The sequence below is a fragment of the Pteropus medius genome, unplaced genomic scaffold (genome assembly GCF_902729225.1).
Source record: "Pteropus medius unplaced genomic scaffold, Ma_sr-lr_union100, whole genome shotgun sequence".
Classification (NCBI taxonomy): Eukaryota; Metazoa; Chordata; class Mammalia; order Chiroptera; family Pteropodidae; genus Pteropus; species Pteropus medius.
The window spans coordinates 6561862-6633950 of record NW_024354875.1 but is presented as its reverse complement, the minus strand read 5'-3'; the positions used below and the strand labels follow the sequence as shown (position 1 = coordinate 6633950).

General features: G+C 40.7%; 1 protein-coding gene across 1 annotated transcript; it reads right to left on the bottom strand.

Annotated features, from left to right (window-relative positions):
- Positions 1 to 13192: 13192 nt before the first annotated feature.
- AP1S3 (adaptor related protein complex 1 subunit sigma 3) lies at positions 13193 to 69312 on the bottom strand. The gene is made up of 5 exons (XM_039855277.1): positions 69154 to 69312; positions 29619 to 29797; positions 27767 to 27875; positions 19934 to 20071; positions 13193 to 15207 (listed from the first exon to the last, which is right to left on the bottom strand). Exons 1-5 carry the CDS (start codon positions 69154 to 69156, stop codon positions 15172 to 15174), a joined length of 465 nt encoding a protein of 154 aa, XP_039711211.1. The 5' UTR covers positions 69157 to 69312; the 3' UTR covers positions 13193 to 15171.
- Positions 69313 to 72089: the final 2777 nt, after the last annotated feature.

The following is a 72089-nucleotide window of genomic DNA, read 5'->3' as shown; positions in this document are numbered from 1 at the left end:
TAGGGGAGACTGATGTAACTGATATACAGGCTGCTGTGTGTCCTTGAAGGGGGTATAATTCATATATCAACAAGAGTTATTTTTTTTTTCTGCGTCATCCCTCTTCAGGGACAATTTTAAATCATTTGTAGGTGGATAGTTCAGCCAACTAAAAGTAAAATTTTCAATTTTCATAAAATAAGTTCTGTGCAAATAAAACAAGAGAGCATAAGGAATCTCGTTCTCCTTTGGGGGGTACTTTTCTTTCTATTTGCTTCTTCTCTTAACATAGTAGCCAAAGTCATTCAGTCCAGAATGGGCTGACTATGTGCTGCATATATACTCATACCTTCAGAAAATATTCAGCAACCACGGCCATGTTATCACGTCTTTATGCTAAGTTCTAGGGAAAAAATGATGACCAACACAGAGCCCCCGGTCGCTAGGAACTTAGAGTATAAAGAAGAATGCAGATGAATAGGCAAGCAGTATAAAAGTGCTAAGACAAGGAAGTACTAGAGAGTGTGGAAGCACCAAGCCTCAGCGTATCACCATCGAGTGGGGGTAAGCAGACGTCAGAGAAGGCCTCTGAGGAAGACACAAAAATAATTTAATATCGGTTCTTTACTCAACAAATATTTATGGAGCCCCTCATCTGCACAAGCGTTCTTATACACCCTGAAGATGCAATAATGAATAAGACAAAATCCTTGCCCTCTGGTAGCTTATTGTGAAAGACTGACAATAAATGAGTGGATAATAAACATATACTATCATTTTAAGTAGTGATAATGCCTAAAAGAAGCTAAAGCGAAGAAATTTAAATAAAGTATTCTTGAAGAAATAGAAATAGAGTAATAATATACATAAAATAAAATTTATTTTATTGAAAAATAAAATAAAAAATAAAGAAGTAGAAAGTGATGGAACGAGCAGGAACCACCACTTTGAATAGGAGGTAGTCAAATATAAATGAGTCAAGGAAACCAGCTAATTGGCTCTTTGTTGGCAAATGGTGCTTATTGTCAACAATAGAAAACCTCTGTAGAATACAATACTGAGTTTTTGCTGCCCACATGTCTTTGCTAGGTGGCTCCACTGATCTTGGCTGGGCTCACTCACAAATCAGGGGCAAATACAAACAAACAGGAGACTGAGCTGAAGACAGAGATGTTGGCAAAGCCAGATTCGTGGAAGACGATGGTAAACAAAAATTTGAATTTGATTTAAGTTGCGATGGGAAGCTTTTGGAGGCTGTGGAGAAGAGAAGTGCCATGACATGATTATTATTTGAAAACAGTCATTGTTGTGACTACGAGATAGACTGTGGTGAAGTAAGAATGGAAATGACCAGCTAAGGGGCCTTTGTGATATCCTGGACATAAATTTTAAGTAGTAAAGGCAGAGGAGATAAAAATGTCATAATATTTAAAGATCTTTCGAAGATACATCTGACAGGTATTAGAGGTGAACAGGAGGTGGGTCAGTGAGGAGGAGGAGGGAGCATGCCCTAGGAGCAGATTCTGCAGGCTGGACTCACAGTCAGCCCCACCGCAACACAGAGTAGGGGCCCTTCATGCTCAAGACACTTATCTAGAGAGGTGACATGGCCCCTCTCCTGCCACTCTGACAGGTAATGCCAGCATATTTAACCTAAGATAACACATTTCTCGCCCTTGATGGCCAGTGCACACCCAACGGGACACCAGCAGGCTCAGGGGCCAGCAGTCTCCAGAGTAAACCCAGTCTCCACTGGTTACTGGCAGTGTGAGTTCTGCCAAACTACTTCATATCTCTGAGTCTCAAGTTCTCTTTAAAATGGGAGCAATCAGTGACCACGCCAAATGCTGGCAAAGACGACGAGCAGCAAGGACTCTCGTTCATTGCTGGTGGGAATGCAGAGTGGTACAACTACCTTGAAAAATGGTCTGGAAATTTCTTTAAAAATAACCGCTTCCAGAAGGGGCCGTTCAGAGGAGTGGACTCTCAGGCCAAGTTTAAGGTGGCAAAGACCAGGGAAGGTGCTGGAGCCACAAGGAACCGGGAGGAGAACAGAAGCAGGGACTCTGAGGTCAGAGGTCAGGGATGGAAAACACCATCTCCAAGAGCCTCAAAGCTAGGGGACAACAAAAGAGAAGAGGAAGAATGGAATGAGAGTTGAGCACAGGTTGACAGAGAGGAAAGGACGTTCAGTCCTGGCTCAAGGCAAATTTTGTGACTATGGAATTGTGGCCGTGTCTCTTCCTATCTTTGGCTTGGCCAGGAGCCGGGCCTTTCAGAGGCAAGACCTGATTAGATGATTAGGATGTCTGCTTGGATTTGCCAACGGGACAAACATGGGTCATTTAGCACCAAGGCAGGGGGGACCTGTTCTGGAGCAGTGAACATGTAGCGGCCCCTCGGAGAGGAGAGCCATGGGAAGAGATTCCAAGCGGGAGTGTGTAGAGAGGGGCCAGGGATGGGCCCCAAGGGTGAATGACTTTTTTTCTCAATGTTGCGGAAGCTTAGCTCAAACTCACCACGATTTCTCTTACTCTAGGGCACAGGTTCACAGAAGAAGCCTGTGCAGGACTGGGCATCTCCAAGAACATCCGGACCTTTGAAGCACCTGAGAGGCATAACCACATTCCTCCCTCGTCCTCCTCCTCCTCATGTTCAAACTTTCGAGCATATTCTTGGCCAACCTAGAAATCACAGAAGTCCAGTTTCAGAAACATGAGCCAGGAATTTGGCCTTTTATTCAGCTGTTTCTTTGGCAAATTTCCCCAATGAATTTATCATCTACCCATTCACCAGTATCCCAAATCAATTTATTTTCTGACTGCGGTATGGACGTTTCAGAAGAATGTCTGACGGTCACAGCAACAGCTCATTTCCACTTATTCGAGTACCCGTGACTGGGTTTACCTGACATTTATAAAGCGCTTTCTAATTGTCAGGCCTCGAACCAAGCTCTGACAAGTTTTACTTTATTTAATTTCCACAACAACCTCAAAGTTCCTCCCACCCTCTTCCCCTAGTTTTACTGATGGCAAAAATGAAAAGTTGGGCAAAACCCAAGGTCTTCCAGAAAATAAGTGGCAGAGCTGGGACTCAAACTCAGGTCCAACTCCACAGCCTTAAATGTGGTTGTTTCTCTGGGGCCAGCTCTCTTCTGAAATTGAACCCCCTGTGAACCTCTCCCATCCCAAGCTAGTTGCTCTATTACAAACTCATTGATTCTTGTCCATGAGCATAATTTACCCCAAGTTCTTTCTGTATTCGAGTGAGTATTATGAAATAAGGGATGTATGAATGGGCAAGTAGATGAATGAGCAAGGTGTGAATGAGTGAACAATGTTCCCATCATCCCTGGATCTTAAACCCTTAACATTTGAACAATGTCTGCCTCTGAGCCTTTACCTTATGTCAAGTACCATGCAGCCCTGACTTCAATTAACTTCTGTTTTGTCTGACCTCAATACAATCTCATCTAATGGAAACATGAAATGAAATCTTTGAAGCTGTTTCAAGAACTCCATTTTCCATGGCACTGTAAATGCCTTTAATGGGTAAAAGATGTGAATAACAGAAAAATAATAGCTAGAAATATTATGCACTCACGTAATTTCTAGAGTTTTTGTTTGTCTATCAAGTTAGGAGAGAGAGTTAAGGAAGAAAAAGAAAACTAAACCAAATATAAATCAAGCTAGGCTTCTTTATAAAGGCACTTATTTTTAAATTTGAATAAAACTAATATTAGCTTAATAGATATATCATAATATTAGAGTAATAGACACAGCAATATGTGTTTTATTTGCTCTTGACATAAAAGGAATTGAGAAATTGTAGACTCAAGTCAACTCGACATAAGAAGTGTTCATTGGGAAACTACTGTGGAATTATTCATTTTTGCATTCAGGCAACAAAAATCTGCCTCTACTAGATGCCAGACTGTGAGCTATAGTTACAGAGAGTCCAGTCCTTGCCTCCTCAGCCTCTTCACAGGTTAGTGGGGGATTCGATACGTCAGTTGACTACAGAAGCTATGTAAGGGGTATATTGACAGAACACAGAGGAGGAGTCATCCTCCTCCACCTGAGAAGGTCTGGAAAGGTGACCTTTGGGTCCTAAAGATGAGACGGTGTCCTCTGGCACGTGATGGAAAAAGGAAACTTGGGGAAACTACTTCATTCCAGGCTCTCTTATAAGTGATGTTCTACGTGCTAGGGATATGGGTCCCCTCCCTCAAAAAGCGTACATTCTAGGGAGGGAGCAGAGGGGGACGATAAATGCACAGATACGTGCGCGCACGTAACAAATAGGTAAGCAACGGAAAAACCAATAGGATTATTTCAAATAATATAAGTGTTATAAAAAAATAATAAAACAGGGTTATGGGAATGAAAGTGACAAGGGCAGGAGAGATGGGTTGCTTCTTCACTGGAGCAATCACGGAAGGGATCTCTTGAGGCGATGACATATAAGTTGTAGGGTCTGAACATGCAAAACTGCAGAAGAAAGCAAGCATCTCACATGCCGAATGAAGGTCCTGTGATCAGTGAAGCTGGGGAGACTGTGACAAGACCTGGTTCCACACCAAGGAGCTTGGACGTCATCTTAGAGCACCGTGAGACCACAGTGGGGTTTAGAGGGACAGAGAGGAGAGATCTGATCTGTACTTAGCTGCACTTGGCTCAATCGCTAACAAATTGCTGGCACAAGGCCTAAGTTAGGGAATTCCTCTCAAATTCTTCATTGGAAAGGCTGAAACAATCAACATTGTCTCTTTCCCTGACAAGGGCAAACAATGTAAACTCTATATGATGTTTTTCAATAAAACAAAAATGTGGCCTCGATTATATTCCTGGCCATGGCTCTGAAGCCAGACTTTTATAAAAATAACCAGGTTAAGTCTCATGTAATGAGATATATTTAACGTGCCTTACTATATCCAGTTTCAGAAAAACATATAAATCCATTAAAGAGCATTAGAATCCCATCCACCCACACCAGACTCTGAGAGCTGCCAGGAAAAAGAGAACCTTCCTTAAGAGAGAAAATAACAGTATCCTGAGCTAGAACATCTCTCCAAGTAGACTGTGTGACCTTGGGTATCACCTCCTTGCTGCGAGCATCCTAAAAGTCAGAGCACAGTTACCAGAAGCGGTCAGGGTCCTTCTCTTAAGTCAGGACACTCTTGTTCAAGGCAGAATACCAGCAAATGTTTAAATGTGCAGCTTATCCAGTCTGCACTGAGCACTGAAGAGTGAGAAATGGCAATCCGTAAAATCTTCCTACGATGGGCAAAATTTGGAATCATAGACCCATGACCCTCACTAGCCGTCACTTAACTGATGGTAAAACATCCTCTTACATGAAGTACTTAATAGCTGCATACCCACAACCATTTTTCTAGCCTGGAAACGTAGACTGCTCCCAGTCTTTTGAACTCCTAGAAAACTACTGCAAAGATGATCCTTGTTCACGGAGGTTTTCCATGTTCTGGATTATTCCTTAGGTAAAATCAGGAATAAGCAAACTTGCTATAGAAAGGGCCAGATAGTAAAAATTTAGGTTTGTGAAATGTACAGTCCGTCTTTTCTATTTTCCCCTCCTCTTTTAAGAAACGCTTTAAAATTGTACCAACCATCCTTACCTTGCTGGCTATACAGAAACAGTCCACAGGTTGAGTTCTGTCCATGGGCAAGTTTGCCAACAGCTGCGTTTGATCCTCAGAATTCCTGGGTCAAAGGATATGATCATTACAAGGTTATTTATACTCACTAACAAATTCTTCTTCAGAAATGTATGCTGCTTACCTATGTCATCCAACAGTGGGCGTTATTTTCAGTTTTCTGGTTTTTGTTAAATACTTTGAATTTTTGTTAGAGACAAAAAAAATTTTGCCAGGAATTCTTATTCATTTCTTTAAATATGTCAGTCTTATTAAAACTCTTAAGCGTTTGGAAATGGAGTCCATGGCCCCAGAGAAATAAAATGCCCCGTTATGCCTTTTTTTAAAACTGTAGTGTAGATGGGCAGCTTAGCTGTGCCATACGAGACAGCTGTGTGACATCAGACCCTCAACACACTGAGGGTATTGTGTTCCAGGAAACGCAACTGGCCCTTGGTCTTTCAAATCTGTGTAAAAATAGCCTTTATCATTGGGGGACTATCCTGAATATGTCAAAGGGAGAGACTATTTTCAATCCAGAGTTTGCTTACGATTAAAGTTTCTATTTTGACGGATTTGCCCTCTTGGCCTCAGGGGGCAATATCAGCCTCACACTCGCTTTGTCCAATGAAGCAAGAAATTCGTCCTGGCCCAGCCATGTGCCTGCGAGCACAGCGGGGAGGGAGAGAGGAGAAAGGCCACCAAGGGACACAGCCCAACCTATTTGCTCTAAAGAAATCCTCTTCCTCGAATGGGATATGTAAGAAATAATGTTTCAGTGCGATTTCTATCACCGACTCACGAAGTGCTGACCCAGTTCCAGTCTCTTTTCTTCGTTTCAGCTCCATGAAGCTATTTTAGGCAACATAAACCTCTTCCCAACAATATAGTTAGAATAGCAATTCTGCTGTTTATTGGACGGATCCAGAATAAAAACCAACAGCAGCAGCTGGCATTTACTGAGCACTTAGTAGGTGCCAGACGCTGTCCAGACACAGATGAGGAAACCCAGGCAGCAGAAATTTCCTGCCTAAAGTCACACAGGGGGCAAGGAGCAGCATCAGGATATGAATGCTGTAAGTCCAGGTCCAAAACTCGCCTTATTATTCAACTCAAAGATTTTAAGTGCTAATTTCGAGAGTTTATCCAATGGATACGTAAAGAGATTCCCTTGATCTGAGAGGGCCGACACAGCCAACAAGATTGAGACGGGCCACCTCTCCGCTCACTCCAGAGCAAATCTGTTCTTCCCGCTGCCCAGAGGGACCAATCCTAGCAAGACTGGTAGACAAGCTGCCCTGAGCAGAGTTAGCGCCCCCAAATCTGCAAAATTGCCAAGTTATATATACTCGACTCTTTGTTTATTTCACTCCCTTCCCTTGGGAACATGAAGACACCTTTTATGTCAGAGGAAGCAAAGCTGAGAGTTTACCCCAGCCATGTCTGGCTCTAACCACATAATCCCACTAAAGTGGAAAGGCCCAACTTCCTCAAAGAACCCATTGTGATCTGCCCCCAAAACACCTTCCCAGACTCTCCACTTCCTGGTCTCCATAATTAATAGTTTTCACATACCATACTACTGAGTCATAGCATCTGTACTGATGGGGGAGTTAGTGTCAGGGGTCTCTAAGATGAATGAGGGGGAAGGCACGTGGAGCAAAGTCCAGGAGAAACCTGGCACGAGCTTCCAGGTGGTCCCTCTCGGGGTGTCTCATGGGGACATGCTTAATTCTCTCTGCAGTCCAGGGTTTTTAATGGGGAGCCGTCATGAACACGGTCCCTGTGTGATTTATCTCAGCTATTCAGACTCTAGCCCTCAACCCAGAGCAAAAATCCAGTATTCACCATAAGTTACATTGTTAAGATAACAATTGTACAGCACAGCCCCAGTCCTCAGGCATGCAAAAACATTCTCATCTTGCAAAACATTCCAGGGCCTCAGAGGTTATCTCCCAAGAGCCAGCCAGCCCTGGAGGCTAGTTTTTATTTGGCATATGCAAGATTTGAGCAACCCAGACCTGCTCAGTTAACCTTTTTCTGTACTAGTTGGGATCAGAGAAAGAGATATATCTCCTCAAATGGCTCTAGCAATAATATCAAGGAATAAAAAGGGACAAAGGGACCGTGCCTCTATAGTCAACTGTGTCCAGGAGGATGTGACAGGTGGAAACCCCAGGGCCATGGTTTTAATGCTCTTCCTTCCTCCTGAAGTTCGGAAGTGTGACGTATTTATTTATGTAACAAACATTAAATAACCATCTGGAAAACAGTATGAAGCTCACAGCCTCTGCCCTGAAGAAGCTCACGGTCCTGAAGAAGAGGCTCCCTGTTGTCAGTGTATGAGCAAGTATCAATAAGCCACAATGCTTTCTGCTCATGTAGCATCCAGTGCAATCCATTAATACTGGGGAAGCGATAATGCGGGTAGTTCGACAGGTGCTGACTGAGTGTTGCCAGGTCAACAGTGAGCAGGACACTCTCAAGGCAGAAAAGAAAAAGATAGGCTATTTCAGACCAAAGGCTCAGCACACGCATTAGAGACAGGATTGCTCAGTGCATTCGGGGATCCTGGACTGTCATCTTAATAATGTTCCTTTTCTTAGTCCCCAAAATAAGGTCAAGTTGGCAAAGCCAGTCGTTACTTAGTAATTTATGACAGCTTTCCAATCTTTTTTCCATCGTGGCACTCAAAAAAAATAATCTAGTTTGGCTCTCAGACATCCTTTACAATTGTTGTCCATTGTAAATTTTCATTTTATTACTTTTCCATCTATAAACAGGAGCATAAAATGAAAGAATTGAATAAATGAAGAATCTTTACACTTACCAACACGAAATATAATTTTCTTTTTTACTGCTATCTGTCCTTCCCTACCTACTCATCTGTTCTAAATAAAAAGTAAAACAAACAAACAAACAAACAAACAAACAAAAAACAGAAACTGCCTTTCTTGTCTCTTATGAGTAATGCCTTAGCTAGGTCTGGCGTGAAATGTAATTGACAGTCAGTCATTCCCAGGGCAAATACCACCTTCTGCTAGAGTAAGATTCTTTCAAAGGTATTTTTCCATTTCTGTTTACAAATGCCAAGTGTTTGCTTTCACATTACTTGCATCTGTATGGCTCTCACATGCTATGTAAAGAGCCAGTCGACAGATTTTGTTGCAGAAGGCAAAAAGACTGAAATGCAGACAGAAATGCAGACATCTCTGCTTTCCACTGTAGGAGTTAGGAAAACCAATCAAAAAGGGAGCTCTGATTCTAACAGAGACATAATTCGTGTGACACAATTAAAAACACAAAAGTGCACATCTTTGGGTAGAAGCGAATCATATATTTTTTAAGAGTCTATTCTTTGTACAAACACGTCAGCGAAACTTCGGGTTCTCTTTCATCACACGGGTAAGAGCTGACCATGGGTTTGCCACCCAGATGAATGGCTTTCACATAAAAGCTTAGCGACACTCATAAATGGTACTGAATTCAGGCTGGCCTGGAAATGTGGCAGCTCAACTTCTCGTTTCCTCGTTCACAAGAAACAAAACATATCTTTAAAACACTACCGCTAAGTGTGCAGTTTTAATTTTGATCATTTTACTATCACAGGAGCATCTATGGCTAATTAATTGCCATGATGAATTTAGTGTTTCATCATCCAACTTTCATTCAGCAAACGTTTATTGATATTTTATGTGTGTCAGGCACTGTTATAGGTGCTCAGGATTCATAAGTAGTTGCTTGGATTAACTCTAAAGGGTGTTATATTTTTCCTTTTTTTTTTTTTTAAATAAACTTGATTACACGTATCCAGTTCCTGCTGATGGTAGCCCATAATTGTTTCATGAACGAGGGCGGGCTGACTGCTGTAATAAACAACCCGAGGAATTCAGTGGCTTAACACAATACAAATTTATTTCTCTCACTCATAACAGCCCAGCGTAGTTGTTCCTACTTGGTTGGCTTTCCTGACGACCTTTTCTATGTTTCTTCCACCTCATAGTTTTGCCTTCTCTGGATCCTGGAGTATTTTCCTTCGGCTGTAAACAGGGAAAGAGAGAGAATGGATGGTGACATGTGGGAGGGTGTTTATGAGTCAGACCAGCAGCTGGGCATATGTTATTTCAACCCGCATTCCACTGGCCATAATTTTCACATGGAGAAACCAAACTTCAAATGATGCTTTGAAATGAAGTCTAGCTGTATGCCTCCGAGGAAACAAGAAACTCTTTGGTAAATAAGCAGCTGGTAGCTTCCTCATCTTTCAAGCAGGGTTTGGTTTCATCCAGCACTGGCTCTTTAGCTCAAAACCAAATGTGAAGAAGGTCTTGTTTTATACATAGGTACAAACAAGGTGGAAATGAGAAGCCTTAGCTAAATGCAGGAAACAGTCACAGAATTGAATAATTTTTCCAGATAATTAGTTTCTTTTATTTAACACTCGCCAAAAAGAAATTATTCTTCTCTCTGAAATGCTTAAGAAATTTCACCTCCCAAATTCGACAACATGAACTTGGTAATTCACCCTTTATCTATATTCTAAAGTAGCTCTTCTTTGGACTCCTGTAATGGTATCTTTCATTTAAAGTGCACTCAGTGTACTTCATTTGTATCATTTAAAAGGGTGAAAAACAAGCTTGAATATCATTAGGCTTGCAATTCATACCAGAAAAACAGACTCATCGAAGGCTTTCGTGAAGGGAACACTTTGATCGAGACAAGGTTTATTTAAATGAATGATTAGCACTGGGACCTGATCAAAGAGTACGTGTTACTGTACTGATTACTGATTATTCTTCCTTCTTGTGTATAATGAGTGGTTCAGACCAGCTGACTTCCATGTCCCCACCTGACTCTGACATTCCATTCACTCCAAAGGGCAAGGTCATGACCCTCGTTGGTGGGACATTCGGGACCAGCAGGAAGGTCCCCAATCTCTAGTCCATTTTGATGCTTTAAACATAAAAATATTTAGTCTTATGGCTTGGAACGTTCCAACCAGTGAGTCATGGCCCACTTGTTTGCCCTGAGAGACTGATGACTGAAAATCATACGTAGAGATTTAGAAAAAAAATTTAAGCAGTTATAGCCTATCTATTCGAAAGTTCACACGAGTTGAAAATACATTTGAGTAGTGTTTAGATGGCCGTCTCATAAAAATACCTAAATTTACTAATCATGTATTTCGGCTCATAAGATTGTGAATACAGAATGAATAGACAGAGCAGAGAGGACTTGAATAAGTGTCTACACATGGAACACTTCCTAAAATAATGAGTTAGTCTGATTTTTACTTTTTGATTTTTCATTCGTGATGTTCTTTGTGTGTATGCAAAAGATTTAATTTTTTTCACTTAATTTGTTCTATGTTCATATTTTTTAAATATAGCTTTCAACTAATAAAGTATATAGAAATTATTTTTTTAAATTATTACTGTTATCATATGGGATTAGGTTTTCCAAGTAGAACATAACTGATTTTGTTTTTATTTTGTGCGTTGGTTTATTCATTGATTCATCCACTGTTACAGTTTGGCTTTTAATATTATAATTAGTTAAAGTCTAACTCTTGAGAAAATATCATGAAAAATTTGTTTCCATAATTAAAAAGATGCTTATTTCTAGAAACAGGAAAATATAATCACTTCATTAAATAGAGATTTCCCCAACTTATTTAACCCTACATTAGTGAAAGTAATATTTATATTTTAAGACATTTTAGAAGTTTAATTAAATAAAAATTAGTATTTCGATTTTTGACTGCACTCATTTTAAAAATTATATACCGATTTTTGAAATTTATTTTCATAACATTCTAAAAATGCAAATGACCCAAATTATTTTTTGAAACAATTTCCTGACTACAAATCTCTACAACTACATTAGTTCTTAATTTTTCATTTATATAGTCTTAAATTTTACATTTTCCCACCATAATGTAAAAATTTCATTAAAATGGAATCTTCACAAATTCAACAGATTTTTTCCCCCTCCAAGAAAAAAATTTTTTTAAACAAGTTTGTCACTATTGAAGCAGTACGAGGATTATCTCACATTTGGAACCAAGTATCCTCATAATTCTTCCTTTTCTTCAGCCTGAATGTCTTTACTTCAAAATATTATCAATTAAATTATGCTGGCATCTTTCTACCAAACCTCCATTTTACACACAGGATTTATGAACATTTTAAACACCTGCAAGTGTAAAATGTATGAATCAAAGTTCTTCTATAAGTTATAGCAATATCATGTATATGATATGTATATATATGTATAGCAATATCATAAAGCTAGTTAGGTTACGCTAGCATTAGCAAAGACCTATATAATTCACACGATTGCAGAATAGCTCATTTTACCGGCCTCCGGGGAAACTCTCAACATTTCCAAAAAAAAGAAAGAGTGCCACTTTTGAATGATACTATTAGTAAACAGAAGACATGTCACAGACATGGGAATAATTCTAACCTGAGATGATTAAATCATAAATGTATCATCTCGGATTAATCTATCCTTGTTCAGAATTATGCTTTTAAGTCCTGAAGAGAAATATTTAGAACATTGTTTATTCTGTAAAGTAGCAAAACAAACTAGTTAACGGCACAGCAAATTAACACTTTGAAACAAATAAATTATGATGGAAACACTACATAAATTATGTAGTAATGGCACAAATGCACAGTAAAAACACTGAGAGTCAGTTAATATGTGAGCTTATTCACAAGGAATTTATCAAAAGTAAAACTTCATCTGTAGACCTGAATTCTGTATTAGGTAGGACTATCAAAAGGTGACTCTAAATACAGCCCTATGACTAAAGTCCTGTTAGTAGCTCTATGTGACAAAATAGGTTATCTTTGTTTAATAGCAAAATGCATTGCCTATGGGTAGAATTTTTTCAAGAGTTTGTCAAGAATTAAAATAAGAATTGAAACAACAATGACCCTTTCTTTGCAAATTATTGAAAAATAGTCATTGGCTTGCTTAATTACATTCCGGAGCATCTGATTAAACTTAATCCAAAATTTCAGGGACCATATGAAAAAATATATTGACAATTTCCAATAAATTTTAGAAAAGTTAAGCACAGTTGACCAGTGATGTTTCATGGGAATTATAATGTAAATCCTAAGAAATGATTAGGTTTAGAACAATATCTGTATATACTTGATGAAAAGCTTTATCATTATTTTAGGAGACTTATTCTGAAAGAAGTTGGAATTAAACATTCGTTTTATCACAATAAATGCCAACTTCACATTTGTTAATGAAAGAAAAGGAGTCACTAGATTTTAAGCATGATTGCATCATTAACTATAGGTAAAGGGATTAGATTATTCAAATGTGGGTGAACTGTGAGAAAGAAATCATCAGGGACAAAGCAGTATACCCTTCTTCATTTGTTGTCACCTGCTTGCGAAGTTTCTCCTAGATGATAAGTGCCAAGGAAATGAAGAGGTCATGTTAAAGGGACTTCACCATGAATTATAGGTGGCAATTTCAAGCATAAACTCTAACTTAAAAAGAAAATTTATTCATGAAAGCATACTCAAATTCTTCATTTAAAAATTTAAAAATATTTTATTTGGAAGTTTCATACAACTTTGATATTTACTGTCTTTTCTTTCACTTGGCAGTTTTAGTACAATTATATAATATACAGAAAGCATAATGATTATTTTCACTAAGGCCCACATAAGATGTCTCCCAAATCTCTCAATTTTACCCCAGCGTGCCATATTGGTTTGTTCATTTTCTGTGTGTTGAGGGTGACATGGAGCTTGAGAAGCCCTGTCTATAGCTAGACAGTATCTAATATAAAATTCTCCAGAATGTGTGTAGTATATTTCAATAATGTTTAATAAATAACTTCATCCAAAAGTGGAAAACTTCAGAAGAACCAGAAAAACTGTGATAGATTTACATAAGTCCATTTTTCCAAAACTTTTTAAAAATAGAGTCCCACCATATTAATAACAATGAAAAGCTAAACCACAAACTGAACACCTAAAGTAAACAAAGTGATCAAAAATGATAATTAACCTTCATTCTGATGCCATAATTGTAGTTATATTATTATCTGAGGAAATATTCAATATTAAAAGCACAATAATTACTTCCCATACTAACCTGAATTATTTCCATTCGATAATTGTTATATTGAGGAACTGGTCAATTTTTCTTCTGTTCTTCTGTTTGTACCATTTTTCCCTAAATATGTCTAGTAAGATGAATCCAAGAGGACATTTTCTCCTCACATTCTCTAAAGTCTACCCTGTGGGATCTCCTAGAGAATCCAATAACAAGCACACTCTTAGAAAAAGCACCTAATGGCTCTAGTGTGAATGTGACCAGACCCCAAAACTAACGTTGAAAATGCACAGCTGAGACAGGGTGCCAAGATGGAACATTACAAGCTATTTCCCTACAACGTCTGATCATATTCACTACCTGGTTATATAGAACTTTCATTCCAGGAAGCATGAATGTGACATATACACAATAATAATGGTCAGCAGCAAATATTTTTGTTGGGGTGGGGAGTGAGGGGGAAAAGTGGAGAAAAGTCATTTACCATATAGGATGCAATTTTAAATGCTCTAAGTCAGGCTAATAAACAGTAAACTTTCAAATATCTTAGATACATATTAAAACATATTTGAAACAAAATCTCAAGCAACTAAAAGAGCTTAGAAGAAAAAGATTATTAAAATAGTAGTAGTAATAATAATTACTATTGTAATTAATCTCTATTACACTATTTTTATAATAAGGGAAGTCATAGACACTGTATCTCCAGATGTCTAAAAACCTTAATAAATATATAGGGTTTGTAGAAAATACGACCTTATTGGGCTGCCCCTTATATTCAATTTCAAGGTAAAATTTAAACCTCAGCCAAGAGAGCAGCTTCCAAGGCCTCAAAAAACACTTAAATCCTATACTATCTTTGGTTATTTTTCCTTATTCCAACTCTGAAAAAATAAATATATTCAGGACATTAAAATCAGAAACATTGTAACTGGATTGAAATTACCATATTGTTAAGTGTATTAAAAATGTCTAGCATTATGTATGAACTATTAACATAAATTTGAAGTATCGTACAATTTTAAAAGCTAAACATTTAGAAAAGTATTGATACAAGATATACTTTACATTCAAAATCATGGATTATTACAATACAGCTTTCAGCCTGCCAGTAGAGGATCAAATGCAACAAAAACATATTGCAACAAATGTATTTAAATTAGCTTAAAAATATTACAGAGTTAACACATTGCACACAAATATTCAGTCAATTGAGTTATGAAGCAGTAATTTTAACATCCGGAGCTACAATAACTAATCATATACAGTATCAGACAGACATGTAATCATGATAAATATGTTAAACAACTTTAATTTTTGCTAGTTAAAAAAAAAAATCCCTTTTGAGTTATTTTTGGCATGGTGCTGGAGGCGCTCTCAAATAACTGGATGCAAAACATTGCTTCTTTACAAGTCCCCAGCATGCAGCACTCAGAGTCTTCCAGTTAAAATGTAGGCTTGTTCATGTATTCTTCCAATGTCTGAAAAAGAACAATAAATTAGAACGATTTTCCCTTAAGCCACATTCTTTAGCAGCCTGTGAAATCTTTTTCATTGCTTATTTCTTTGCCATCATTGAAAAGTAGTTTTGAAAAGTATTTACGGACATAAATCTTTGCATTCCAATGGTTCAAAGTTTGAATATCATTTGTATACACATCCATATGGCTGGAACTAACTTTCAACCAAGAAGAAACTAAGCTTGATCATAAAGTTAATGTCTGATAAGACAAATACTAAAGTGATAGCTGCCAAGATATCACTGTTGACTTCAGATAAGTGTGTCTGCTAAAATGATGAGGACCATCACCAGGCATATGTATGCGAGAAAGCTGAATCTGTCTATATAACATGTAATTTTACAGATACTGTACAGAATCTCTTTACTACACTATTGCCAAGATATAATGGATAAACGATGATAATTCTGAAGATTCTTTGCCACATATTTTGCAAAGATTTTCCTCTAAAGTATACAAATTATGTTTCTTCATCTTCCTCATTAGTCACCCTTGCTAACATGGCACAAGACCATAATTTTTTTTCCAGCACTTTAAAAAAAAAATATTTGAATGGTTTCAAATTACAGGCAGAGTTCAAAGTTACAGTGATGTTATAAGCCCTTGGCCATGCATGATGGATGGACTTTCTCTTGCACTTATTCTTATAACATTTGTATAACACAGTGGCCTCTGGGTTGAATCAATGAAGGAGATCAAGGTAGGGAGCCTTAGGCAACACCCCTGCCTTTGAGAGCTCAATCTGTGATGCTCAGTGTGCTCTTAAGCCTGAACCCCAGGGTACGTGATTCACTTGCACCTGCCAGGAGCACGTGAACTAGCAAAAGGCTGGATCAAACAGACCAAGTCCGAGGCCAAGCAAGATTGCTCAGAGGACACCAGCGCTATTTAGAATTCCAGTGCTCCTCTGCTGAACGTACTTGTGGTCAGTCATTCACATGTTCCTATCAGGCTCTTATACCTCCTAGGTGAGCAGTGGCCAAGAGAAGCCCACACCCTAAGACCTCTGCCCTGTATCTTCTCCTAGAGATGCTGCTCGTGTCTTGAAACTTAGCAAGGGTATCGTATTGGCTAGGGACCCAGGCCTGTTTTTTGGTACCTAAAGTTCACACCATTTAAAAAAGAGTGCAAAGTCACAAACACAAAAGTGGGCATAAAGCTGATTTAGAATGAGAAAAGAAATGAGAGTGGATCGCAAATTTTTCAAAGGTGACGAGTATCACAAAATCCACAGCAACAGCATGTGGTTGTCAATCATTAAGTGCCTGACACGCCTCTATAATATCTTATTTTCATTGTACGGCTACATATTCTTTGCAGTTATGATATGTTGCCTTTGAAAATTGGACTATGTGAGGCTGCGGCCTTGGAAGGGGCCTGGGACAGCAAAAGGCCCTGGAGTTATCACTTTACTAGCTTCGCAGTTCGTTGGCATCTAGTTACTGGCACTGCTTCAAACCACTGGCTAACTCAATCTGCGAAACACTGCATGAGCTGTCCTTTCTGAGCCGTGCTATTACGCAGATTCCACGAACCAATAATGTATGAGATTGGTATTTTCTTGCTCTCCCTACTTTAAAGGTTGGAAGAAACTTTTTAAAGCTGGCACAACCTTAAAGAGCTCTGCCTTGGCCTTTCACAAGAGGCTTGGAATCTGCATCCTGGGATCCTTCTTGTTACCCATTAGTACTGCACATGCTATGACTTTTTACCGCACTGTGGTTTGGCTTAGCTGTTAACATGATTTGTGCTTTAAGGGGTGATGATGTTGAGGTGCATTGAGCCGTTTCTCATGGATATACACATATATATGAGAGGTATCCTATTGCTTGAGCTAATGACCCTCCCTTCTGAACTTGCTTTCTTATTCTGTGATCAAAACATCTGTTTGTCGCCCACACTGGTAGACCCAATAATTGCGACTTCTGCAGTTCCCAGTCACTATCTTCTTTCAGGGTTTCTTTTTTTTCTTCTAATCACTTTGCACTGTAGTCCACAGGGCTGAGTTGTCACCTTCAAAATAAGGTACTGCCTAAAGTCACCACCAAGTAATTAAATTGTTCGTCTCGGGGGCGGCTCCATAGTGTAGTGGTTAGCACATCTGCTTTACACGCAGAAGGTCTTGGGTTCACGCCCCAGGTGGAGCCACGGCCCATACCCCGGGTGTGCCAGGCCCCAGGTATGCACCGTGAGCCTGGGGGAGGAGACACCCCGACCTCAGAGATCCAGTTCTTAAGGGGAGATGGCAACATCCGCAGGTCAGGGGTAGAAGTGCGGGGTGGGGAGGTGGATTAAAGAGCGGGGGAAAAAACTATTTTTCTCTTTCCGTATTATCAATGTCTAGCCCAGGCACACTCGGAATAAGCTTTCGGCATTTGGAGACTTAAGACTCTGTATTTTCTTATGAAATATGCGAAGGCAGTCTTTTATTCTAAGAAACTTTTATCAGGGAGGGATCCAGGGCAAGTCCCAGGGGTCACTTCGAGGTTTTTTAGTTGGGCTAAAAGTGAAAATGATGTAACAAAGGCCTCTTTTAACCTTTATTAACTACAAATACATGCTTAGGTCCCAAGGACGGAAAAAAAAAAGAGCAATAATTTGTTTTCTTTATGCAATTATATCATATATGCTTATTCATTCTAAACATGTCTCACTGAATATACAAAACAAACCAGATGCATAACGTCAATTTTTTAACCAGCTCCGCAAATGTTCATTGACTTAGCTTAAGTACTAGAGGCCAAGAGAACATTGATGATGCTGTTTTAATTTGGTAGGTGCCGTTAAGTCAACGAGAGAGATTTAGGGGCAGTCGTGACATTGCCCGCTCACTATGGGAACATGGGGGCTAAATGGAGGGTCCCCTGAGACTTACCCATCAAGACCTTCCACTCAGTCACCATGGACATGAACTACCAGTTCATCTTTAATTGTGAAAGGGCTCTCGCTTGAAATACCTGCTCCCCAGATTTAAATGGAACTAGAAGTACCAGGTATACTGCAAGCTCTTCAAAACTCTTTTTCCTAGGGGAAGGGGTAGAGGGGAGACGTTCAAAACCACCCGGTGTGTCTTGGCCCTAATTCAAGAACTTTTAATTACTGAAGTGCCAAAAGACCCTGTTTAAAGTCTGCGTCTCCTATAAGGAGAATCAATCCATAGTAAGGGCCCTGAGGACAGAATTATAAACAACCCCCGGCATATTTTAAGAAAGGTTGCTCTGCGAAATTTCCAAACCACTGATTTCTCAAATACTTTGTAAAATTCCCTTCCTGTGGCATTTGGGGAGAGCCAAGTAAACATCAGAAAGTTTAAGTGCATTTTTTGAAGTGATAAATGCCCAAGCCTCCTCGCAGGCACAGGCGGGGTCTGATCTGTACCCACTCAAACAGATGCCTTTCTCAGCGGCCGTTCGCCTGAGGACTAGTCCTCTGGATAGGCAGGAGCAAGTAATCAGCTCAAAGATGTGCGAAAACAGTTGACAGGAAGTCATACTTCACATTGTTTCATTAACTTAATCGGTCTCTTATTTCTAAACGGCAGGTAGAATGGCTTTAATGCCAAATTTTCAAAGATATTTTATAACGCTCTGGAATCTCTTGATTTCTGTTATGAAAATAGAAAGAGATGGAAAGACTCAATGATGCCACGGGAACAAGTACCTAGAGGTGGCAGAGCTGGATTACATCATCTCACTGAGGATGGCAAAGGTCAGTGGGATGGAGTGTTCTTTTTTACAGTGTCCCTGGGAAGACAAAAGGGACTAATGCGAGCTCCCTCATTAGGTACATTAGGTACAATGAAATCTGGACTGCAACTAAAAAAAAAAGCCCCCTGTATTAAATGGGTATCACAGAGTCAGGAGCACAACAAAATTGATGTTTCAGGGCCCATTTATACCTTGGCAAGCAAGCCACGGGATTCCCAACTTATTTATGCAAATAAGAGCACACATACAACCTCCCCAGGAGGTATAAGAAATTTTAATTAAAATGATAAATGCCATCTTCGATAATAAAATTCTAGTGTCCCTGGCAAATGAAGTAACTGATGTACTGCCATTCTCCCTTCCCAGGGCAGCCCAGACATTTTAATGAAAGTCTTTTTATACCTCTCGGAAAATTATTCTTGAGAAAGAATACCACCTAGTATTTGATAGCTTTTTGATAGTGAGGTATCCTCACTAAAAAGCTCAAACATGAAGAGCAAAGACTCTGGAGCCCAATTGCCTACGTTCAAATCTCTATTCCACAGTTACTAGGGGTGTGACATTGAGCAGGCCATGTAACCTTTCTGTGTCTTAGTTTACTCATCTTTAAAATGAGGACAACACTACTACCCACCTCTTAGAATTGCTGTGATCATTGAATAATACATGCAAGTTGCTTAGAAACTGTACCCAGCACAGAGTAAGCACTCAGTATGTATTGGCTAATATATAAATACCACCACCACCACCACCACCATCACCACCACCACCATCACCACCACCATCACACCACCATCACCACCCGTCGCATCACCATAAATCATCACTATCTATGCCGCCATCCTCACCCTGCAGCCATCTCACCACCGTCACCATCATCACCACCACCATCACCATCATCATCACCACCATCATCACCACTATCATCACCACCATAATCATCATTATTTTTCCCAGCACATGAGAAACTGAGTACTGACCTCTTGTAACATATCAGAATCTTCGATAGCTTTGACAGCTAATTTCTTGGATGTTTCCTGAATTTCTCCACCTATTATAAATTCATCCAGGATAAAATAAGCCTTTTCAAAATTAAAGATAATATCCAGCTCACAGACCTGGTAGGACAGGAAAAAAAAAAAAAAGTTTCAATAAACCTGCAGTGAAATCAGGGTAAACATTTGTCAGTGTCTCAAGCTTTTTCAACAGTTACACCTATGTGGCATACCAAAGATAAAAATATCAGATGGTATGTTAAGGGCAGAAAAATAGAACTAGGGAATTACAGGCCTTTAATAAAAGTAGGAAAACCACATTCTATTAAAGCAGAGCATGTCCTTAGGTAACATCGTTCAATGCCACGACAAGACATTTGAGACTCGGCGGAGGAATGAGGCAGCTTTCATCTCATCTTTCGATCTGCACACATGAGAGCTGAGTCCCCACATTGCATTTCGGGCGGAAGGGCAGTGCTTTGTTTCTCCTGCTCTCTGGTCTGTAAATCTTGGCTCCTAGCTTTAGGACTCTCGGAAGCCCACACTTTAGAGCTCGACGGTGCTCATGTTTCTCAAAATGATGTTACAAGCCAGTGGCTTTCAGACTTCAGAATGTGCCCAAATCACCCAGAAGTCTCATTAAAACACATATTGCTGGGCTTCACCCCCAGAGCTTCTGATTCAGTGGGACTGGACGAACCTGAGAGTCTGAACTTCTAACGGGTTCCCAGGGGATGCTAATGATGCTGGACATGTCAAGAACTACTGTCACTGTTACAGACCAGAGCAGAGTCTGACAGGTTTGGTTAAGTAAAGCAAGTGGCAAGACTTACTACCGCTCCTAATCCAAATAAGGCTCATTTTCAGTTCTTTAACCAGACAGCCACTCGGGCCTTCTCCTTGCTGTTTGCTTCCCAAGGATCCCTCAGGTCCCCAACACTTTCCACACCCTCTTGAAGGTCTGCTAACTGAAAGTTTTCAGTCCCCTCCACCCCTTACAGCAGCACTGAAGACCCGTCATCCATCTCTTTCTTGAAAATCACCTCGCTTGTTCCCTGACTTTGACAATCCAATTCAACGCCTGTTCTCTTCATCTCTGATGATTCCTTCTCAGGCCCTTTGGATGGTTTATCTCCCTCCCACTTTACATTTGTTTAGGAAGGATTTACAGAGTGCTTAGGACATGTCAATCAGCAAAACGAACATCTCTGTTCCACGCTGCCTACCTTCCAGCGATCTACCTTCTTAAATATTGGTGTTTCTCATAATTCATATACGCGTATTCTCCTAGGCCTACATTTTCTTTGCAATACATGTATTCCCCTAGACAATGTCGTTGACTCTCTACAGCTGTGTCTAGCATACAGGTAGCTTAGCAAACCGAGGTGACTAGCCCTTATCTCCTTCGGAAACGCTAGTGCAATATTTCCATCTGCTAAATAGACATCTCTACCTGGATGTTGCTCAGTCCAGGTCACCAGGGACCAAACTAAAGTCAAGCACATTTTTTCCTCTTTAGTCTCTAGTTTCTGTAGTAGGTGCAACTTCTATCCAGCAGCCCGATCTAATGCATCGACAGTTCAACCTGCCTTCCCGCTTCCCCTCATGCCTCTGCCTCCCTTGGTCTCACCCCTCTCAGTTTGGTGACCAATTTCTACTGATTGCACTGTGTACATAAACTCATATTCTCATCCTGTCTTTTTCATTTTCACTCTCACTGCTCAGGTCTGTGACATCTCTAAGCCACTACAATGACCTGGGTAGCATCTGTGCCTGCTCAAGTCTGGTGACCACTAAGATTTTGCTAAAATGCTGATCGTGTTCCCCTTCAGTTTAGGACAACATTTTAGTTCACTGGTGTGGCATACAGGACTATTTATAACTCAGCCTGGTCCCTGCTCTCTGGCTTCCTGTGACAGCCCTCACTTTGTGCTACAGCCACGCATTCCACAAACTCACCCTGTTCTTTCATGACTTTTGCCTTTTGCACATTCCAGAAATTTCTGGAATGTTCCTTAAATGTTCTTTTCTTATTCTGCTGATAAAATCAAGCTCATTTTTCAAGACGGAATTCTAAAGTAAGGGGAACAGTGTGCCCCCCAAATCCACTTATCTCTCATCGAGTTTGTGCACTAGTATATGCTTACTTACCAATCATCCCCCTGTACTGTGAGATCAGGCACAGTACATGTCTTAGTCATTTTTATATCCTCAGTATCTGGCACATAGTAGGACGTAAAAAATGTTTGCAGGATAAATGAATATGTCAGCCAACATATAGGCTTTGTTTCTATGATCCTGGGGATTAATGGCTTCTCAGATAAACAATTTTCTGATCCTATTGAATGCTATGACTTTATATAAAATGGATGTCAATATTTTAGCAAATTGCTCCATATATCCAGGATTTAGGTCAATAATCTTGCAGACACCACAGAGAAAATGGTTTATATTGACAGATCCAATTGAATCTAGAAGCATAAGAACAAATGAATATAATACCACTATAATAAATGGCCAACTCAGAAAACTCATCTAATTCATCTGCAAAGGTTACGGTCCCTTCACTCATTAGAAAACAACATCAAATCAACAATAAGTGTGCATATATCTCTACATCTATCTCTCCCCTCCCTCAAGAGTCTCTCACTCTGTCTCCTTCTATCTATATACACACATATGTACATACACAGATACATATATGCATGTATGTTTATATATAAACCAATTTCAAATAAGAGTCTATCCAGACCGTTAGGGCTCTCTCTTCAGAACAACCATTAGAGAGGATGGCGTGATAAAAGCACATGTTCTCAGCTAACAGACACTCTCTTTTACTTCTAGAACACTCTCATTTCAGGTATTCGAATGATAGTGAAACCTGGCTCCCCAGGCAAAAACTGTAGAGGGATCAGAGTACACTGTGGGTCAGGCACTATAAACAAGGTTGAAAGTATAGAAACAGACTGGGGACAATATTTGCAACATATTATAATGGAGCGGGGTGGAGAACAGTATCCACGATACAGAAGGAATTCTTACAAATCCCTAAGATAAACTTCACAATAGAAAAAAAAAAAAATGTTGTCGAGAAGTACTTCATAGAAAGACAAGGAATGAAAAAGGATAGTACACATCTAATAAGAGGCAGAGCCTCACCAGTAATCAGTGAAATGCAAATTAAGTCAATTTTCATCTGATAATTAAGAGATAATATCCGTTGCTGGTGAGAGTATGGACAACTAGGTACTCGCAGTCACTGTTGGTAGAATCTACAAGTTTTATAGGCCATTTTGGACAATCAAATTGTAGTATTTGTCAATTTTGAATGTACAAATCTTTTGACCCAATAATTCCACAAGGAATTTATTTCTATGCTATCCTCAAACCAGTGCACAATAACATATATGTGAACAACAAAAATTATGGAAGCATCATTTACAATAAAAATGAGGAACAGCCCAAAGACCATCCATAAGGAACTGCTTAAATAGTGTATGGTATATCGCCCCCCACCCCCACACACACTTTGGTATGGGATGGTATACCATGGGAACTCTATTTAGAAGCTGGAAAGAATGAGACATGGAAAGGGCTCCATGATAGATTCATAAGGGGAAAAAGAAAGTTGCAGAATAATATGCATAATGCAATCCTTCTTTTATTTTTAAAAGTATATGTCTAGAAGGATATGTAAAAATATGCATTACTTTGCAATGTTAAACAATCTGGATAAGCAAAAAGAACGCACAGTAGATCCATGCACATGAAAGAAAGTATGAGAAATAAGCAGTTACCAGAGGTCGGAAGAGGCGGGAAGTCGGGAGTTACAGTAGCAAGAGCTGAGGAACCTCACAGTTCCAGGCAGGTGGACACCAGGAATCCAAGACAGACAGGCGCCTCGTTAGGAGAAACCAGCAACCAGAATCCTGCAAAGTGAACCTGACAGATACTAATGCAAGTTCTCTGGGAACTTCTCAGACCCCACTCACAGAGCAGCCACCCATCCCCCAGCCTACAGAGCTCACCAGCAGCCATGGGGCAATTAATTTACTATACCTTGGTCCAAGGAATAGGGATAAGGTAAGGTGGTATGCAAAGTCAGATACTCACAAAACACAGACACATACCCATTCATTCAACTTGAATATACAGCTACTATCTCTAGATCATAAGGGAAATGGATACACGAGTTCTAGTGGTATAATAGAGAATGTTCCCAACGAGCAACTATTTCATATACAGCAAAATGCTACCCTATGGCTATTCTTGGGGTTAGACTCAGAGTAAGAGAAAACATTTCAGGAGAACCTTAGACCAAATGTAGGTTTCTTTAGCTACTGCTTAATTACTCAAATACTTCTAATTCCATCTTAAGGATGCTGTCCCCATACATGAGAAATGTGCCTTCGATACTCAAATGACTCCATTCCATCTAATTATGCAAAAGCATGTACATAAACACATGAGCCTCTTTACTTATTTTTTCTCATTTTCTCCTATATTCTGGAAGACAGAATATAAAAGCCAGAAATAGTGATAATTTAACTTTATCTTTGATCTCCAAGGCTTGTGCTTTACTGTAATTTGGTTTGAGGGTCTTCTCTCAGAGAAAGATATGCGATGCAGTGAGATTATCCCAGGCATTTCAATGACTAAATCCTTTTAGACAGAGTCTAAGAAGGACCTTCCCTTACTGAATTCTGTTTTAAATAAATACAAAAGTATCAAGTTATACACAACAAATGTATAAAACTATATGTGTAATAGTCATAATGCAAAGTACAACTACATAGCAATTGACCGTTTATAAAGTATTGGTAATTATACTGTTTCCTTGATCCTTACAACAGCCCTAGGAGGTGAGCGAAGTAAATATTTCTATTAACCTTTCTGCGTGTCATTTTTCTTATCTATTAAATGGAGATATATGATGGGCCAAGTTATGGGTCTGGTTAGTAAGTAAGCTGACACCAGGATCCAGGTGGACTCAGAGTGCTCCTCCTTTTACAGCAAGAAAATCCCCCACATCAAGATCTCTGAGACAGCAACATCTACACCTTCCGAGTGCGTCAGTGAAAACTCACGCGACTGTCTGCAATGGGGAAATATGGCAGGTATCTAAATCCTGAAACAGACCCTTATCTACTAGAAGACTGAGGCGTTTCTTCTTAGCCTCCATAAATTGTGGTTGATACTACTTATTGAAGATCGAAAGATTAACTAGTTTATCTTTGTAAATCTCCTTAGAATTGAAAAATGCTAAAAAAAAAAAAAAAAAAATACATAACTTAAATTAGTAGCCAGAGAATCTGATTCATCTGTCATCGGAAGGTAATATTTTCCAGTGTTACAAGAGAAGCTCAATACCAAGTTTGCCCTTAGATAATGTAAATGCAGAATTCGAGGAAATCTTCAGTATTAACACAAGAGGAAAAGAAAACCAAAAAGAAATATTCTGGAGACGATGTCAATGAGATACAGTACTGGTAGGTTTTGCTCATCACTGTTAATTAATAAGAATTGAACACCTACTGGGCAGATAGCCCTCGAGTTGCTCCTAGCTGCTCTTAGCTTGATAAAAGATTCATGGAATTTTTTAGTGAATTAAATTTTGGTTCCTGACAAAGACACAGTTTCTAAACGTATGCCAAAATTGGATGAAAAATTAATGTTAGCGAAATAGGAATTCATTCGGATTCTCCTTGTACTTTAACTGAGGCTGGTGCTGGTGAAGGGGATTCGCATTCTCTTGAGAAAGCCATGTGTTCTGAAACACCTGAAATTTGGTCGCATAAGATCGAGATCAACACTCAGCCCCATGTCACAGTATCATAGTTGGATTAATCTAGGAAAACACAACAGGTCCAACCAGAGTGCAGAAATGAGCGGGGGAACACAAGTTCCACGCAAGCCTCAGGACAACAGCGTCAGGCCTTCACGGAAGGCCCAGTGTGGCTTTTATTGCAGAAGACAGCACCAAAATGTCAGGATAGTTTTGAGTAGCAGAAAGCATAAAATGAAATAATCTAAAATATGAAAATAGGCTATTATGCGTTTGCAAATTTCTCTTTTAAAAATGAAAATAAACAGTGAACCAAGAGAAAGAGAAAGAAAAGTGATCTCGCTCTTTGATTCCTTCTGTATGCTGAACAACGACTGAAGTTCCGGAAGCAACATTGGAGGTTTTATCATAATTTGCAAAAGGAAAAAAGAGGAGAATAAAAGGGAAGGGGGAGAAGACAGGAAAATTCTCTCAGAAACCTTTCAAGAGCTCATCCTATAAAAAGTGTGGCCACGAATCTGACAAAACCCCAACCAATACTGCAAATGCTGCTCATTCCATTAAATAGAATACAGAAAACTCTTCCAGAAGCAAATTCTCCTAACAACACTTAATAAAAATCTTCAGTAAGCAAGCGAATAGGGAAGAGAGTATTACTGAGGGAAAAAAAAAAAAATTTTCCAAATGCAATGATTTATTATTTAGAGTGTGAAATTAAACGTTTCAGGGATATTTGCAAAAATCTGGCCTAGAGCTCGTTACAAGTGTTGAAAAAACAAATAAATAAGTCTTGGGTCATGATCTTGACAGACTTGCAGTTTGGTGGTCAAGCGAATTTTGTACAAGTTAAAGATAATACCAGGCTGGTCCATGTCACGGGAGCACTGGGTATGTCAGGCTGGTCCATGTCACGGAGCAGCCTGGGTATGTCAGGCTGGTCATGTCACGGGAGCACTGGGTATGTCAGGCTGGTCCATGTCACGGGAGCACTGGGTATGTCAGGGATGTAAAGAGAGAAAAGCGAGAAAGCGGGAGAAGAGGCCTGGGACCAATGTTTAGAAAGCTTGACTGCCAGGCTAAGAAGTTTAAATTTTATTCGTTATAGATGGACAGTGACTGAGGAGGAATGTCACCCAGGATCTGTGCCTTGGGAGATGGCCACCGACAGGCCAGGCGAGGGCCAGAGATGAGGTTTAAAAGAGAAGCAAAAGTGTAGCTCCAAGAAAACCTAATCTAGTGAGAGTGGCAAGAAGGAGATGAATTTTAGTTCAATTCGAATAAAGGCAGATTTTAGTAAAGGCTGGAGAAAGATAACGGAACACTGTTCTTTTGCACTGAAGGACCCTGGGACATGATAAATTCAATCACAAGACAGAACACGTTTTCAGAAGATGTCTGGTTCTTGAGATGACTATGAAAAGTCCAGAGAAGACTGTCATCAGGAAAGTGAAAAAAAAAAATTCACCTGAAAAGGATCTCCAGAAGAAAAAGTTAAGTGGACACGCAGGAGAGTAGGAAGAGCAGGTGGTCTTTTAGAAGGAGAGAATTGGGGCACCTCGTATAAGATAGTACTTGGCAATAAATGCAAGGAGATGCAATAACAATGTGAAGGGAAAAGGTTTTGGTTTTGTTTGATGATGTTTTTTTCTTAGATATAAATAGCATTAAAGAATACATGTAACTTAGTCAAAGAAGCCAGAGATGCAACAAAAACTCAAAAGAGAAGAGAGATGACAGTCGATGAGGAAGATGGGACCTCTTAATATTAAGGAATCCTTCACGATTCAATTCTAGTTCATGAAACAAAGTCTCTAGTGTGGTTGTGATCTAAAGATAGAAACACCTCCTGCCTCTTGAGTTGTAAATCTATCATTTACTAAGAACTACCCAAAGTAGGGAAAGTCTTGTATCTAGATCCTTGGTACAAATGCAATTCATATTTTAGACTTGAGAGAGAAGGAATGTGACAAAAGACAGAACCGAAGTAAGAGCTGAAATGAAGACCCATGGATTTTAATAGACCAGCCACTTACATTTCCAAAGTATTTGTCCAGCAACTCCACATAACGATGCACAGTCTCTAGTGTCAACAGCTCATTGTCCTGATTTTCAATTGCACAGCAAAAATATAAACTAGCATACCTTGAAAAGAAAAAAAAAATACGATGACCCATTAAACAACATGAGCATGTTTTTCCCCAGTGAATATGCAGTTACTTCCTGCTCTCCAGAGACTCTCCCCCATTCAAAGTCCAAGAATAAAATCATTATTCATCACATCCTATATCTTCCCCAAATGTGAAACTAAATATATAAAAATACTGGGTGATTGGATTGTTGCTGTTATTTATGTGAAAGTTCCTCAATAAAATTTTATCAGAGGGACAGAGTCCTTTGGCCCACAGTAATCATGGTGTCTGTTCATGCTCTTCTCTGGCTTGTGGATTGTCCTTTCTAAACTCCAAACCCTTGACCAATGGCCCGCCCTCTCGCTTTGCACTGGTCTATAGCCATTCTGTGTCTCCATCCTCAGCTTGCCAAGTCCCATGTGTTTCTTCTGCCTAAAATACTCTTCCCTACCCCATTCGTATGGCTAACTCTCACTTCTCCTAAAGTTCTGGGCTTGGATGGCACATTCCTCCAGGAGATGTCTATCTTCTCTGACTAGATTAGATGCCCCGGTTATGCATCCCATGTCTTCCCCCCATCAGCGCATCTAGTCTCTTCATTGTCCATGCCGTGGTCTGTCCCTCCCCAACAAGATCAATGGCTTCCCAAAGGCAAGTACTGTCTCTGCCTCGTTCACAGTTATATTCCAAGTACGTGTACTATCTGTTGAGAGAACCACTGAAGCCTATTCTTTACACAATGGTTGAAAATACAATTGAACCCAAAGTTTTAGAGAACTAGCAGGCAGAGAATAGGGGCAAGCTTCTTGTTGACAAGTACTAAAAGTTTTGACTTTGGATCCAGCTGTAGGAGCTTTGCCCAGGCACTTCCATTTGCCCATGGATTAATGGTAATTTAATCCATTAAATATAGTCTGCAGAGGTTACTTTTGTCTTTCCCCTTCAGGTTTTATAAATATCCCTTGCAAGAGCCTCTCTAGTGTATAGTTTCCATCTGGAAGTTGCAAAAGGATGCTGTATGCAGGATCAGGCCAGCTGTGTTCTGGTCCTGGCTTAGGCATCAGTTACTGGGTCTTTATGGGCATAATTACTTTATCTCTTGGGGGCCTCAGTTTCCTCATCTATAAACAAGGTTCCTTTCCAGAATGGACTTGCTATGGCAATAAAGGTACAATAAAGAGAGAACATACAGGCGTTAAAGCCAGACAGATCTGGGTTTAAATTCTGGCTCTGACGATTACCACTCATTACTGTGATTGCGGACTAATTACTTAAACTTTCTGTGGCTTCAGTTTCTTCATCTGCAAATATGAGTAATGATAACAATAAAAAGAGCTGCCATCTCTGTACCATACTAATCTGCGTTTTTCCCATAATATTTATTACTAACTGAAAATGTTTCGTTTACGTAACAAATGAGTAAGATCCGTGAGAGTAGGAATGTTCTGTGCTTATTCACTACCGTATCCACAGCCACTAGAATGGTGCTGGGAATACAGCAGGTGCTCATAAGATATTTCCTGGATACATACGTGCATTAGCAACATGTAGGGGAAGTAACTAATATCCATCTGGCACATGAAAGGCCTTTCAATAAATGAGAGTTCCTTCTTGGTTGGTCTATTGGTACAGACACTCGAGCTGCAGTCTTCAAAGATTTCGCTAAATGATGAAATTGGTGTTGCAATCTAAAATGTTCAGGATAAACAAACCAAAGCAGTAACGAGAAATTCAGTTCTCATAAAGTTACTCACACCTTTTATAAACAAGTTTTAGCTCTTTCCAGTCAATAAAACTGCTTGTCCTGTGACCACGAGAGAGAACAATCTGAATAATTTCCCGGGTGATCCTTTTCCTTTCTTTGTCAGGGAGAGTCGTGTACCATTTCTGTAGCCGTAATTTCCCTTGTCGACTGAAGAGCAATATGAAATGTATCTAGAACAAATGAAGGACAGAAAAAAACAGAACTTGGTCAACCAAATCATTCTACCTAGACACTAAAACTCAGTTGCAGAGTGTAAATGATTATAATTCTGAACAGATGAGAAAACACTTGCCAGCCTGAAAACTGTCTCATCTCTGAAATTATATTTAACCCATCAGAGAACAAAAAATTGGGTGAACCACAAACATAGCTTATTTATATTCTAGGGGAAAGATAAGTTCTTTTTAAAATTCCTTTTTATGAATCACAAATTCAGTACAGGGAGAAAAATGTGTCAAGGAAATATATAACTCTTTTAAGAAAGCATTCAAATCTTTTGTCACAAGCCAAAAAAAAAAATGTAAAAATAGAAGAGTTTATTTAAAAATTACATCCCAGTTCCCTACCACAACTATAGAAACATAATGGTAACAGAGAAATAAAAGAGAGAAATAGGGGAAGGAATTGAGGATAAAGCAAGGAGGAAAATTGAGAAAGCGAGAAAGGGACCATATTTTAAGACTTTTTAAAATAAGAATTGTACATATTTAAGTTGTAGAACATGATGATTTAATATACATAGTAAAGTGATTACTACAATCAAGCTAATTAACATATCATCAACTCACATAATTACCATTTTGTGTGTATGACAGCATCTGAAATATACTCTTTGAGCAAATTTCCAGCATTCAGTAGAGTGTTAAGTACCGGCATCACGCTGCACATCAGGTCTCCAGACTTGCTCACCTTATGCCTGCGACTTTGTACCCTCCGGCCAACATCTCCGCATTTCCACCACCTCCCCACTTCCAGTAACCACCTTTCTACTCTCCGCTTCGATGAGTTTGACTCTTTTAGATTCTACATATAGGTGAGATCACTCAGTATTTGTCTTTCTGTGCCTGGCTTATTTCATTTAGCGTGTTGATGTTTTTTTAGGTTCATCCATGATATCACAAATGACATGAACTCCTTCTTTTTATGGCTGATTGATTTTCCATTGTGTGTGTGTGTGTGTGTGTGTGTGTGTGTGTGTGTGTGTGTGTGTGTATCACATATGCTTTATCCATTCGTCTGTCGATGGACATGTAGATTGATTGTGATCTTGTCTACTGTGAATAATGCCACAAAGAACTTGGGAGTGCAGATATCTCTTCAAGCTATTGATTTCATTTCCTTTGGAAATACATCCAGAAGTGGGATTCCTGGATCAGATGGTAGTTCTATCTTTAATTCTTTGAGGAACCTCCATACTGTTTTCCATCATAACTGTACTAATTTCCAGTTCCACCAACAGCGTTTAAGCATCCCCATTTCTCCAGATCCTCACCAACACTTATCTTTTGCCTTTCGTTATTGTCCTCCTAACAGATGTGAGGTGATATCCCATGGTGGATTTGATCTGCATTTCCCTGATGAGTACTGATGATCGTCTTGTCATATACCCGGTGGCCATCTGCATGTTTTCTTTGGAAAAATGTCTATGCAGGCCTTTTGCCCATTTTTAATCCAGGTTATTTGTTTTCCTGCTATTGAGTCATTTGAGTTCCTTGTGTATTTTTGGATATTAATGCTCTAACGGATGTATGTTTTCTTCTATTCCACAGGTCATCTCTTTATTTTGTTGATTGTTTCTTTTGCAGTGCAAAAGCTTTTTAGTTTGGTGCAATCCCATTAGTTATGATTTTGCTTTTGTTTTCCATGTTTTTGCAGTCATACCCAAAATATTATTGCCAAGAAGCTTTTTATTAATGTCGGGAAGCTTTTTTCTTGTTTTCTTCTAATAATTTTACAGTTTCAGGTATTACATTGAAGTCTTTAATCCCCTTTGAGTTGATTTTTGTATATGCCTGTAGATATCCAGTTTTCCCAACACCATTGATTTAAAAAAACTGTCCTTTTCACATTATGTGTCCTTGGCATCCTGTTGAAGATCAAATTGTCTTAAAGGTAAGCTCTTAACTTACTTTATATGTTACTTGGCTGAGAACTTGAGAATCAACAATCTCAAGTTACAATTGTCTTTGGCATCAAAATAGATTCTTAACAATTTAGATAGTGTGTAGGCTACATTAGGAAGCAACCTGATCTTACTTCCAATTACATTTCAAATGTTTTATTTAAAAGGAAACGTTCATGTTTAAATGAATTTTAAAATCTTTAAACGAGTGGAAGACACTGTAAGGTCAAAATTGACTTTGATACCTTGGAGGTATAATAGATCTGCTTTTCAGAAATTGTGAGATGGTCTGATCTTTATTTTATGGGAAATTAAGTTTTATCAATCCACAGTATGAGAAGATCACATTTAGAATCATAATTTATTTTGTTGAGTTTGTTGTGCTTGGTTTTGTTTTTTAAATAATAAACTTTATTATTGAGGTTAAGGGTGTCATAGAAGGACTAAAATATACTGGGAACCAAAATAATGAATTTTTAAAACTTTTTACAAATAAAATACTCGACTCCTTTAATTGAAGAGGTTTGGCTCTGAATGTCATGGCATAAGTCATACAAACTCAATAAATAGGTGGTGACATCTGAGGGCCCCCCCCCAAAACGGGCTCTTTCCTTGGAGCTTCCCCTACCCTCAAACTATAGAATTTGAGGTCTTCTTAATAAGCTATCTTCTGTCTTAGAAAGGAAACATCTGTTATAACAAGGACTTGAGGGCTAAGACACAGCAAATTAAGAGAAAGCAAGTTAAAAAGCCCTGTTCTCCTAGCAACTTTAAGAAAATTCACTCTCCAACTGGGATTTTAAATATTTGCTTAGAACACAGCACCTTCTCACATATCTATTTCATTATGAGAGCAGGTATGGCTAATTCAATGATGGAATACTGTTCCTATTTTCTAAGAATCACATTGAGAAAGGTAGTTTTGCTTCTAAGAAGAGACCACCATAAAAGTGACATTCTAAGAGTACAAAATTGAATAGTGACAGAATAATAAAACCTCAAGATTTTGAGAACAAAATTCAGTTTTGGATTATTACCAATGGGTAAAACTATTCAATCTGATGTCTAGTGATGTCTAGAATGATGAGATTTTTACTAGAGAAGTGAAATCCACACATTTTCTCAGCGTTCACATTGCTTTTCCTGTCGGAAAATGTTCCTCTTCCCATTTAACCTAAATCTCTTCTGTTACAATTTTAAACCAATTTTCCTTGATTTTATCCACAGAATACATAAAAAAAATAATAAATCACTATCTTTGGAATAACAACTGACTTCACATATTGTAAGACAGCATTTAAGTCTAGCTTGAATTTTTTCCTTTCTGAAGAAATAACTCTGGTTTCATGTCTTCTCCTTTTTGGTTGATGATGTCAAAATCATCATTGTTGTGATCCTTCCAGATTTCTCCACCAGCTATCTGTTACTTTTAATTTGGGGCACTCAGATCAATGCCACAGTTCCAGTGACAGGCTGTAACTATTGCTGAGTTTCAATGGAGAACACTTTCCAGTTCTTTTACCTTGCAACCTTCTCTCAAGATCAGGTGTTTGTCCTTTTAAACAATGATCGACAATGTATAACAGCAAACAAAGAACAATTTTTTCTTCATTCTAACAAGGAATTCAAAGAAAAAGGATGATATGTGACAACACATGTATCCATAAAGTGCAACCGAAATATTAAAATGCATTCCCAATTGAAAAGAAGCAGCAAGGAGGCTCAAGTTTATCCAATAAATTGCATTGCATAGGACGGTGTCGAAAGATTTAACCCTCTCAAGTACTGCTCTGGTGCCTGGCGTCTGTTTCATCTCAAGATATAGCAGGGTAGCTTGAGAGATCTGGCAGAGTGAATCACAGTGATTCATAAGAGTTCATCACCTCCAGCAATTAATTTTATCCAAATATCAGTTTAGTCATTCAAGACATATTTGAATAATATGTTTTAAGAGGTTAATCAAATACCAATTTTGATTAGCATTAGGTTGAGGGTTGCGGAGGGGTGGGGAGGGGAGAAGGCAATTGGGAGGTTTTTCTTCAGTAATTACAAAGAGCCAACTTAAATTCAAGTTGATGTCATAAACAAACTTCATCTGACTTTGGAAAAACAACCTCTGGACGTTTCCTTTCAACAGCGTTGGTGAGAAGAAAGGGGTGATGATGGCTCTGACTGGTAATACCGACAAACGCCAACTCCAGAAATGACCATAAAACCCAGCGGCGCGTTGAGCAGGGCTGACTGCTTACATTTGGCTCATGTCCTTTGGCCTCAAGTGAGCATCCAACTTCACCAGTGGCACCCACCCCTGGCTCAAACAGAGCCACCTCTGCCAGCAGCCCTTTTGAAGGGTCTGGTTCTATCCTGGATGATCCTTCAAATCTAAACTTATAAGATTAATCCAAGCTCTCTTCATCCTCAGAGTGTCCTCTAGAACAATCCTTGACTTAACTGGGCACAGACTAAAATTCTCACTTAGACTCAACACAAACTACTCTGGGTGTTTTCTTCATCATGTGTCTTTGAAGCATGTCTAGGATAAGTCTTTGAAGGGAGCACAAAGCAGCCCAGTAGCAGACCAATCTATTTAGTCTGCTGGTCTGAACCCGTATTAGCATCTTCCTTCCAGCTGAAAATAAATAGTGAAGGCTTCCAGTAGCAGCTTTGGTTCTCAATGTTTGCAAATCTCCTTCTTCCGGATCCGAACCCGTGCAGTGGATCCACGACCAGCTTCCAAGAACAGGGGTATCCAGGAACTTTTTCCTGTCCCCAACACCGTCACGTCATGAACACCACTTTTTTGGAACCAGCTTGTATTTCAGGGTCTGAGCTACAAATATAAATATATAGAATATGTTCCTTCATCTAGTTCCATCAACCTGACAGGCCCTTCCTCTGGTGGCCCGGATTCCGTGATACATCACTAAAACAACACTATTGCTAGGGTCCTCACTTCCTTTGCCCCTTTTCCAACTTCCGCAGCCACTCTGCAGATTCCCAGCCCAGATTAGCCCATCCATTCTAATCTTTGCTTCTACACTAAGGCATCAGGCATTCCCGAGAAAAGCCACGGAGGACTTTGCAGATCGGTACTACCGTAAACGCAAGATGGCCCAGCTCAGCCAAAGTGCCGCTGTTACCTAGAAACTTTCCAGGTACCTCTTCATAGAAAGCGTCACTAAGCAATTCCCCGTCTTACTTCCTACATGGGTTATTCCGGGTCACCACCATGTCCCTCCTATTCCCTATCTCCATCCTTACTCCCAGACTAAGAAGAGAATGGCCAAGAGGATAAAAATCTTTCTGTGGTATTTCCTCAGCTTCCTCAGCTCCTCCCACACCTGGATGCCCGTAGGCACAAACGTGGTCACATCCACCCCGTCAATTTAATTTTCTTCCAGTGTCAGGGAACGTGACATCATCTTCTGCCCTGGCTTTGAAGTCTCACCTACATCTTCGGGAACATCATTCTGACACTGCCAATCTCTGCCCCTCCCTTCTGAGCCTCCTTAAATGTAGATGCTGAATAAATCTAAGTCCTTCTTTCTTTAAAAATGATGGCCCTCTCCGGAATTCCAACCTTTCTGAAAAGTGACTCAGTGGTCAGTGTCAAGGGCCCAAATGTTTCCATACCTGTAGACCTAGTAAGTCTACTTTTAAAATCTTTCTCAAGGATGTGACTTAAAATGCAGGTACATATTTAAGCATTCAATGTTTACTGCAGATCTTATAGTAACACACACACAAAAAATAAACTACTTAAGGTAGAAATTACCTAAATTGCCAATAATAGATAAATTTTTAAATAGTATTTGATAAATGATTTCAATAATGAAAATGCCTAGGGTATAATGCTAAGTTAAAAAAAATCAGAATATAAAATAGTACATGGAATATTATAGCCACAATGTAAAACGATACTTTCATGGAAATTATATGAAGGAAACATATGAATTGTTAACTGTATTTATCTTAGAATAGTAGAATTATAAACATTACTGTCTTCTTAGTACTCGACTGGATTTCCCAAAATTCACAAGTGATTCTTTCCTTAGAAACAAAAATGGTTAATGAAAAGATTATTAGCGAGTTCAATAAAAATCAGTCAACATTCTAGCTGAAGGCCAAGTACTAAGTAAATGTCAAAGTGCTTTCGACAAATAAATCCGTACCTCAGGGAGACTGCACACTCCTCAGGAGATGCTGGTGGGACCAGACAAACTGGGTTTACAGCCGGCCTCCTGGCCACAGGACCACACAGGCACGGGACAAAGAGGGTATGTGAGGAATCACAAAAACGATCATTGTTGCTGTGTTAAGATGGGGAAGCCCTTACTAATTATTTTCTCTAACTTCGAGATGATGTTATTTAGTTCCGGTAATGAAATGAAGTAAGTGAGGGAACAAGGAAGCATGAACCTATAGTTCAGTCTCTGTTCATATTAACCATCATTTTGGCAATGGCAGGCAGGCTGCAACCCACTGGGCTGCCTCACAAATTTTGTGGATCACAACCAGCGTATTTTTAATGATGTAGAACAATGGCATATATGAAGGGTGTGTGTTTTAAGACGTTTTTGTTCCAATTGCATATACTCTTACTGGGCAGTGGTGTAAAATGCATTTCTCGTTACTGGTTGTGGCTAAAAGGAGGAGGAGGAGGGCGAGAAAGGCAGAGAAGCAGGAAACGAGGACACAGGGGCCTGTGAAGAGGTCGCCCACAACGAGGTAAAAAGCAGGGAAAAAATGTTCTAACACGAGGCTAGTCGGTATTCAGGAAATGGTAACAGAAAAACAGCTTTTTGTTTAGTGTTGCTATTTAAACTCAGAAGGCTGAGTACCAGGAAGAAAAACATATACATATATGTGTGTATGTTTTTTCCGAGTGTGAGAAACAATATTTGGAGCGGGTCTCTGGGTGTGGCAGACCACTGTAAACAGTCAGAGAGGCAACCTCGAAGGGCAGGATAAATATATTTTCAAATCAGTATGAAGTGTCAACAGTGAGTATCTTTGGACTTAAGTGGACTTTTAATCATTTCCCTTATTTTGCTTTTTCTATCTTCTAGTTCTTCTACAATGAACACATAATCATTTCATAATAAATAAAAAGTATTTTTGCCTATTAAAACGAAAAAGAAGGGCAGTGGAAGACTAAGTAACTAAGTCCGCTTATGAAAAATAGAAAGATGTCCCCTTCGAAGAAAGAATGAATGCAAAGTGCTGACAAATTAAATAACCAAGTAAAATGGAAGGAATGGCCTCCATCGGTCACGGGGGTAAGTGTGAAAACCCTGCACGTGGCAGTCGATACCCCTCCCTCGTGTCAAGATCAACCTGAGACCATCTCAGAGGAAATAATCACACCGGCGGCTAAATTAATTGCATTTCAGAGAGACCTCAAAGCACAGATCATTTGTGCAGTTAACCCTTATTTATTGAGTGTCTACTATGTGCTCTACAAAAAAATGACAAATATAAAACATGTTCTTTACCTTAAAGATCTTATAATTGTGATAAAGAATCAAAAGACATATCAAGGTAAACATTAAATTAATCACAGGCCTTTATCTCCTCTACCTCCCAAAACAACACTAAACCGATAGAATTTTAAAAATGTGTTTATCCCCAAAGACCAAGAGAATGACAGGGGAGATAACAGCAGCCAAATTTCAACAAATCTTTAGAATATGAAAGGAGACAGAAGTGATTGATGACTGATTTAGCAAAATAAGGAAAGTTGTAACTTAAAGAGTGGGTTCCGAAGAGAAACCAGCCGATTCTCTCAAGACGACACCTGAGGGCGACACCTGGGGGTCCCATGGCCCTGGAAAACAAGGAATAAGGCCAAGCCCTGAAAACCGAGACTGGCTGAAGGTCTGCCTGTAAAGGAATCAGCACTGACCACCTGCAGCGTTTCCAGGGATGACAGCTAACTGAGACCACATGTGCACACACGCACACACACAATACTCGTGCCCAGTAAGTCCCCAAGTGCTTTATTCAAAGATACAGAAATTTAGGGGAGGCCATGCAGCTTGAGCACCTCTTAGCTTGGCTTCCTCTGCCCACCCCAAGCAATGAATAGCAAGGAGCTGCTGACGATGCTGTTCGCCCAGGAAAGGCTTTATCCGACCTGAGCAGCTCACACTGGTGCAATGCCGCACTTCTTACAGATGCATGTGAGGCTTACGGTACCTCTCAGGGGACTTACACAAACGACCTAGGCTGGAAGGAAATATTTATAGATACTCGCAACCCTTCTTGGTGTGAACCCTAAGTCGGGGCCCACAAAACCATGAATCTTCATTACGAGAGAAACGTGAGGTTCCTGCAACCTCAGCCACCAGCTTTTCAGTCGGCAGGCTGCATGATTCTTCCCTGGAGACACTAAACGGCAGAGAAGAGACTGGTAGGCCCTAACGGTGAAGGCCTCCAGCATCTCAGTGCATTTTTTTTTTTTTTACTTTTTTTATGATGACATTGGTTAACGAAATCCCATAAGTTTCAGCTGTACATTTTAACAGTAAGGCGTATATATATTTACACTGCATGTTCACCTCCCATAGTTAGATTTCTTTCTGTCACCACATATTTGACCCCTTTTACCCCGCCCACCTCCCTCCTCCCCCCAACCCTACCCTCTGGTAACCACTAGTCTATTGTCCATGTCCCTGAGTCTCTGTTTGTTTGTCCTATTCATCTGTTGCTTTTATGTTTATATCCCACATATAAGAGATATGTGGTTTTCAACTTTTTCTGTCTGGGTTAGTTCGCTACTTAGCATGATTATCTCGAGGTCCATTAGAAAGATACAACCTTCCTAGTACTTCACTTTTAAATATAAGGGGAGACCGAGGATCACCAGACATTTGAGAATAGTCTTTAACATGAAGGAAAGAGATGGAAAAGAACAAATAGAAAAAAAAGTAAACCACTGGATGAAGAGGTTTATTCTGTTAAGTCTCCCTCCCTCTCTCTCTCTCTCTCCCTCTCTCTCTCTCAATCTCTCTCTCTCTCTCTCTTCACTCACACACACACACACACAAATATGCTGAGTTAAAAGAAAATGGAGTTTCTAGATCAATGAAACAAAAACAGGGATCTATGGGAAAAAGAGAGAAAGACAAGAAAAATACCTTGAGAATTAAAAAGTATGACGACCAAAATAAAGTCAAAGGAATCTCCAAGAAATTGGGAGACAGAAAAAGAGATGGAAAATTAGAGGAAAAGATAAAACAATTAGGGGTCAATAGAGAATGTGTTAATCCAAAAAGATAGAGATAATAGAGAGGAAGAAAATCTCAAAGAAATAATTCAGAAAATGCCCTAGGCCTAACGAGATGAGACTTCAGATTAGAAAGGCTCTTCAAATGCCCAGGACAATGCATTTTAAAAGTACACCATCGTGAAACTTCAGAACACTTAAGATAAAGAGATAGCCTAAGAGATTCCAGGAGGACGAAAGGCCTGTGCTTTTAGACAGCAAGATAGAAGAAAAAAATACTCAACTGAGGATAATGATGACATGAACACCGATTCACTCTGGGTCGCTCCTATTAAATATAGCACCGCAGTGACAAGAAGGTAGGTGAACAAAGCTTTAAGCAAAATTTATTGGACTGGCAATTTTTGCTAGCCTGAAGGTTCTTGGACAATCCGCCAGCCCTCTAGTTTAGTGACCCTCTGAAACAAACTTGTTACATGCCAGAAATTAACAGTTTAGTTCTTTCCAATTTGTCACATGTCATTCAGCCAAAACGGTGTTTCAATAACTGCTTCAGACTGGGTCCGGGACATGCTGTTGCATTCACCACTAGGCCACCCAAATTTGATTCCAGGCACACCAGGCATTTTTCACTAGGCCAAGCCACGTGCTTGGCCGGCAGGGGTGGGTCTGGGCGGGGGGCAGTAGAGCCTTGGTGGTTAAGTGGAAAGACTAACAATCAGTAGCTCAAGAGCCCGCATTTGAATCCGGACTCTCATTTATGAGCTAAGTCGAATTGGAAAAGTTGCTTGATCTTTCCTGTCCCCAGTCTCGTCTATAAAATCAGGATGACAAAAGCGATGATGTCAGTGATGCTGGGGGGGGATGCTGGGCACATGGTAACCTCTTAGTGCAGTGTCTAGCACAGAGCGAGCTCTCAGTAAATCATCTGGGAGACTGCCCCACCCATTTATACTCCCAGTTATCTTCACCGGGACATGCAAAAAACTCCGCTTCTCCCTTGTGAATCGCAGCATCCTACGCCCCCGCTTTTCACCAGCTGGTTCTGCGTTCTGATGGAAGGGGTCTCTGACAGCCATTTCATAGGTACCCACAAAGGCATTCTGATTCTCTTCATAAACCATCCAATTGCTGCCTTGTCTCCTTAATCACCTGGTCTCATCGATCACCTTTCCAAGGCTTAAAGGACGAGTTTACCCCAGACTGCCCAAACTTGCAGGTAAGTCATTTAAGTTTCTTTCTTTCTTTCGACTGCTGACCGATGGTCTTCTGATCATGTCTTTTTAAATTCTCTCCAAGTTTCCTGCAAGGTGTTTACCGCAGGGTCCCCTATTTTTTTTCACTTGCCTACGTATGGTTCTAGGTGCTTTTTCTATAATTGAGTAATGGCGGGTGCTTTTAGTTTTCACCGTCGTTTTCAGCGTTCGCCTTCCCTCCTGACTGCGTGAACGGCACCCCTCCTCCACAGTGACCAGTCTCGCTCTTTCTCCAGCAGGTTCTATTCACAGAGGCCGCGGCGCGGCTCAGGGGGGATCCCAGGGGAGGTGTGATTCTGAACCAGCTGTCAGCGTCAGCTCCCCGTTCTGGGCCTTGTGTTTTCCATTAAACGGGGCAGCAGGGTCACGGATCACATACCTTTCACAGCCAGGCAGAGGCGGGTAACATTTTAAATGAGGGTAAAGTTTCAGCGTGATACGACAGAGGGTGGAAGAGACAGAGTCAAACTGTAAATCACACGTTTCAACGAAAGAAACAGCCACAATAAAGCGTTTCAAGAAAAAAAAAAAAAAGTCAGCCAGTATTGCCAGGTTTTCAGATTTTTTTTTCCCAAAAGAAGCCTAAAATCTGAATGATTGTGTGAAATACTAGGATTATTTTAATGTTGGCAATTGGTAATAATAATAATAATAACGACAACACAGCCTGATCAAGCTAAATGAAGCACATTGTGAGCAGTGGTGGTTTGCAAGCTGCGTTTGGGCTGCAGGCACCGTTGGAGACTGCTCGCTGAGTTAGATGATGGCCGAAGATCCTTATTTCACTAATATCATTCTACGGCTTTATTGAACTTAACAGATTTCCCTTCTTTTGTGGCTTCTGAATTTTCCCCTTTCAGGAAGTGCCCCTCTGGCCCGAGAACCTTGCTGATACATCTCATCCTGCTATCACGATCAGAATCTCCTTATTCATCCCATTTTGGAAGTTTATTTTTCTTCGAGATTTCAGCTCAGGTGTCTGTTTCCACAGTAAAGGAGGAGAAAAGTTATATGGAGAAGTAAAATTCACACGATCTCGGAACCTCCTTTCTGGCTCGTTACGTCAGCCTTTTTCCTGAAATAAAATGGTGAAAAACAGCCACGTTGGCTAACATATTTCAGTTTCTTTTCCCAATCCTTGCGCTCCATCTGGTGGCAGAGCTCTCTACTTATAACAAGTGAAATGCTTAGTGAAGAAGGAAAACCAGGTAAATTGGGGGAAGAGGAAAGAGTTAGGAAGGACAGAAAAAGAGAGACAGTACGGGAGAAAAAAGAAATGAGATGGAAACAAAAGAGTAATCCACAAATTAAAAGGTTAACTGCTGAGAATTAGCTCGTGGCCATTTATGCCGAACTTTAAAGAGCCATCTGTAAAGGAAATTCCTCATACAATTGTCTGTTACTTATACACCTGCACTCACCATGTGTTTATGAGAAGGAAGGATGGATAGAAGGATGGACAGATGGGTAGTTATACTGAAAGGACAGACAGAATCAACAGTCTGCTGTGAGCTGAACTGCGTCACCTAAAACTTTGTAAGTTGAAACCCCACCCCCGTATCTCAGAATGCGACCTTGGTCATTCCAGACGTAATTTGTTGAGGTCAAATGAGAGTAGGGTGGGGCCCCAACCCAATATGACAAGATTCATTATTTTAAAAAAGGGGGGGATGTGGACACAGATATGCACACAGAGAGAACACCATGTGAAGATGCAGGCAGAGAGTGGGGTGATGTGGCAGAGCCAAGGAATGCCAAAGATGGCCGGCAGCCCGCCAGAAGCTGGGACAGGAGCCTCAGAGTCCCCAGAAGGAACCAGCTCTACTAAACACTTGATTTTGGACTTCCAGCCTCCAGAACTGTCAAACTATAAATTTCTGTTGTTTAAGCCTCTTAGTTGGTGGTACTTTATTACAGGAGCCCTAATGCATAGCTTAGTTGTCTCTAGCTTTGAATTTTATATCCTCTTTTTAAATCTCAAGATCCTCATCGTTGTTTTCTATGTCATTACAATTCAAAATCATAAACTCAAATCATCTACATTCCAGAGATTAAAGTCAGCAGATTCTATTCAAACTAGCAAATATTTATTCAGTGTCTACAACAGTGAGGTATTTAAAGTGAAATCATGACTCATTCCTGGGCTCATAAAACACTAACATTAAAATAGGACAACAGAGCTGATCTGGTGCAAACTTCTTCCTCTTAAATCAGGACATGCAGACCCAGAGAGCTGGTGGCTGGACCCTCGGTAGCGCAGTTAGCCCGAGGCAGAATTAACATGTTGTTCTGGCCCTCAGCCCAAGGCTCTTTGCACTTGGCACCTTAAACCACTTTGTGTTTTCTGGCAAAGCTAAACTACTACTGTTCTTCATTTTTCTTCCATTTATGCAAATAATTATAACCAGGCAAGTCTCATGCTAACACCAGAGACCTACTTACAACGGTTGACATGTGCGGAATATGTTCCAGACACCATGCTAAGCACTTTACATGCAGTACCTCATTTGATCTTCATGAAAACGAATAAGAGCTGGGTAATATCACTACTTTGATTGCTAAGAAAATGGGAGCCCAAAAAAGTTAAGTATGCTCTGGGTCGATCACAGAGAAATTTCCAGAAATGGGCTTTGATTCTAGAGCCTGCTCTTCAACTAGCTACGCAACATCACCTCCCTGAGTAGAAGCAAAGACACAGACACTGGCGCCAACTAGGCTGGCTTCGCCCACTTTTAAAGTCAATATGATATTGCACCATCTTTTACAACTAGAACGTATTTCTTGAGGCTCTCTCCGCTCCATCCAATACCAAGGAATTCTGTGCCGATCTTAAAAATGAGCAGGAAGAGACAAAAGGCCCGTGCTTTTAGATAGCAAGATAGAAGAAAAAAATACTCAACTGAGGATAATAATGACATGAACACCGATTCACTCTGGGTCACTCCTATTACATATAGCACCGCAGTGACAAGAAGGTAGGTGAACAAAGCTTTAAGCAAAATTTATTGGACTGGCAATTTTTGCTAGCAGAAAAAGATAATCTAAAGTCATCTATGTAGTTGAACTAGATCAAATGTGGGCCTTATCTCTTCTTATAAAAGTAAGAGCAATGAGGAACTTCAACTTAGAAAAAAAATTTGGTTGGATATCTCTACAAAGGGTCTATAACGTTAACGAGAGGAAGAGCCATTACTTCCTTTGAGATTATAAAATAACTTAAACAGACCCTGTATCGGTGGAGAGGTCCCTGGAGTAGAAGGTAGGGAGAAGGCAGGCAAGAAAGGAGAGGAAGAAGGTACAGCTGTTGCATGCTGGGCTTTCTTTCTTATTGAAAATGCATTTGGTTTTACCTTTCTGCCTTTCTTTCCTTATTTCTCCACGTATTCATTCAGCCAGTATTTACTTAATGTCTACTATATGCCAGACCCTGTGCCAAGAGACGAGGATACCGCCAAGAACAGGACAGACAAGTTCTACCCTCGTGGAACACACATCTTAACAGAAGGAGATGGACAATTAACAGTAGGAATTATATCCAAAAACGATGTGTTAAAGCAGAAGTAGCATAAGTTGCTATGGAGAAACAAAATAACCTTGTCTAAGTATATTAAGGAAATGACTTTCAAGATAAGACCTGAAGGGTGAAGAGCATTAGCCAACTGGAAATTAGGGTAGAGATAAGAGAGGGTAGGGCTGAGTAAGAATGAGCCAAAGGGAACTGCAGATAGAAAAGCCAGGAGAGGAAGGCTATGGTGTCTTCGAAGAATTGAGAACAGCACAAATGGCTGGTTGGCTGCGTAGGGAGAGATGGCAGAGGTAAGGAGGGTCTTGTAAGCTACAATAAGGAGTTTGGACTTTGGTCTAAGGGTGATGGGAATGAAGAAGCACTACAACGGAGTAAGAAATGAATGACCGCAGTGGCTTCTATCAGCACGTGGCAGTGAGGACTGCGAGAAGTGGAAGGTCCTGAGCTATTTAAGTAGTAGAACCAGTGCGACTCGGTGAACTGTGGGTGTGAGAAGGAGAGAAGAGACAAGAATAGTCCTCAAGCGTGGTGGCAAAATTTCTCAGCCGAGGAACCCAGGAGGAGAAGGAGATAAACCAAAAGACTACTTTATCGGGTCGAGTTTCGAGAGCCTCTTGAACGTGGAGGGTCAGGATGTAGAGAAGCTGGAAGAAGTCTCCCAAATAATCTGCTCCAATCCCAGATTGTTGAGTGAGGACACTGAGGCACAGGGACAGGAACTGACACACCAAGACCACAAAGGGATTTACAGAGCAAATCCATTCAGCTTGGTGAGAAAGGCTACACCCTGTGTTGCTTGTCTATTCCTTTTAAATTCTGAATGCACTGAGCATTTCAAAACATCTCAGAAAAAAAAATAATAATACTGTGTAGGGTGAGGGTATCCTAGTATTTTCCAATAATGAACTATTTTTCCAAGAATGAACCACCTGATCAGCAATGCTGACACAGAGAGTTCCAATTAATGTTATTTTAACAGGGTAGGAAAAATTAACAGGATTATTTGCTAGGTTGTTTAAAACATTTCAGTTTTTCAACATAAGGACATATAAAAGTATTTTCTTATAGAACACAATGTAAAATTATTCATGATCTTTAAATTCCTAATAATGAATCTTATCTTTAAAAAATAATTACCATAATTATAAATTATATTCCTAGGCAATATGCGAACTATCTTAAAGACAGAGCATCTCTTAAGCAAATTTAACAAATAACCTCGCAAATCCCCAGTGCGGCAAAGGCAAACCATTTTAATAGTGTACTTTCCTTGCGTTTACCCTGAGCCATGTTCGACTTCAGTATGAGGCAAATTGTTAAGAATTTCATCAACAGTTTCAGTAAGCAGCATTTTTCCTGAAGTTTTGATTACATTCTACCATCCACGGTTCTAAAAAGAAATATCTTTCTGCAAACTGTATAGTTCAGGAATATTTTTGAACACCTAAGCACTTTTTATAGATGAAACTACAATAAATGAGCATCTATCTCTTTGGATATATAAACCAGAATATGCCAGAACCGCAGAAAGATGTTTTTTTCCCATTACTACAATCTACATAATTGTGTTAAAATTTGAACATTTCCGTCAATCAGAATTTCTATACTGGTTGGTAGTACAGACCAACCTTTTTCTATGACCACTTGAACCTTGTTTAAAGCAACTTTAATCTGCAATGATGTTATAAATGACAGCAAACACATCTACCATCAGCCAAGTGAGATTTGTTTTTCTTCTTATAAATCATTGGTACTCAATAAAGACACTCCACCCCAACTTCAAGATCTTCTATCCTCAAATAGGTCATAAATTCACTTACAGGTCTTCCGCTTTCAGAAAGTTAAAGCTTTACTCAAAATCAAATGCAGCCAGTTCATTTTTTAATTTATATTCAAGGTGAGTCGAGAGGAGCCAAAATGGCAGGCAAAAATTGGATGTGGTCGGTAAGGTTTATAATGCCCCAATTTCACAATGCCATTTTAGTGTTACTAAATGTTACTGCTCAGAATTCCATATGTAAGCGCTTTTCACTTCATGCAACAATTAATTGGCTTTACCCTAACAGCACAGCTCCTAGCATGCGGGTAAAGGTGATGGGTCAGGCCATACTGTGTACTCAAAGAATCCTATACTTCAAAGTCCCAGGATGACAGGTCACTCATTATCTTTGGTGTAAAAATTGTACGCTGACTTTAGGAAACCACGTGGGAAATCCGAGGTAACTAAAACAAGAACCGTGAAAATGGAACATCAGCTCCAAAAGATAATGGGTATGATTTTCTGGACCTTTGACAGGTGGAATGCACAGCACAAACAAGGAATGCAAGGCTGTCTTTATCCGAACTTAAGTAGAACGTCCAGTTGTGACCCACCCTGCCCTGCATCTCCCTCTCCCATCGGCTGAACAATGGCCCTCTAATAATAATTTTTTTTTTTTAAGTTGCGATGAGAGCCAGGTAAAGCTAGACATGGTGAACCTCCCAACTGATGCCTAGGCTGGCGCTCCTAAATTTAGGTCCCACTCATGGCTCTGGCATGACAGAACAGCAATCAGGCAGTGGCTGAGCACAGATCCCAAACCCTTCAAATTGGTGGTTGCAGGCACACTGCCAACCTAGAGACGTAACCGCTAATTAACTTCACAGTGCACACTCATGCTAACAGGCCTGATTTGCTATGCCACAATTTCTTTTCTTCCAGTTTTCCAGGTCATTGATTCCAAACTATGGAAGAAGAGAAAAGACTAGGATCTTCTGGATCCAATGAAAGGGAAGGAGAGCTTTTAAAGTGAAATCTGCGAATTCATGGTCAAATCTGCAAATTGTGTTTGTATGTCCATCTCGAATGTTAAATCTTACAAAAAGACTTAATTGGCCAGCAGTGTTGTAGACAATGGGCACGCCAGTTCCACAGTTAGTTGAAAATCACCTTGAACTAGGACAAGAAAGAGCCCAGTATTTGTAAGCACTTCCTTAATCAGAATTATATAGGCTTCACACCCATATGTATACAGCGATACGTCGGGTGAAAACATTCACAGAGAAACAACCACGGAAAGAACTTGCCTCTGGATAGCACAGCAAGGAACAGGCTGGCATTGAACAGGAGCTTTGAAAACCTGTCAGAGGGCGTAGAGGAAGGAAAGAGCAATTACTGCAGCTTTGTGTACAATTTCCAGAGACGTTTCTGAAGATTGTAGCAGAAAGCCTTTATGTTTATAGCACGCAGCGCTACACTTCTGAAGTCAAGAAAAAACCATTTAGTCCCAACATTTATTCTGCTAGGTAAATAATTCATCAGATACTTCAGATATATGTCCAATACTATTCTAAAATGAAGAAATATATGCTAATGCCTCATTGTAGTTCAGAACTATATCTACTAATACTTCTAAAATAAGTGTTTTGGTTTCTCACAGGCTGATCCTCAGTTTGTTTTGTTTTGAGGTTTCAGTGAGTTGAGGTGTTTTTTATTCCCCTCCTGCTTTATTCATTTTGCCCATGTAGTATACGTAATCTAGTTATACTTTTTTCAGAACTTTTCAAATAATACTGATTTTGAGGTTAAATCTGAATACTTTCTATGCCTTCACTAGTCTGAGTATACCAGAAATCTCCATTTATAATATTGATTGATCAAGTACAGACTCACAAATATTAGAGGAAAGTTAGTACTGTACTAAGTAAAGGCCTTCCAAATTACGGGGGGGTGGGAGGGGGTGAGGAGAGACAAAGGGAGAGAGAGAGGAAAAGAGTGGGGAAGGGAGGGAGGGAGGGAGAGAAAGAGAATATGAAATGTTTAACTTCTAGAAAAATAAAAATAAAGACAGACAAGTACAAACACTAGAGAAACTGCATAGCTCTCTAACGGAAATGCTTGCCAAGTTAAAAAGAAACCAGACAGGTTCCAACTGAGTGAATAACCACATGTTTTCATTACTGAAATTGCTAAACTCCTCCTGGTAATCACTCCAGTACATGTAAAATGCGTGCTTTGTGGAATTCATGGTCACATTTCATTTTTTTTTTGATATAAGAAAGACATTATTTTTATATCATTTAGCTATATATTTTATATTATTTATCTGATTTTATACCATCTTTTGACAGTTAGTTCTGTTTTATATCATTTTAGTTGCATATCATTTCATATCATTTTAGATTCTCCCTTTTACTTTTCTTACTTTTGGAAGGTGACTTTATACTTTTAGTATTTAGAATATATGTAAATTCTGTATATATGTGTGTGTGTGTGTGTGTGTGCTTGAGATTGTAAACTTTCTTTTTTGGAGGCCCGCTAATTTGAGATATTATAATATTTGAAGAGAAAAAGTAATATTATAAACAACATCTCAATGGTTCTCTCAAGGCACCATTTGAGATGGTTTTAATTTTCCTCTTTACATTTCTGTTTTATCATGATTATTAAAAATTTAAAGATGGCTAGAGAAATACAGAATACAGTAGCTTCTCCAACACAGGGCTTTCTGGGATGCTGCACAGCTGGATGTAGAGCCGTCCAGTGTCCCTGGATAGACACTGGAACAAAGATCCCATTACCCCCTTTCCCCGCTCCCCCTGGCCCCGGCTCTATGCCCCGACACACCTTGCCCAAGAAAATATGGCTTTGTTGATGTTGGATGTAGGACAAGAAAGAGCCCAGTATTTGTAAGCACTTCCTTAATCAGAAGTGAAAAAAATAGTTAACATGAAATTCTTCCCAAATGGCAAAGTAAGACCCCAGAACGCATGGAGGTGACATAGCTAGAACCGAGCTTCAAAGATACAGAGAACCCCATCCTGCTCCAATGGCATCACTGGCAGCTGCAGCCAGCATGACCCCAGAGGGCCCAGTGAAGCCTGGATGAGAAGCATTGCCTCTGCCCCGCCCCATGTAGGCCACTCCCTTTGGGTAAATTTTAAATCTTAAGTTAAGTAATGGGAATTTAATGCTACACGGAAGAGTTTTTAGCTTTGTTTTTTGTTGCGTTTTGTCATTCCACAAGCCTCCAGAAACACTGAAGCAGGACTCATTTCAATCACTTTTACATTAGAAAGATGAATGATGTAGAATTTCTAATTTTAAACGATTCATCTTTTCACTGAGGAAGATCTAAACAGACCCCAGAATTTTGATGCTCTGATGGCAAATCAACTTGAATCCGTGTGACTAGTGTACTGGAAAACAACTAAATTTCTTTAGAAATTTAATTTCCCTTAAATATTAACAGGTTGGTGAAGTTTTAGGAGACCTCACTAGGAATATCATAACAATTACTTCATCTATTCCTTCATTACCATTGTTCTTAATAAGGAAGCCTCATTTATCATAGGTCAGAGCAGGTCATTCCCCTGCTTTCCAAGGGAGAATCAGTCCTTACTATGACCTACAAGGCCCTACTCAAAGTGCCCTTCTCCACCTCTGACATTACTTGCCCTACCCCAGGCCCACTGGCACCCCCTACCTCAGGGCCTTTGCACCAGCTGTACCCTCAGCTCAGCACTCTCTTCCCCCAGTTGTCTATCTGCATGGGTCACTCCCTCATCGTCCATCAAGTCTGTTCAAAAACTCGCTTCCCAGCAAGGCCTACCCTGACCACTCTACGTAACATGTGCCACCATCACCACCCTACCCCGAAACTCCTAATCCTCCAACCTGCTCCATTATTTTCCACAGTATTTATGATTCACTACTTTACTTTATTATTTTATTGTCATTATTCCATACTCTACAATGTATGCTCCGCAGGGCAATGATTTTGCCTTTTGTTCAATGATGTAGCCCAAGCTTCCAGAACAGTGCCTGGCACATATTAGTCCCTCAATAAATTCTTTTTGAATGAATGAATAAATGACTACAGCAGACCCGGTCTTGTGTGAAGAAGATGAAGAAGTAATGTAATCAATGGTAGTCCCATAATACAAAAAAGAAAATGTAATATGTAAAATGTAATTATTTAGTTAACTTACAATAGAATTGTATTTAAAAGATTAATTTTAGGATAATACTGATGGGTTCTGAATTATGTTTAAATCCATCACTGTCTCCCATTTTAATGGTAGAATTTTGCTTGTGGGAGAAAAGATAAATTAATTTATTCTGGGAACTGTTGATATGCTATCATCATACAAGTATATCTGGTGTCAATCTTTGATGGATAAATTTAAGACAATACATTAAAAGAAACATAAGAACACTTTTTTTTCCCTATAAATGTCACAGTAAAAAAAAAAAAAATGCAGTGATCCATCATAGCATAGTCAAAATCTCCTTTAATCCACTTATTGGTAAGACTAGTATCAAGAAGCAATTGCCATGAGGACTCAACATTTTGAACTCAAAATGAAGAAATTAACATTTAACTTTTCAACTAGCTACCATATATCTACTCTTCTAATACATTCAACATTACCCCCTCCCAGAAAAATGATAGAGACAATAAATGATCAGAAAACAAGTAACCAACGGGTATATTTTGACAACGCAAAAGTAGAATGGGCTATGTGTCTAGCGTGCACCTAAATTATGAGAATTACCATGGTACAATAAGCAGAAAATAAGCTCCTAATGACACCTGAAACTTTAGGAAAGTATAAAATTTAAGAGTTTCCTTAAGATCATTCATGAGAGAAAGCTGTTTCACTTTTTTGTTTTCTTGTAAAAACTTAAGTTTTAATTTCCAAGTACTAGGTTCAAAATGGGTATCCGAGCCTTTGTCATCATCCATCCCTTCATGTTCTTTCTCCTTATGATTTTCCAGGGGTCATTTGAGTGGCAGGACAGCAGCAGTGTCCGTCAACTGCAGAACTCTAGAGTGAGTTAATGACTGATTCCATCAGCACTAGTGTCAAGAGCTTAATAGCAATTTTCACAATAATGCTTATAAATAACACTGAGAGTAGTGTGATATGACACCCTCTACCATCGAGATGCCTTTACATCTTTGACCATGACTCTTCCCAAGTCTGGGCTATTAACTGAGTCCACTGGGTTCCGTACACTTCATTCCAAATCAGTCTTCAAGGAGTTTTTTACTTTAGAAATTAGAAAAAAAGCTATACAGATCAAGAGCAGAGAGCAGTATGTTTTAAAATCTGCATATGCACTAAAAATTCCAACATGATAGACCAGAGAGTTCACAGAATGCTGGAGCTAAATGGAATCTTGGATATAATTAATCTAATGGAAACTCAGTTCTAGAGAGGAGGCTGCTGCTCCAAGTCACATGGCTGGTACGCTGCTGAGTCCGGATGAGAGCTTGGGGATCCTGACCTCACATGCGTCTTTTGATCAAAGCAAAATGCAGCTGGGCCAGTGAAAATTTAGGCTAAGTTGCTTAATACATGACAGAAGGAAAAGAAGTGATACCTGATCCCATCACAATCCCTTCTTTCTTTTGCAGCTTTCTAAATATGCTATTCTTAAGTTTGCACCTTGGCCCAAAGAAGCAGTATTATTTCCTTTCTTCAAGCTACACATAAAGTAATGTCCACTTACCTCCCACTTCTGAAAAACATACTATTCAGATGATGCTCAATAAATACTTTGTGATGGATAGGAAACTCCCAATAATTAGATAATCATTATTTATATTATTATAGACCAGTTAGGATTTCTCCCTTATAGAGTCATTCACTGCAGATTCTTTTTAAAAGTACAGTATCTTTTTATTATGGTTTAAATATTGGCTCCATTTAATTTTTATAAAAAATTTTAATGTAGTAAAATACACATAACATTTGCCATTTTAACCATTCCTAAGTGGTTCGGTGATCTTAAAGGCATTTGTAAGTTGTGCAATCATCACTACCATCCATTCCTAGAACTGTTTTTTATTTTCCCAAACTGAAAGTCTGTACCCATTGAACAATAATTTCCCACTCCTTCCCCTCAACCACCGGCAACCACAATTCTACTGTCTGTCTCTATGAATTTGACTATTCCAGGTATGTCATATAAGTGAAACTACACAGTATTTGTCCTTTTATGACTGCTTATTTCACTCAGCATAAGGCCTTCAAAGTTTATCCATGTTGTAGCATGTATCAGAGTGTCCTCCTTTTTAAATCTGAATAATATTCCATTGTATGTGTCTAGCACATTTTATCCATTTATCCATCGAAAAGACACTTGGGTTGCTTCCACCTTTGGCTACTGTGAATATTGCTGTTACAAACACGGGTGTACAAATATCTCTTCAAGTCCCTGCTTTCAATTCTTTTGGGTACATACCAAGAAGTGGAATTGTTGGTCATATGGTAATTCTATGTTTCATATTTTGAGGAACCATCATACTGTTTTCCATAACGGCTGCACCATTTTCATTTCCACCAGCAATGCATAAGAATTCTAATTTCTCTGCATCCTCACCAACACTTGTTATTTTCTGTTTTCTTTCTTTTTTTTTTTAACTAGTAGCCATTACAGCGGGTATGAAGTGCTATCTCATTGTGCTTTTGATTTACACTCCTTTATGAATCATGATATTGAGCATCTTCTCATGTGCTTATTGGTCACTTGGATATCTTCTTTGGAGAAATGTCTATTCAAGCTCTTTGCCCATTTTCTCATTGAGTTGTTTTCTGCTCCATTTTTAACAGTTCCATTGATAGACAACTGTAGATGCTGGAGGCATTCTGGTTCAATGGTTTCCTGGGACTTGGGAGTTGGGTTTATGCCTCGGGGCCTTTTAGACATAAACTGTAGATATTAGAATATGTGGTTTGGTAGTTTTTAGGTATCTTATGAAAAAGTTTAAGGTCTATTTATTCTCTGCCTATTTACTCTTGAGCCAGTAAAATAACAGCCTTAGGAAAAATAATATGGCACAGTGTAATAAAATGTGGTTACAAGCCCGGGTTTTGCCAAGAACCAGTTCTATGCGCCTGTGCAAGCTGATCAGTATCTCTGGGGTGCTCAACCTGAAATCATTTCCAAGGCTCCTTTCAACTCTGACCATCTAGCACTAGATGTCTATCACACCAGGCGATGATAACCATCATTCTTTATAATAATGGGATTACTGAGAGTGAGTCTCAGATCAGCGGTCGTAAATCACTCTTTACATACTCCTCAGGAATCAAATATTACAAAAGAACACAAATATCACATTTATTGACCAAAATCCTTCCCCATTTCCTCACGCAGGTGTGTGAGCCATTGTTCACCTGGTGTACCTTTTACCTGGTGTACGGTAGGAGCGGTACCTTACGTGGTTGGTTCTCCTTCCTACCCTTACCCTTAGAGAATTTGCTTTCATGTTGGAAGGATTGTTTTAAACGTGGAAACTCTAGATCTAAATAAAAGTTAATGACAAAGAGGAAAACATAAAATCTGAGCAGCTGTGGTTAAGGAGAGGTTGGGGGAGGGGGCTGGGCTTGACTACCGCTGTGTTATTGTTCAAATTGTGGGGGGAGAGGGGAAGGGGTAAGGTCAGGAATATGTAGTAAAGTCATAAAAACAGGTAAACTGGACTCAAAACCATCAATAAAAACAAATGAAAAAATTCACTTTTCTCCTACTGTTGCCTCAGCTGTGCCATTTTGACCTCAGAATGCATGTTATAAAACCTCGGTGGGCAATTTTTCTATGATTTCCAAAGCCTTTCTTTTGGAATTTATGCCTAGAGATGGAGTGCAGCACCCCCCATGCAATATAGTCACGAGCCTTCATTGCCTGTATAGCCCGAGAACAAGAGAGTAAGCGGATTAAGATCATGGGGAAAAGAACGAATCGTACAACAAATAATTGTAATTTAATACCATTGTACATTACTTTCAATAGTAATTTATTACTATTGTGCATTAACGTCAGACCCTGTGCTACATACATAATTTAATCCCCAGTGCAAGCACATGAGATGAAGAACAATTATTCTCCATTTTTTAAGTTGAGGTAACCGAGAGACAGAGGTTAAGTTACTTGCCCAAAGTCACACAGCTGTAAGTGGTAGAACTGGGCTTAGAAGCCAGGCCGGTTAGCAGCAGATTCCCACCTCTGAATATTTTTACCAGTTATCATGCTGTTTGGTGGACACAGACCTTGCATGCCAACCATAAGCCACTTTCTAAAATATGGCCACGATGAGTGCCAACACGTGGGGCAGCAAAGACAGGCAAATCATCCTTGGAATCAGAGGTGGCCCGGATGAGCGAAAGGGGTGAGAAGGAGGGGTAAGGCTGCACACCCACAAAAGGCCTCAAATTTAGAATTGCACATTATTCAGACTGTCACAGAGAAACGACAATGAGGTTAAAAGGCAGAGGCATTCTTCACCCGGCTATAAGTTTGTGCCTAGTTACCAAGCTCAATCCTGGCATACATACACGGTGAATCAATATATTTCTATAAATCCTTAAAACATTTTGAAAAAGGCAAAAAAAAAAAAAGAAGTGCACGGCATGGTATGCGTGTTACATGCATTAACTTGTTAAGCACAAGTCCTGTACGGACACTTCATATTTTCACGTGCCAGTGGCCTCAGAATATGAAATTAGCCTGGATTTCCCCAGGCTAATTCTGGCCCCTAGGCCCCGAACCCTATGACTCTCACTGGGAAAAAGACTGGGCTGAGCAAATTAGAGAAAAATCATGGGGAAGAGGCCACGGTGGACCCGGCTGGCATCACTGGGTGTCTCACACTCTGCTCTCTGTTCTCTGCATTAATAATGGGAAGTGGCTGTTCTCTGCTTTTCACTTTCCGTTCTGTTCTGTCTAGTTCATAGCCTGCAGCCTCAGAGAAGAGACCACACCCATCATACTGAGTTTAATAAAGAGGCAAAATGATAAAGAGTTGGCCTTTCTGCTTCTCAGACATTACCTAATTCTGAAACCAAATGTACTTGAGAGGTAACATTTAAACCATCCCTGGCCACTCTCCAGGCCAAAATAATCAGGGACATATGGCCAGGACTAGGTGTCCAAGACCCTAACCAACCTCACAAACAAAGTTCTCACTGATCAGGTGAACACCCGCCATTTACAAAACAATCTCACATTTCATATATAGAAACTTAATTGTACTTCAATCAAAAGAGGATTTGTACATTAATTTAAAAAATATGAGAGTTCTAAGACTGTACAGGAGGTTTCAGGCTGACAATAATACAAAGACTGATCTTCATTCTAAAGGAATGTGATTTATTTTTTGACTTGGATTTTTAATTCATTTTACCAATAGGGTTGATTGAATTAATAAAACAATACCATTGCTTTGGAACGGAAATATCGATGTTCTATAAAGTGCATTGGAAAACCTTTGGGTATCTGATGCTATCAAACTAAGGACCATCATTGGTTCTCCTTGCTTGGTAAGTTTTAGTCATGGGCTGAGGGTATGATACATTGGGAGGAAGAATTTGGAGGAGCTAATTCTGAGAGAAACCATCCAGAGTGATTTTCAGCACAATCCAAGGGAAGCAGAGAGACTGAGTTAATTAATTCCAGACAGACTCAAGTAATGACTCCTTAGAGTCTGACCCAACAACTCTCAGATAATAATCACTCTCCCTCCTAAATTTAAAAACCAACTTCAGATTCCTAGGGATTGTGGTACTACTAACCAACCTAAAATGAATGATGCAGGACAACGTAAAACCAACCTAACAGATGAACCTTGTAAGAAAAACTAAGACAATGGGTCCCAGTTTCATAAGAAATCTATTTTTTTAATTCCACAGCACAATCCAAGCCCATAAACCATTCTTATGCATACCTTATTCTGCATTCCATAGAGCACTACCAGAATGAATTTTATCATCAGTTAGGTTCATTGGTTAAATTAGGAATGTAATGCATACAATATATTCAACGATAAACATTTACAACAGAGAGTGGATGATTATTCCGTCCATCCCTGAGCATTTGACAAAAACAGGGGTCACTCAGCAAAAACAAATCAAGAGATCAAATGGCCCTTTTTGAGCAAAGCCAATGCTCCAGGCCATGAACACACAGTGCTGTTAAGAGAAGCAGAAAATGTGAGTAGCCATGAGACATCACAATCATGAGAATCACCCGCAAAACACAGATAGTAAATGTTCACAGGAGGTCACAGAAAGATGTCCTATCACACCCACATCAATGACGGAGGCCAGAGGCTAGTAAATGGCAGAGATGGAGTCTGGCTCTACAGCCTGAGGATTCCCACAATCCAGGCATCAATCCTTCCCACCAGTTGAAGGCAGGGACCACGTGTGTACAGTGTAGACGGAACTGCTCGTTTCACTACACGAGCCTTTCAAATCTGTGTTAAACAGACACATAACACTAGCGTCAACAGTACCGCAGACTGTTTGCAAAAGGCTACAGGTAATCCCCATAACATGGCAATTTGACTAGCCCATTGGCAGCGAGATTGGCCATCTGTAGAAGACATGGTCCAATCAATACGACCATGGTTTGGACACAGTATGATATGGCTGAAATGACAACCAGATAGTGGCTCCAGGACCTACTCTACAGTGGTCTGTCTGAAGAAAGTGGTGTCAACAGCAGTGGTCTGCTTAGCATAGCATCCTTGAAAAAGAAGACAATTTGGGAGAGTTTGTGAATATATCTCTAGGGGAAAAGGGGCCTGTCCGGCCTCTACGAGTTCCTGCTATTAACTTGTTTACCTGGAAGGGAGGCAAATGCAACAGCTATGAGTTAGCTGACATGGGAGATATTATCCTTGGCCCCCTAACTCACTATTCTGACCCTAAGCTCTCCCAAGAAATCTTCTGATCATCATCTAACTTCTCAGGAAGCCTTTCCTCCAGGAAGAATCGAATCTGCTGCCCAACTAATCTGAACATAGTACTTACTCCACACGACGATTATATTTATCGATAAAATGATCCCTGCATGGCGGGCACAATGCCGAATGTGCTGACATGCATCATGTTGTTTAATCCACACACCTAGGTGATGTACCAACATTGAAGACAAAAAATAATTATGTTATTGACATTTAAAAGATTTTCCCACAGTCGTCAAACTATAGATGGCAGGGCTAGGTATTAAATTCATGTAAGATTCTACAGTATTACAAGAAATACCCAAGGTCAAAGGATAATCTCGAAGGAAAAGGGGTGTCAGTAGACTTCTGAAAGTATTGGCAGAATTTTATAGGTATGAGCATTTCCCTAGGGAAAAGGTCCCGAAATTTCTGCAGATTGTCAAAGACGTAACAACTTTAAGAACCATCAGCTGCTTTGAAAATGACATTACTTAACTCACGGATTCAAGCTTCAGTCATGGTGAAGTGGTTTAAAACTATACTAATTGCCATTAAAGTAACTCCAAGGCTAAATACTTGATAAGAAACCTGGCCTCCTGCTCAAATTTCATTTCATGATTCCTTTCTGGGCCTTTTCCTACTCTTAAAATGTGATATGATTAAGAGTGGGCAGTGAAATAAACATGCATTGGCTAGAGGGCATCTCTTCTTAACCTGGTGGCCTCCAGCTCCCTATACAGAAGTAGCACAGTGAGCACCAGACCATGCCCAGCACTGGCCTGGCCCATTGGGTGACAAAGCAATCAGCCATGTGTGGACATGAGTGAAGATGGACTTAACATCTTCCATTTTAAACACTTGTTTCTTCTTTCATTAGACTTGCCAAATAGCATAAAGTTTTTTAAGGGCGAATGAGAGATATTTTTGGGTTACTTTTGCTGGAAATAACCATTCTTTATGTCACCCAGTTGAGAAACAGGCAGTGTAAGAAAAGCACATTCTATTTTCTCACTTCTCTCTCTTGAACAACATTTTAAAGAGTTATTTTAAAATTCGGAACTCTAACTTAATTTTAGCAATGAGTAGCTACAGAATAAACTATCAAATCATTGGCACCCATAAGTAATTATGGCAGTTGGCAGTAAAACTGATATTTAATTATAAATCTTGCAATGATGTTACCCCCAAAAAAATACCACTCCAAGATGCTTTTGTCAATTATATCTCAACAAAACTTGGAAGGGAAAAAAAGATGCTTTGTAAGGAAAAGAAGTCCTACTCTATTTATGATTATCTTATTTCACAGTTAACAAAAATAATTTTGTGTCTTTTTTTGGTCACTTTTGATCGAGGTCCAAAATTTTTAGCTTCCATAGCCCAGATGCTAGTACAGAATATAATTCTAAATTAGGAGTATATTATAGAAGCATTCATGATGAAAATATTTGCTAAAAATATAATGATTAATGCAAAGTTAGTTATCCTAAGTATTCTGTCCTTTGAACTCTTACTGATAAAATACAATTACATTCATGGGTTATTAAAAGGAGTTCAGGAAAATGGGATTTAAAAGCAGGTTTTGTTAAACAGTCAATTAATATCTTGTTAGAAAGATTTAGTGTGGTCTTTAAAATATCAGTATTTTGACTCTGAAATTGACTTAAGGAGAGCAGAGATTGTACCAACGCAAATTTTATCTGCACATTTGCTAAACCAGTTGCTCCAAAAATTTTCTATTATGATTTATAAGGTACTATTGTTATCAATTTTTCTAATAGAAACATCAGTTAATCAGACAAGCTTATTTCAAAGAAAGTCATTTTTTAAAGTTTTTTTCCTCAGACAGAAAGTTATGTATCTTGCAATTAACATAGAATGAAAGTCCTTTTTCCAAATGCTTTACACAAGGAGCCAGAACTGAAATTTTCACATTCAGTCCATTATGTTTTAAAATGCTTTATTTTTAAATAAGTTTAGTGGTTTGAATTTTAATAGATAATGACATATAACTTCTCAATAAATAAATACTTATTGCCTGAGTTTTCTTAGACAATGAACATGAATTTTAACTAGACTTATTGTAGTGACCATTTCACAATATATACAGTTACTGAATTATTATGTCGTATACCTGAAATATAATGTTATATGTTCATATCTATGAAATGATGATTTTTCGAGAAAACAAAAATACCAGACCCTCCTGGGCCACCTTCCTGAAAAATGACAGAAGAAAATCTCTATGATTCAACATCCTCCACCAAGAGATCAAATGGCTCCACTTTTTCTCGGGAACTAGATTTCTTGGGCCGGGAAGGGGGCGGGGGGAGGGGGTGTGTGCACACGTGCGCATGCGTGTGAGTTTTCCAACCTCGTTCCCATGTGCAGCCATGCCAATCCATTCACAAGCGTGAAACACGTCTTGCTAGATAGAACCGTCTCACCAAACCAGCCCCTCTCCTCCACAACGTCTGAAATATGCTCCTCACCAAACCAAATCTATAACACCCTTTCAAATCCTCTCTCAAAATTCACATTTCCCCACGTACCCTAACCCCCTTGGACCTCAACTGTTTTCTACATTCTTGAAAGAAGCCCACCTTTGAAGATGACACACCAGTCGCTCTATTTATATATGTTTTCCCTCCCTGCGAGATCAGAAGCTTAATCACTTCTGTTTCCTTTACATCTCTTAACGATCTCTAATTCTGCGTATAGACCACAATAGGTATTTAGTAAATGTGCACATACAGCAAAATTATAATGCTGTGCTGCTTCTACATTGGACCCGACTGAAGCCAAAAACACACTTAATGTAGTCAACACCTAGACACACACACAAACAGATGTGTGAGCAATGCAATGCTCAATACACAGCTACATGCGCTCTCTGCTGGTATGGCTGGTGTACCTTCATGCCAGCTGTGGTCATGAGAACTCCACCTGCAAACTGCACTTAGGACAAGCCCAGTTCCTGATCAACAGCAAGACAAGGACACAGGGATCAATAATTTAGCACCAAGCCAGCCCTGCTTCTGATCTGCTCCATTCAGAAAATAACATATATTAGGTATGGAGAGGCATATAATTTTCTTGAAGCTGATAACAGATTGTGAGAGCCAAAAAGGATTTTTAAGATGATATCTCAGGCCCAAGCTCTTTTCACGTGACAGCTGAGGACATATCCTGGGAAGTTAGGGGACCTGGTGAAGGTCACAGCTATGGGCATCGCTGGGTACAGGGCCTGGATCCCCTTATCTTCCAGTTCAGCAATCCTTCCAAGCATTATGCTCTTTTTCAGTGTTTCTAGTGATGTTTGTCTTGTGCTGCTATTAAAATAAGCTTTCCCTCAAAAAATAAAACAGAATAAAAGCTTTTCCTCTGAAAACATCCATTAAAGTGTTGGAGGAAGAGAAGCTGGGGCAAACACACAGGATAGTGGGGGGAGGTAACAGCAGATGGGTTTTTAGAGACATACAAGGGAACCAACCCACTGGAGACAAAACACAGACACAGACACACACACACACACACACACACACACACACCCCTAAGTACACCTGCAAATTCAGTAACATATTTGCTGCTGCACAAGAGGCAGCTCATCTCCAAGCACCCACTGGAATGAGTGAGGGCCCCCCCGCCCCTCCGCCTCTCTGGACAAGACCCGAGGCACTTTCACCTTATTCCCCAAATGTAAGAAATTAATATTTACTTTTAACTCTAAAAAAAAAAAAAAAAAAAAGTTTGTCCTTTTAGTTATCTGGAAAGTTCCCCTTTTGAGAATTTCATTCCTGATAATTCTGGGTAGATCATTTCTTAGTCGGTGGACTGGAGGGCTGAGGGCGGGGGGCGGGGCAGAGGGGGGGAGGGTAGAGATGGGAGAGTCAGCAAGAAACCTGCTCCTCACAGTAGACCCTGAGCAGGGTCTGCTCCAAGACACACATTTCCTTAAACCGCCTTTCTTTACGGTCTCCCCATTACCATACCCTTCCCACTCACGCACACACATCCACACACATACACATGCATGCACACACACACACACACATGCACACTCTTCTCTGAATAGCTGAGGGCAGGGGGGCCCACCCTTCGGGGTTCAGCCCAATGCCTGTCCCTCCCCTGAGCCCTACCATGTCCTCCTCCACGAATTCCTGCAGCGACTCTATAATCCGAAGGACACGCTTCCCAGCTTAATTATCCACCCCCGTACTCAGGCTAGGTTTGCTATGCATGTGAAAAATTTCTTCCCAACACAAGTTCCTTGTGATCAGAAAACAGATCTTATACTAGTGGGTTTTTCCCTTCGAATAACCTCCATGGTAAGAACGCAAGGATTAGCAAGTCGAGGAAGAAACCCTGAAAAGTGATTTGCATACTATTTCTCCATTTATCATTTCCTCTAGACAGAATTATCGATTTAGAAAATATCAACGATACCTGTTAGTTGTTTAATTTTGTCTTATCATAAAATATGCCTCTAATGAGATTTGTCTCCTGGAGTCTTCTGAGACACAGCCTGGCCTTTGGTTCTGTTTCAGATCTTTTAAGGAGAATAAAGATACTGGAAACAGAGGGTGGATGTTCCAGGCAATTTTCAGCGTGACTTTGAATGCAACATTAATAACTCAGGACTCTATTCATATTTCATAGTGATGCTTATTTGATCTTTCCCAATGTGATTTTTTTTTTTTTTTTTGTGATCAGGAACAACTTTGTTTAAGAGGCTACACTTAAATATGCTAAACTCAGCACCCTGCATGACAATGACCACTTAAATGCTTATTAAGAACTTTCATGTTCTTACAGCAGCCTTCTGAGCATTCATTAAAAATCTGTCCCCGAGGCCTTGACAAGAATATTGTGAAGAAAATAACAACAGGTGGGAGATGGCATATCCATCACACTCTTTAAAGTTCAGGTTCGATCTGAGAGACAGACTTGCCTTGTTTTATAGGCAAGCCTCCCATAATTGCTGATATAGACTCAATTACCTGGATTCTTAAGGTACTGAAATCATGAGGCCAAATGGACTTTGAAAGGTCGGACTCATACACAGTACACTGAGAATTGAGAACTTGACACCTTAGTAAAGAAAGTGAAGGCAAAGGCCTGCTTAAGAAATAAAACGAAAAAGTACACATACATGGAGTTTTAAATTACCTTTTGAAAAAATGTGGTATTAGGAAAACCTAATAACCTAATAGTTCCAGTCTATGACATTTTGCTGCTTTATTTCATCTGTTCAAACAAATTCCTCAAACAGGAAAAAAAACACCTTAGGAACCATTTTTTTAGTTTTTTGTTAGCTTTTTTTCTATTTCTCTTGAAATAGCCTCGCTAACATTTATGGAATGTATTCCAGGTGCCAGGGCCTGTGCTAACAGCTTGAACTGGATTCTTCGATTCAATCCTCAGGGAACCTGAGGAAGTGGACCTGATTATGAAAGGGAACAACAGTGTCCACAGTCACAGAGCTTACACACCGGGGCCCGTGGTGTCTGCCTCACCCCATTCCATCCCCAGCCACAGCAACCCGGGTGCACACCCCACACCGGCCTTTAGACGTGAACAGGCAGAGGCCTGATGAAAACCTGTGCAAAACACTCTGTGTGTCACACAACAGCGATGTCTCTTCTGAAAGCATGTTCTGTCACCTGATGAAATTCTGACACTTCTCTGAGAAGAAACATTAACTCTTTTTCAGGTCTCATAGCTTCACCTACACGACGAAAAATTGCTACCTTGATTTTTTGTTTTTTTTTTCCCAAGGGAGGTGAGGGAAGCTAGGGTGTGCAGCAGACGCTGATATTGGGGGCAGAACAACTCAGTGATAATCTGAATCTGATACTAGATTCGATGAGTCCTTTCTGACTCCTTCAGGAATGTGACTTCTTAATCCTGCTGGAATGTTCAGCTGTCTACTGAATGCAGATAGGCCCACCCCAGATGATCTGACAAACATCTCTGTGCTTTAATAGTTCAGTCCTGGGAAATGACTAGAAATATTATTTTACCTTGTGACCAAAAGTTTTCAGAGTCACTGAGGTGAGAACAATGCATCACATTTTTTCCCCCTCAGCTATTCTCAATTATCATACGAAAGCAAGGTATAATTAGAAGTCCTGGAAGTCTGGCCGAGAGCCCAAGTTAGAGAGAAAGAAAAAGAGAAATCGCGTGCACGCGTGTGCGTGTGTGCATGTGCATGTGTGCGTGTGCACGCGTGTGTGTGTGCGTGTGTGTGTGAGAGTTTTAAGGGAATTTCTGCTACCATCCCAATTCCAGACCCATCCGAGCTTAAGAAAGTACAAAATACAGAGAAAAACAAAACAGTTTTGCTGGAGAAGTAATAGAAATAACAATATTTAAAAAGTCATTTTTATATCATTTAAAAGGTATTACATTCAAATAGAAATTATTGGAGCGTCTAATAGAACATGTAATAAAAGTGAATCTTTTTACCACTCCAGTTCCTTAGACCCCGTTCTAGAAACAACGCTGTCTCTTGCATATTTTTCTGGAAGTTTTGTTTATATATTAGGCAGAGCTGTCTGTTTATTTTACACAAATGGGGGAAGAATGTACAGGCTCCAAGCTGACAAGCTGTGCCACACCTGGATGAACAGAGCAGACCCGGGAGCAGCTTAGGGAGTCATTGTGTCCTGTACCCAGGGCTCCATGAGAACTTGGACAGAGGCAGCGCCTGCAGCAGAAGCACTGATCTGAGACCAAATTCTGAGAGATGCTCCTGAACTCCGTGTTCATTCAGAACTGGTTCAGGAAGTGACCGTGCAAAGGCTGTGCCAGCTGAAAGAATGGCCCTGCCTCCTCAGGCCAAGAAGGGATGGAGGTAGCAGGGCCTGAGTTTGCCCCCAAGGCCAGCACGATTCCCTACTCCACATGCCCCAACTAGGTCCCTAACCGGCTTGTCTCAGAACTGTCTAAAACTTCTACAAAGTAAAAAATGAGATGATGACTCACCAAAGCTTTATAGTGCAACCCTCTTCTCTGTGCTTGATACAAAATATTTAGAAAGTTTACAGGACTTCCCACCAAGAACATGAGTTCCAGGGGAAGGGAGTTTCTGGCTTGTCGGGCACTATCTCTGGGGACCTTTCTGTGGGCATCAGAGCCCTGGGTTCAGAAGGGCACCACACTTGGTTCAGTGCTCTGCTGTCATCACCTGTAAATTCTCAATAAACTCTGAACAAGGGACCTTACATTTTCATTTTGCATTGGGTGTCCCAAATCATGGAGCCGATGCCGCCTGAACACTCCCTGTAATAGGGCAGGTGTCCGACATATTTGTCAAATATACAGAGTGAATTAATGGAAGCTGCCTTAGAACATGGGTCAAGAACTACAGCCCTCATCTGTTTCGGTAAATAAAGTTTCATTAAAACACAGCCAAACCCATTTGTATCTGGTCCATGGCTGCTTTCACTCTACAACGAAAGAGCTACATAATGGTGACAGAGTGTAGAGCCCGTAAAAATTATTCTGACCCCCGCCTTAGCACACGCAAATGTTTCTACCCCAATAAGTGTAACAGCAGAAAAGGCAGGTAGCATTGTGAGACTAGAGGGTTAGCCTTAAGCAACTAGCCATAAACGAGCTATTTCTTAGGTTTTTTACCTTTAAAATTTATGTGCATGTTACATACTGGACCTGTATAGATTTGTGTTTTAATGTAAGAAAACATATTTTTTAATCTAAAATGATCTGGATGAGTCTTGTTCATCCGCAGAGGTTTCCCACCTTTATCGGGATGAGTGTACAAAGGCCACAAGCCTCTCAGTCTGCAAACCATGGCCCTGGTCCCACCTCCTTCGGAGACCCGTATGGGAGGAAGGCTCCTGAAACATTCGCGTCCACTGAACCTTGCCACATACCCATCATTCTTATCGGCCCAGAAGTCCTGCTAGACGAGATCCAACAAGGACATGAAAAATGGAATCCCAAATGCCCTTATTCTTGACTGAATGTACTTCAGGTGTGCGGTCCATCTCACTGAGAGACTAATGAGTGATTGTATTATTTTTCCCCCTGGCGGTTTCCAGAAACTATTTAGAGAGAGCTATTTCAGAACCCAGCTCTACCTGTCTGAAAGTTTTCACACTTGGGACTTTATTGGAGACTTTTTGAAGCCCATCTTTCGCATAATGGTCAATGGCCTTTCATTTCTAACTGAAACAGTACTCTTTCCACCGTTAAAATTCTTAATTTATCCTATTAGCAGCCACGCGATAAAACACATTTTCTCCAGCTAGTCAGGGAGCTGCCAAGACAGCTTAATATAAACCACTGAGAGAATTTTAGAGAATTTCGAAAATTTTAACTTGCCTCTTGCACATCCCCAGATCTGGAGGCTTTGAATGGTGGAAAGGGCATTTCTCCTGGGTAAATAAATGGCCTGGACACCGGGGCGGAGACAGAATTCACTGGAGAAGAACAGGATATACCAGCTACGGAGATTCTGTGAGGGGCGGGGATGGGCCCCAGGGAGGAAGCAGCCCCACTGATGTCTCCGGGGGAATCTCTGCCTATAGCAACAACAAAATACAGTTGAAGGAGTTTGTTTCTGTTTCAGAATGGTTGTCAGAAGGGAGAGGGGTGATGGGTGAAAAAGGCAAAGGGGAGTAAGAGGCACAGACTTCCAGTTATACAATAAATAAGCCATGGGGTGTAATGTACACACCAGTGAACATAATCAATAATATCATAATAACTTTGTATGGTGACAGACGGTCACCAGACTTAGTGACCACATAGCAGGTGTACAAATGTCAAATCACTATGTCGTACACCTGAAACCAATATAATATCGTATGTTAACTATACTTCGATTTTTTTTTTTAATTGAAGGAATGATTCATGGAGATGTCAAGAGCTTATCTTTGGAGACTCTTAAAGGGGTTTTGTTTATTTGTGTGTGGTAACTATCTACTACATCTGTTCGTAATGAAATAATTCATGGAACCCAAAAGGACTGACATTGAAAATACAGTGTGGCAAACACACAGTCTACTGGCCAGACCCTTCCAGCTGTTGTTAGTAAAATGACATATAAAAATTATAAGCTGTTGTCAGTATTTGCCACAAAAACCAGTCAGTAATGGGAAACTCAAAAGTAACAGTCCTGGCAAGGGGTAAATACTAGTGTTGTAGGGAGACCTGTGGGAAGGGCCTGCTGCAGGTGAACCCTCTTGGGACAATTGAACGTCACAGAGGGTCACTTCCCTCCCTCATTCCCACCCCCATCTCCCCTACACCAACTACTGGCCAGTAGCCCAGACCAGGCCTCAAGAGAAGGAAAGTGCTCATTACTATAAGACAATTTCATGCACAAACTGGAATTTAAACTGCCAAAATAACTACACACTGCATACAATTCACTTAAGCCTCAGACAATAAAACTGATATACTGGGGGGTGGGGTGGGGGGGGAGTCCTGGGAGGACCTACAGGTTCTCAGTTAGGGTTCGCCGCCCTCACCCTCCCAACTCCTTCTCACCTTTCCTATTCGTGTGTAATACAATGAGATGACAATGACCATGGGAAACCGAATTATCTGATTTAGAAAGGTACACTGATGCTGTTTCAAACTAACATAATTCTGGTAAAGAAACAGCTCAGCAGTTCAGCTTGGGAAGGTCTCGCTCTCTAAAGTAAGAGTTAAAATCACACCAAAAAAATCTTTGATGATTTTAGCACAAGCGTATCTCACTTCAGATAAAGAACATACATTATAAGACCTGGACTGCAACACAAGAAGATGATTAGTCATATTTCAAAAGGGGTTGCCCTTGGAGTTTCTTTCAATGGGTACTTCCCCTATTTTGTTCACAATGTAGTTTTGAAAGTCATCTCAGCTTGTCGGAAGCACATGCACTGCATAAAACAAAGTCTGCTTGCATTTTTATTAATGGTGTCCCCAAAGCCTTTCTAACTTCACCCTATAAATCCTCACTGTTATCTTATTATAGTGAAAAAAAATAAAATAAAGAAACAAATTTTTAACGATCCTTCTTCCATCAATATTGTCAACCATTCACTAGTAAATTCTTCCCAGCAAAATGTTTAAGTGCACCGGGCTCAGAGCCCCTGAAACACAATAACCCTCGCATTATTTTCCGAGGCAGAGATTTCTAAAACAAAGGCAGAGTGCAGAAGTACAAAGCTGATTCAAACAGTAGGATCCGACACAAATCCAACCCCAAGATGCACAAGGTATGAAATGGAATCAAGAGACATTTCCTGGTCCGGTAAGCATCTTCCAGTTCCCTAGAGTAAGAGTTGGCAAGCATCATTAACAAAGCCAGAGTCACGAAGTGGCCCTCACCTAAACGCCTACGCTGTGGGTCAACAGGGAGGGCTACGTATCTTCTCTACCACGTGACAGTAAAAACAGATGAGACATCACAGTCACTGAGCACTTACACTAGGCGAAGCTGCTCTATACACTTTCGTTGCACAGACCCAAAGAACCTGTCTGTGACTCCTTCGCACTCTTAAAAATAGACAGACCCAAGGACCTTTTGTTTATGTAGATTGTATCCATTGCTATTTACTGTGACATATTTAAATGGAGAGAAATTTTAAAAATTTATCAATTCGTTTTAAAAAGTAATAAAGCTATTATACACTGACAAATAATTTTGTTATAAACAATAACAGTATTTTCCAAAGCAAAAAAAAAAAAAAGTGAGGAGAGTGGCACTGTTTTACATTTTGGCAAGTCTCCTTAATGTCTCTCAACAGGACAGCTGGACTCTCCTAGCTGCTTCTGCTTTCAGTCGGTTCCACTACCCCAAGGTCATATTAGCCTCAAGAAAACTCCATGTGTAGTTGCCTGGGAATGAACATGAAAAGGGCAGATAACCTCATGTGCTATTGTGAAAACAGTCTGGCCTTGTGGACCTCTGAAAAGCTTCAGAGATTCCAGGTGTACCCAGAACACCCTTTGAGAACCCGTGCCTTATGAGTTTGGAATAATTATTATCTCCATTTTACAAACGAGCAAGCTGGCATAGAAAGGCCAATGAATTGTCCAAGGGCACACCGCTAGAACAGGCCGGAGCAGGTAAAAGGCAAGGAGCAAACTACTTACCCCATCTGGTTGTTGAAAGGATTGATCGAGATCATGAATGTAAAGCTTGAGCATCCCCACTTGGCCTCTACCAAGTGCTCAACATTGTCAATACTCCCCATTGGGTGAGGCCTGGTGGAAAAGCTAGGAAAACGTCGTGCATTTTTGATCAACCGATCATATGACACCAGCGAGAAAAAAATAAAACACAGCAGGTGCTATCTGGAGCAAGGACCCTGCCTCAGCCCTGGGGACGGAAACAGTCTTTTGCAACTCAGAAACTCCAGGACCTCATTCCACCCTCCATTAGGTACATGATGCTGGTGGGCTGCGGGCTCTGTCACCTTGTTCCTTGGGAACCCTGAGCAAGCCAAGGGAACTGCTCCATTAGTTACAGCTTCCTTTTTGCCCCACGCTGTACTTACAAGGAACCCTCAACAAACAACAACTAACTGCACCTCTAGTCTGTGCAGCCAAACTTCTCCTAGAAGCTGGCATCTGTGGTCTTCCTGACCAGGGGCTCAGCACTCCAAGGCTCTCCTTGCCCATTAACTTTCTTAATCCAGGTGGCCCTTCTGTGTCTGCCTGCAGTGGGTCACTTGAGCCACAGCATGCAAGTCACTTATATTCCTTCTCGGATTAGGGAAGTGAGCACACCTGGGGAAGTGGGCCTGGTGCAGTTCAGGCCACTACACTCTCAAAACACTACCTGGACAGAAGGCAAGCCTAACAGGCACCTGAGCTGTTGTTTCTACCCAAGGGCAGTCACCAGGATGTGTCACCTGGAGCACTGCAACTGGTCTTCTGTTTCCACTTTGACACCCCTGCTCACTCACACACACGCTCACGCTCACACACACACACGTCTACTTTCCACCAACGCCAAAAGGATCTTCTAAATACATAGAAGGGATGAGGTCAGCTCTCCCGCTAAAACCGTCCAAGGCTCCCTCCACTCAGTTGGAATAAAAACCAAACTCCTTAACTTGGCTCATAAGGCCCTGCCTCATCTGGCCCCTGTCCACCTTTCTTGCTACCAGCAAGGGTGTCTTCTCTCTGGCCTCTGCGCTCTCTGCTCCCACCCCCCGCAGTGGTCCTCCGCACTGCCGACAGCTCAGATGTCACCTCCGCCAAGAGACTTTCCCTGGGTGCCCACCCTGCGGAGTTGCCACCGCTCCATCCGGTTGTGTTTGAGACTCCAGGGCACTTTGTCTCGGAAGTTAACTTTACATCACTGGTCTATTACACGTCTCCCTCCCTCCACACCCTCCTCCTAGAACGTGAGCCCCGAGAGCTGAGGCTCCACCAAGTCCCTCGTGACATCCCAGCGCCCGGCACAGTGCCTTGCACAGGCTAAGCGCTCAGCAAACAGTGACCGAATGAATGAAGCAGCAGCGCCCGGGGTCCGCGAGGGTCCCAGGCTGGCGTCCCTGGTGCCCCGCTGCGTCCGGGCGGCTGAGCCACAGGCGCGCGCGGGCCGGGGGTACCCGGGTGGGACGGGGCCGCTCCCCCACGGGGCCGCAGGTGCCAATAGGGAGCGTGCACTCCAGGGTCAGCGCCACCGCTCCGATCACCCACACTCACCATAGTGACGGGGCCGCCACCGCTCCTGCCCGGCGAAAGGCGAGCGGCGAGTGCGGCGCACACGAGCCCGAGAGCCCAGCGCAGGAGCCGGCGCGGCCGACAGGTGAGGCGCGCGCCTCAGACCATGGCTGCCTCCCACAATGCCCTCGAACCGAAAGTTTGCAGATTTCTCTCTCTTGCCACTGCCTCCTCTCCCTTTGCTTCCTTTCTTCCTTTTTCTTCTTTTCCCCTCAAGGTTTCTTCCTGCTCTCCTTCCTCCTTCCCTCGTTTTCCTTTTTCCTCTTTCTCTCTCTGCTGTTCCCTTCTCTTCCTTCCCATCTTCCTTCCTTTTCCTTTTCTCCACGGTCTCCACATCTTGCTTTCCTCCTCTTTCTTCTTTCTGTCTCCCTCCCCTCGTGCACTGCTCCCCACTCCCCAGGTGCAGTTGTCTGTTTTAGATGTCAGGCGTGGTTACAGCAGGTGTTATCCACTCCAGGCAGGCAGCACTGCCGGTGTGCCCTGGTCTGCTCACCTGGAGGCTGCCTGCTGAGGCTCAGGAGTTATCCTGAAACCTCTATGGTTAAGAGGCCTGAGGTTGTTTGATTCTGTTGGAATGTTATTTATCTATCTATTCAGCACACCTTTATCAAACCCGGCAAAGAGATTTCCCCCATACACTTACGAAAGTACCAGAGGCTGTCTGATCCTAAATCGCCTCGGGAAGGTAGCGTTTGCCCCGGCCTGAGCTAGAAGTGATTTCTTGCCTCCAATTTCTGTCGTCATATCTATAATCTTATATTACTTACACATATATAACTGCAATCAAGACGTTGGTCATTTTAAACAGGCCCGGTTTGGAGAGGTCTCTCCCAAGACTGACACGGAGCCTCCAATCTTTTTCCATGGCTTGAATTTTCCTAAGTTTAGAATTTTTTACTTGGAGCATTCGGAGTCCCCAAACCTTCAAGTTACAAGCAGAGCCGAGTGCATATTTATGTCCCTTTGGGGGGAAATCGGTTGGTTTTATCAAATACTTAAAGAGGCCTGCACCCTAAAAAGGTTAAGAACCTTGGCCTGGGTGGTCCTTGAAAGCCAAAATAGGTGAAGGGCATTCCCAGGGTCTACCGTGCACCTTCTGTGGGCGGTGGGCCAGCTCATGACCACAAGCAAGGGACGCTCCGTCTACCCATGCACCGATGCCACATTCATCAGTGACAAGCCCTGCAGAAGAAACACGGGGCTGCCAGCCGGGAACGAACGAGCCCGTCCTTCTTCTGAAGCTTATAGTCTCTTATAGGACAACGAATAAAAAACAAGTGAATAAATACCAGGAAGTAAGAGGAATGCTAATTAGATGAGAGGATTACAAGGATGAGTGCAGGTTGCTGGTATTGGCGCAGGGGAAGACACGTTTATTAGCTGGGGGCGGTTCAGAGAAGGCTGCCACCGACCCCACGCACCGCAACCCCCGCTTTCCCAATCCTCCCCACCCCCCATCCCACCCTGAAGGTAACATGAGACCTGGAGATGAGAAGCCAGTGCTCAGAGAGAGAGGAAAAGAGCTGTCCTTCTCAAAGAACCCCAAACAAAGCCTCTGGGGCTGGAGTTAAGTGAGGGAGGGTAGGAGAGGTGGGCAGGAGCCAGACGGCGATGGGTCCTTCCTGCATTAGGACATCCTACACCGAAAGCCCCCAAGGCAGCGACGGCTTCCAACTTTAAGGTTCTCAAAAAGCTCAAATGCCTTTATGCCTTTGATTTTCAGTTGCTACACCCCTCCTGATGGCTTCTGCCCCTGGTGTATAGCATCTGCCAGAAGTCTGGAAGAGGATTATTTAACAATCAAACTCCAGGCAATGGAGCGAGTTTGACTCCTGACAGATTATCCACTTACTGTGAATTTAGAAGAGCTGCTTTCTAAACCCCTAAATATTCACCCAGGGTGCGTTTTCTCCGCACCTGGGACCTTTAGGGCTCCTTGTACCTAAGTAGGATCTAACCGTTGTGCCTCTCCACCTTTCTAACTTCAGGGCAGGGCTCAGCCGTGTCCCACGTTGATCCTATGAAAAGCACCAGAGCCTTCTGCTTTAAAGGTTTTATTGCTAGTGGAAAGAGATGAGAATTGTAAAGGTGAGTTCTAAAGCTAAAGACGATTAAGTAAAAGGTTAAAGCAGGAGAAAGTTCCCTGACTCATGACCTATGGTAGGGAACATTTGATTAGAGAATGAGGGGAGTTTAACTTAAAAACTACTAGCATCTTTTGCCTCCCCTTCCAACCTGAGATGGGCCGTGGACACTCTCCTAGGCTTCTCTCCCTGGTGTTCTTCCCTCTGGACTCTCACATCACACCCTAGATCACTCTCAGGGCTGGATCCTTCATATAGGTTATCTTGTCGGGCTGTCGAGATGACCTATATAATTCAATACATGGTTTGCAAATATTTTCTCTAATTTTGAAGGTTGCCTTTTTATTTCGTTGATTGTTTGGGGGAGTACTATGCCCGTTGTACAGATAAGATCCTGAGACTCAGAGGCCAAAGCAGGCATAGATAGCCACTAAGAGGCAGAGCTAAGCCTAGAATCTCCCCTGGAGAATCCCACCCGGCAGACCTGCTCAGGACACAGCAGTGGTCTTAAGCAATGTTTCTTCAGAATGCCCATGTGTCTCAGTGGAATAACTTGCAGTTTTGAGTCTTGATTTTCCTATCCCATCTTTGCTCGTTTTCAAACTCCTGTCTCCATATGAGATCTGCCAGCAAGGAGGTCAACCCCAGCAAGGACTCAGAGGCCCTGTAATTCAAGACATTTCACTACTAAGAGGAGTTCCCTGGTCCTCCCTAACCGGGCCTTTAGATTCAAAATCTGCTGTCATTGTCTTAACCTAAAACTAAAAGGTCAAAGTGAGAGACAACAATCATTTATCTGAGATCCAAAAGAAGAGCTATTTGGAAAATACTGAT

Bases quoted from the DNA above. Each gene is read 5' to 3' on its own strand.
- AP1S3 (XM_039855277.1), bottom strand. The intron at 20,072-27,766 runs GTAAGTGGCTGG...CTGTCCTACCAG, and splicing joins TGGACAAATACTTTGGAAAT to GTCTGTGAGCTGGATATTAT. The intron at 15,208-19,933 runs GTCAGTACTCAG...GTTCTTTTTCAG, and splicing joins ATTCTGATATGTTACAAGAG to ACATTGGAAGAATACATGAA.